Source organism: Amblyomma mixtum, chromosome 9 (genome assembly GCF_055824585.1).
Source record: "Amblyomma mixtum isolate Tamu chromosome 9, ASM5582458v1, whole genome shotgun sequence".
NCBI classification, from domain to species: Eukaryota; Metazoa; Arthropoda; class Arachnida; order Ixodida; family Ixodidae; genus Amblyomma; species Amblyomma mixtum.
This window is the reverse complement of record NC_143020.1, coordinates 67,744,527-67,816,279: the sequence shown is the minus strand read 5'-3', so window position 1 is coordinate 67,816,279 and position 71,753 is coordinate 67,744,527. Positions and strand designations below refer to the sequence as shown.

The window sequence follows — 71,753 nt, the reverse complement described above, 5'->3', positions numbered from 1 at the left end:
TCGTCATATTGCAGCGCTTGGGTGGATGGCGATGAGTGATTACTCCCTGATTAGTAGGATACGAACTGTGACCGCGTTGTCGCCTGTTGCATAGCTGGTTGCGTCTTTCTACAAGGTCACATCCCTAATCAAAGCTTCGAGCTCCACTTTGAGCCTGCGTGTTTTTAAATGACTTTCATTTCTTCTTTTTCCTTACTGCGAAGAATTTTCTTACGTTCTCGCTTATAAGCGACATTTTAATCGTTTATGATCGATGCCAAATGCTTCTGGAGGGAATGTCGCATTAGTCAAGGTCACGTGCCAAGGTGGACTGCAGCAACCCTCGCAAGCCACATACCGGGCTCGTTATGTATTCTGTCATGGTTAAATGAATACAGAACGAGTCGAATTAAGCGTTAAGCTCAAAGGGAGGTAACCTAAGATCAAAAATGCCAGTGGTTCAACCCTGTTGAACCCAGTTTCACACAGCGAAAGCTAGAAGCAGCTGGCCGCATTGCTCCAAGACGTAGTTCACTATGCGTGCGATCCTCAGCGCTCTCTCCTTCATCCATAGCGCGCAGCTGTCGCTATATATACTCAATACTTGGCGTCACAACTGTGAATTGAATCAGGGGCCACAACTTGATTACCACGTGGCTTTCTTGAAGCCTCTGCGCACTACTTGAAAGGTGATAATTCCATGTCAAAGTTCAAGCTCAAAGTTCAACTTAAAAGTTTAAGATCAAATATCATGGTGAAAGATCAAAGGTTGATGTCAAAGGTCGCGGTAAAAGTTGGAGGTCAAGTTCAAGGTGAAAGGTGGCCCACTAAGCGGACCATGCGTGGTTAGGTATACGTGCATAGCAACACTAGCCATGACTTAACTCGAGGTCGTTTCAACGCCATTCGGTGGCTCTCTGAGACATATATAGCTATAGTAGAAGCTATAGCAGTGTAGCTTTCGCTACATAACTTAACATCGGTGTAGCTGGTCTGAAATTTGCAAGGCCCAAAAACTGCTGTCATGAATGCATATGGTCCACGCCGGCATGTCGTTTCAAGCGGCTAGTATTGCTTTACTTTAGTGCTTGCCGTTTACCAGTCTCTCTGTCTGAAAAACTTTATTATTGTTTTACGAATTGGAAAAACAGCGCAATGAAAGACGACACAAGAGAAGGACAAAACACCAGCGCTGGTGTTTTGTCCTTCTCTTGTGTCGTCTTTCATTGCACTGTTTTTCCAACTCGGAAAACATGTACCAACCAGCCCGTATTTGCCCTCTTCTGGAATTTATTATTGTTACATACTTGAGGTATCCCGGAAAGGGCCACCTCTCACAAGCGCTAGTTGCGCTCTTCAGTACAGGAGCCCATTGGCGACCGCTGCGGCTCGGGCCCGCTCGACCAGGGCCTTCTCGCTCACCAGGTCGGAGCAGCCGAGCAGGGCTGCCTCCCAGTCCTGCCGGGAGGGGTTGGGTTTTGGGACGAAGTTCGGAGTTGAATGACATGCCCATACCATGTAGAAGATGTCCGAATACTTATCCGCACAGTACGGACACTTTCCTGTACATGCGGGACCAAAGTGCTTTAGAACTGCCGGGCACAGCAGTGTTTTCGTGTAAAGACGGAGAAGTTTGCGTTCCTCCGTCATTGTAAGGCCCTTTCAGGGCTTAGGATAAATTGCATGGCCGGATTGGCATAATTCAGTAATTTGTAGAAAAGTGAATGCCGGATTGGGTTCAGGATCAGTTTCGCAAGGATCTAAAGGCTTTGCCCGGAGAGTGAGCGTGCGGTCGGCGGCATCTGCCGTTTCATTGCCTTTGAGGCCCATGCGAGCAGGAGCCCATACTATCGTTCGAGACGCGGGGGCCCCGTGGTAGTCGCTATTTTTAAGGATGCGATACGCAAAGAAAGGAATGTATCCCTCTTGAATATTTCTGCAGGCCCCTCTAGAGTCGGTAATGATGACTCGCGAGTCCTGATATGCGGCGTCTAGCGCAATGGTGACCTCCTCCGCATGTGTTGTCTTGAGCACGGAACGATAGGCCGTTCACCACGACGTTTTGGTGGATGACTGCGGCCATGTACCACCCCCCATGGTGAGGGCCGGAGGCGTCCACGTAGAGGATTCCGCGTTTGTTTCTCTGGTGGCGGGTCAGTGCCTCGGTCCGCGCAAGGCACCTGCCACTGTGGTCGTCACGTGTCATGTTGGCTGGAAGAGGACGCACGTGCAGGGTGTTTCTGGAGACTTCGGGGATGCGTACGCGCTCTTCCGTCAGTGTTGGGTGGTGGATGTGTAGTCGGGTGTAATCGGTTCACCCAGTTCGAGTCGGCGAGTTGTGCCGCGTACTCTGCCGCTCATTGGGTGACCTCGGCCATGGAGTTACGATGCCTTTACCATGCGTTTACAATGCCTTTGCTTTCTAGTCATTTCACTCCAAAGGTTCCAGATGTTGTGCTGAACCATCTACGATTTGTTAAAAAAATCACGAAAAGTTAGTAGAACGTTCGTAACCTAGGCCTTAAATGTTTTTGCCGAAAAAAATTTATTCATGAGGAGAGCGCAGTTCGGGACATTTAGGAAAGGTGTGACGCTTGGCAACGCACAATAACATATCAAAAATATTTTTTTCCACAATGCTTCATATCCATAAATAGCGTAATGACAGAGTTCGGCTTTAGATGTGATTTAGGACATGTATGAACGGTCGTTTTTGGTTCAAACCTCACTTTTCTGCTACTTCAGTTGTATTTTTTTAGCTCGACGAGCTCATTTTCATCAGCTGTAACAATTCTCCTCAAGCGGATGTTTTCTAATTTCTGAGAGCAATTTCATATTAACGAAAAAACGAAATGGTGTAAATTTTACATTTGCATACATTCTAAAAATTATTCAGTGCGTATAAAAATACATGACTCGAATCTCGAAGAAAGCCAGAGTCTTTGCAATGCCATTAAAAATAACTATGGACTGTGCTGTAAAATTTTATTTTGTTTTTTTTTTTCAATTACTGAGCGGTGCTTTATGTCACGTCATTTCGAAATGTTCAAGCTGCGCTCCCCTCAAGAATGAATTTTTTCCGGCAAAAATACTGCAGACTAACATTGCGCTCGTTGTGGTGAGTTTTCGTGCATTTTCTTTAACAGACAGACGAGGTCAGGCGCAACTTCCGGGTCGTTTTGGCGTGGAGTGATCTTATATTTTGACCATAACGTGAAAAAGAGTATCGGTACATGCACAACTATTAAAAGCTCAACTGTCATATTTTTCTGTGATTATTTATGGAGTTCTCTTTTCGAAAACGTATTGTGGAAAACCAAGCAATAAATATATATCAATAAAGCAATAGTCGTTCCCACTGCGCATGATCGAACTACTTATTAAAAGTTGAACTAGGAGCTGCTCGAGAAAAATGAAGTTGCTGCCAGGATTCGGGGCAACGCGATAAATAAGCTCTCGTGCGGTAGGCTTCTTTATCTATCAGACCGCAATGAGGCACTGAGCCTTGACCGGAAAATTAAGCGCTCAGTATAACGAGAAGTGCTTTTAAAACTCCACTTCCTGCCAAACTTTTTGAGACACGAATGTTCGTCTCCTCCGAAAAACCGTACACTTGTTCCTGTTATTCCTCCACTGTGACAGGCTCATCCACAAAGGCTAAATCGGGAAAAAAAATGAAGCTTGCAACCCCGTCAAATCAAAGCTTTTTATTTATTTTCATCACGACCAAACCGGTTACAAGCGAATGTTTACCTCCTGCTAAATTGCGCTTTCTGGTATACATACGCTGAAATACGTGGTACACTAAAGAAGAAAAACTAAAGAACGAACATAACGTGAATTTACTTTTTATTCTGCACTTTTTTCCTCCAGTTCGTTTCCCAAGTAAAAGGCAGCGTTTTGAAGCATCCCAGCTGTTTATTTTGTTACGCACCATCTATCCTCGTAAGCATTCAGTATCATTTCCGAGAAACATCTGTTTTCGCTGCACTGTGGCTGACGCGGGCCCAATTACAGAAGACTAGTCACCCAGTCAAACACATGAAACAAAAAACACTGCTTAAGAAAATAGCTAGATAAAAATCACTCTGTGCTTAGGACATTGCGTTACACGTTTCACTGGCAATTAATGCGATTTCTTCATATCAGACCTGACTAAAAGAAAAGAAGCGAACTGAACGCATGCACATCGTGAAAGAAATTGAATAGACGGACGAATTAGTCCATGATGGATGCGCTACGCTTTAACAACAAACTGCTGAAAGCAAAACCTGTGGAAGGAATGGCTTGCATCAGACGCCTTCTGCCAGTGCGGCTCACGGCAGTACTTCCCACTTAATCGGAAGCTGGTCATCCACCACGAAGCCACTGAGCCTGAGAGTGCTAAGGCTAAACGAAGGATCAAGAAAATAAAACGATGAGTTACTTGGTGTTTCAAGCTTTTGCATGAGTGCAAATTCAAGGGGGGGTGTCTTAATTTCAATGAGACTCTGCCTCTCATCTTGTTGGTGTATTACGCCCAGCCGTACTTTGTGCTGGAATGGCCACTCAACAGCGCCGTCGTTGTCACCCTTATGCAAGGTGAGACCGGCATGCAGGCGGACAGAATCGCCATCCTTTCTCAGGGAGACTCTAGGTGTCATGCAGTAGCCACACATGTACACCGGGTCGGTTTCGTAGTAAGTACGGCCTTCTCTGAGCGCTTTTTCTTCGAGCGATTTGATGCCTCTGACATAGAAGATTGTATGCTCTGGTCGTAGTCTATCGGATCGAAGCAATGTTTTAATGCGGTCCAGAGTCCTCTCGCTATTATCCACAGTTTCAACTTTCATTTCAAGAATTGATGCTAGAATTCGCGAGCAATTGTCATAGCTCTGTCTCCTTGCAGTCGCCAAATCATATTTAATTGTTTTTTCCAGTCTGGTTAGGTTCCTCGAAAGGTCATCAGTACGCGTTATCAAGTGCTCTTTCAACTGCTCGTTACCACTGGCGGGTTCGCGCACACCCCTTGTCACATTCTCCTGGATTTGTCTTCTGGCTTGGGTCCCTTCATCTCTGAGCGCTTCTTTAAAAGTGTTTATCCCATGTGAAATTTCGTTCAATCTATCGCCATGACATTTAACATCATTAATTAACTGCCCTAGATGCGCTGTTATTTCTCTCGCCTGCTCTTCTGTGATTCGTCTAAAAGCCGTTGAAAACGTTGCATCTTCCGTGTCGCTGGGCTGATGGCCAGATTCTGGAGCAAGAGGCGTCGCCGGTGCTGCACACTCCGATCTCAGGTGTGAGCACACATCGCTGCACAGAACCGAGGCCGAACACTTGGGACACCGCGCAGAGTGGTGTCGACATTCCCGATGGAAATGCTCGCACACCATGGAAGCAGCCAGCACTGTCTCGCAGCCGTTGTCTTCGTTCCAACATTTAACCTCCAATTAATAATGAAAGGAAATGTAGAAAGTGCAACTTCCCTCGTCCCGCTAGCAGACTGGCTCGCGCGTGCGCCGCAACCAACGTCGACATATCGGCCTTCCAGAACAATGAGGTCGCCGCGCCGTACCAGCAGCTGATTTCGTTCACTCAAGCCACGGTTGAAAGAAGCACAATCATGGTGAGCAAATGCGCTGGTCACGTGATTTTTTTTATTTCCCGGTCTTTCTTTGCAGCTCAGAAAAAAGATACACGCGAGGCTTCCTTTATCGCAAATAAATGGAATGCGTGTCTCTGAAGGTGGTCTCCAACATTGCTATTCACATCTGCTGTTTCAAGCCCATATTTACGCATTTAGAAAAATTATCTTAAGAAACGTGGAGGCTAACAAAGAGGGTTATGCTTAAGTTAAGGACAACGCAGCGAGCTATGGAAAGAAAAATGATGGCTATAACGTTAAGAGATCGGAAGAGGGCGGAGTGGGTGAGGGAACAAACGCGGGTTAATGACATTGTAATCGAAATCAAGAGGAAGAAATGGACTTGGGCAGGGCATGTAATGCGAAGGCAAGACAACAGCTGGTCCTTAAGGGTAACGGAGTGGATTCCAAGAGAAGGCAAACGTAGCAGGGGACAGCAGTAAGTTAGGTGGGCGGATGAGGTAAACAAGTTTGCGGGGATACAGTGGCCGCAACTGTCAAAGAACAGGGTTAATTGGAGAGGCATGGGAGAGCCCTTTGCCCTGCATTGGGTGTAGTCAGGCTGATGATCTGAATTGTTAATTAATTACTTACAGAACAGAAATTAGCCTAGGATACGCAAGCCGGCTGGTAGCTGTATGTAAGTGGTTTCCCTGGCCTACCTCAAATGTCTTACTTTTTAACCCTTGGTTAAATTCAGCGTGGACCTCCTCTATAAACGTTCGTAACATACCTGCGAGCAATTCAAGCATGCTAGCACCAATTTATAACTTGCACTACGCCTGCTCCGTGCGTTGACGGAGCAGCATGTAAAGAGTGTCCCAGCTAACTTGGACCAAGATTTAAGAAAAACCTAAGCGTTCTTCAGAACTGAAACAGCATGGATGTTATAGGGGTTTATCTTAAGTTACAGTACCATTTTTTTAGCTTGTCCGAGTTGAATAATTTGTCGTGATAAACAAAGTAACTTTTTAAATACAGTTTGATACGTTCAGCTGTCAATAGGAAAGCTGTGGAGCTCCACAAATATTGCCCAAGCCAGGCACTTCCAACGAGATACACTTAGCGCTGCCGCTTTTATTTGGGATAATTGAAAGCCCGCGGAGTCTAAAAAATACCACGTGACAACGCGCTCCTTGCACCCGAATGCGCCGCGATTACAGCGCCCTCATCCGTGCTTTGTAAAAAACATCACTCTCATCGCGTATTTCGTGCTGCCCAAGAGATTCGAGTTGTGCTTGGTTTTAAGAAAAGCGCCAGTGGGTTCTGGCGGCAGTTCACAGAAAACGCGACTCCCGTTTCTGCGGCAATAATTGCGCTGTCAGGTTAGCGCAATGGATCAGGGGGAACGATGACAATTTCATGAGTTCGAGTTTAAGACCCCGATCCCAACAAGCAAAGACGCATATAACCAGCGTGACAACGCCGTGTGAATTACGCGGAATAATGGGAGCCGCGCTTTCTTTCAACTGCCGTGCGAACCCACTGGCGCTTATCTTCGAACCAAGCACAACTTGAAGCTGTGTCTTGGGCAGCACGAAAGGCGTGAAGCGAGTAACGTTTTTTACAAAGCACGGATCAGAGCTCTGTAATCGCGACGCATGCGGGCGCACTGAGCGCGCTGTCACGTAGTATTTTTTAAAACTACGCGGTCTTTCGTTTTTCTCAAATAAAAATGGCCACGTCAAGTCCATCTCGTTGGGAGTGCCTGGGTTGGGCATTATTTGTGGAGCTCTACAACTTTCCTATTGACGCCTGAACGTTTCAAACTATATTTAAAAAAAGTTAATTTATTTATCTAGACAAATTATTCAAATAGGAGTAGGGAAAAAAATGGTACTGTAACATAAGATAAACCCCAACAACATCCTCAAAATTTCAGTTCTGAAGAAAGCTTCGGTTTTGTTTTTAAATCTTTGTCCAAGTAAGTTGGGACACCCTGCATTTCTACAGGGTGTTTCATGTACCACGAATAAATGATTAAAAAAAATTGCCACTGGCCTAGCTTAGCTATGCCAGGATATACGTAGCGAGAGCTACCTGGCGTCTCCGCTTCGCAAGACGTTCTTCGGTGCGATGTCAGTGCACGTTAAAGAACCCCATTTGGTCGAAATTTCCAGGAGCCCTTCACTACGGCGTCTCTCATAGCCTCAGTCGCATTGGGATGTTAAACCCCAATAAACCAAACCAAACCAATCTTTCCTGAGGCGTCTCCGCCGCTCATGCGTAGTCGGGCAGGCGAGGCTCCACGCGCGGCGGCGGTGGCGAAATGTGACGTCACGCGCTCCACACCTGCTACTCCTAGTTTCGCGCATGCGCACTATCGGCCTCCTAGGCTCAGGGCGAAATGCTCGACTTGGTTGCGTTGTGTAGCTCTCACTACAAAAGTGGCTCACCGGAGCTAGGCGAAACCAACAACATATTGTTTCCAGTCATGTGGCGATAGTATATTTCAATTCCGCTTAATTTGTTAATTACCTAAAATCAGTTTGCAAATTTTCTATTATTCATTTTAGCGTCACGTGCGTTCCTTTACGGTGGAGAGGGAGTAAAGAAAAAAATCGATCCAGTTTTTGCAGCAACGTATCTCCTATATGGTGCTTTTTTTCGTAGTTTAAAGAAAGCCTCCGAAATATGAAAAATTGGGGGCTTAGCTTTAGCCTGGTAGGTTGCGAAAGCAAAAGCGCAGCGCCTCCAACTGAAGGAATGCTGTGCGCCGCGTCTACAGGTCACGCGTGGCTACCGGCCGCCGCTGCGCGACGACTCGATTTGGTAGCCCATCTCTAACCCTAGTATGACGTCAGAGGTCATTCTAAAGGTAAAACGTGCCTACCGGCCGCCGCTATGCAAAGGCCGTTCATGAGCGTAGTATTGCTTTCGCAATAAAACTACAACGTACGTACGTTGCTATAAAAAATTGGCAGAGGCTTTGCATGGTTAAGCCCGGTAGGTTGCGAAAGCTCGTTGTTTCTTCCTGGCTTCACACTGGCGAGCTGCCTTCTTCTGTATGGCAGTAGACGGCATGGCAAACTATCTTTGTACACAGTGAGAAAGATCTACCATGACTACCAGCCTCGCTCTGCCAACGGGTCGAGCTGGAGGCCCTTTTTTATGCAGCTGGTATGACGTCTCCTCGACTGTAGCGCCACTGGTGAAAGGAGCGCGAGGCTCACCGCCGTGACTACCACCGCCTTCCGCCTACAGATCGAGCTGATCCAGATCACGAGAGGGAAATAACTAGAAGAATAAAAGTGAGGTGGAGCGCATATGGCAGGTTATCTGAAATCATGAATGGCAGTTTACCAATATCCCTCAAGAGAAAAGTATACAACAGGTGTATCTTACCGGTACTCACCTATGGGGAAGAAACGTAGAGGCTAAGAAAGAGGGTTCAGCTTAAGTTAGGGACAACGCAGCGAGCTATGGAAAGAAAAATGATAGGTGTAACGTTGAGAGATCAGAAGCGGGCGGAGTGGGTGCGAGAACAAAGGCGGGTTAATGATATCCCAGTTGAAATCAAAAGGAAGAAGTGGGCTTGGACAGGGCATGTAATGCGAAGGCAAGATAATCGCTGGTCCTTAAAGGGACACTGAGGAGAAATTGAAGTTGACTTGCATCGACAGAATACCAGCTTCTGATTACAAAAACGCCATTCATACTGGCAACAAAGCTCCTGTAACGTAGAAAAGAGCAAGAACCAAAACACGGGTATCGCCGCCACAGGCCAAACTCGCAAGTACAAGCTTCATGACGTCATAGGACAAAACAGTGTTGCTAGACCCAATAGTTCTAGCAACACTAGGACACGAGAAGTTACGAATCACTGAGGCGCAGCAAATGCATGCGCAAATCTCCTTTACGTCGCCAGATGGCGCCACGTATCCGACAGCTACGCGCGCTCCTGCAGCGCCGGGACCAATCAGCGCTTGCTCTCAGCGGTATGGGGGCTCCCGGCATTCCGCTAACGGTAACAAGGTACATGGTATGCTAAAGGCGTGTATTTGCGAGAACTTCGTTGACGACTTCGAGAACGGGATCCATTGTAACGCTGGCAAACGCCGGTGAATGTAATCGAAGCGATGGCCGCAATAGCCGATAGATGCCTTCAACGTGCGGCCGGCGGTAGCTTTCTTTTTCAGCTGCTGCTGGGCCGCACTGCTGGCCGCCAGAAATCACGGGGTTGCGTTACGTCATGTGCACGTCATGTTTCACGTCACTTAGTCCTGTGTCGTCATAGGAGAATCCCAAGTTTGAATCAGAGCGGCGGGAAAAACTTTTTCAACTTCGAATCCAAATTTCTTAGAAATAAATGCAACTTTCGCTGCCGGCCAACTGGCAACAAAGCCATGAAATGCCGAACTATCGGCGTAGTCAGGCTGATGATGATGATGATGTCACCTCGACTGTAGCGCCACTGGTGAGAGGAGCGCGAGGCTCACCGCCGTGACTAAGGCTGCCCTCCGCCGACGGATCGAGCTGCCGGCCCTATTTTTTGCAGCCCGTATGACGTCACCTCGACTGTAGCGCCACTGGTGAGAGGAGCGCCAGGCTCACCGCCGTGACTACGGCCGCCCTCCGCCGACGGATCGAGCTGGGAGCCCTTTTTTTCGCAGCTGGTATGACGTCACCTCGACTGTAGCGGCACAGGTGAGATGAGCGCGAGGCTCACCACCGTGACTACGGCCGCCCACCGCCGACGGATCGAGCTGGGGGCCCATATTTTTCGCAGCTCGTATGACGTCACCTCGACTGTAGCGCCACTGGTGAGAGGAGCGCCCGGTTCCCCGCCGTGACTACGGCCGCCTACCGCCGACGGATCGAGCTGGGGGCCCTTTCTTTCGCAGCTGGTATGACGTCACCTCGACTGTAGCGCCACTGGTGAGAGGAACGCGAGGCTCACCGCCGTGGCTACCGCCGCCCTCCGCCGACGGATCGAGCTGGGGGCCCTTTTTTTCAGCTGGTATGACGTCACCTCAAGTGTAGCGCCACTGGCGAGAGGAGCGCCAGGCTCACCGCCATGACTACCGCCACCCTCCGCCGACGGATCGAGCTGGGGGCCCTTTTTTCGCAGCTGGTATCACGTCACTCCGCTAAAGGTCAACCGTAACTACCGCCGCGCCACACTGAAGGCTCAAAACTTAGCGTAATATTGCTTTCTCAATAAAAATTTGTACCGGCTTAGCTCTGCCATAGCAGGTTATACGAAACTTGAGGTGAGGGCAAGGTGTCCACATCTCGGTGGACACCTGAATCATAGGGAAGGCGGGTAACTGCCCTATTGGAACACTGTACACCTCAAGCGTGCTTTAAGCTAAGTGGCGGTAGTGACAGGTGTGCGCTGCATGGTTGGCATTTACAACGTTGTGCCAGAAACGCGACGCTGAAGCCATAGGCCGTCTGCTACCCTCTGGAAAGCGCGCCAGCGCCGGTGCGTCTGCCAGGTCTATGAATTTACGGTTCTGAAGTGCGCGGCGGCGCCTCCGGCGCAACAGCTGCTCAGCTGTGACCTCACTCGCTCCTCGCGAATGCGCAGCTTGGCTCATCCACGCTCACGCGAAACTGTTCATCCACGGCCAGTGTAGCTCACACTACAAAAAAAAACTATAATGTAATGACCAACGCGTTAAACTAGTTCTAACGCCTACACAACCAAGGGCCGTGCATACCAAGAACACCCAGCCTACGCTGACATATTATAATCACAAAAAAACACACATAACTTTTGTTATTTTCATTTTCCGCGTTCAGAATGCTTTCATACGCAGCACGCGCTGATCTTACAGTGATGCTGTGCAATAAGGAATGTCGCAGGACAAATAGAGTAGGGAATAATTGATACACGAATGTAATGCAAATGCTATGCAGAAGGCAGAGCATGGCAAAAATTTGGAACCGGAAGTAGCTGACAGACGATTTTCCCATGGTTCTTTGTGTTCACTTCGGAAACACACCTTACCGCACCTGTTGAAAGGTATAAGAGGAAAGAGTGAAAGAACAGACGCGCTTCGCAACAATCGCGACCCCTGAAGCGTCGGCGCTGGATGTAGCAGATACCTCTATGCCACCATTCCCCCATGGCTCATTTATTAAGGCGGAAGCCTATAGTGCCTCATCGTTGTAAGCAGGAGCTGTAGACAGAAATGTCACGCTTTTCAATTGGTCGAAATGGTCTTGACGTCACAGTGCGCGAATTTCAAAAGGAGTAAATTGTACTTTGGCTAGTAACCATGCAACCAATTAAAGGTATCGCATAGTGATCCTCCAACTAAGTGGGACTGAATTTAGTTCATTGCTTAATTAACCAATTATTCTAATTAAGCTTTCTAGCCAGACCAGATCAATAAATAAAACAGAGTAGGAAATTGGTCGAGTTGGGGTATCGAACCAGGGTCTCCGGAGTGCGAGACGAGCACGGTAAAAAATCCGCCATGCCAGCTCGATGGTTTGGAATGAACAAAGGCGCGTCTAGTGAATACGGCGTCTTCGTTCACTCCCATTTTCCTCCCTTCCCTTAAGGCGAGGTTCAAGTCTCCACGGAGATATGCGAGACAGATACACTTCATTTCCTCAAACACTAATTTACCGAAGACGTAGAGCCGAATGGGCGATGTCGTTCTCAGGACTCACTGGCAGGCTGCAAGACGCTATGGAGTTCCATACTCAGAAGCGAAGCTTAACATAGTAACCACACATCAATGACACTAGCAACAATACCGCGCTTACGGCTTTCGCCTCTCCGCGCTTTGGGCCCACAAAGCGCCCCCCCTAAATTTTTCTTCTCTAGCGCGCCCGTCCTCATTTTCATGCAAGAGGTGACGTCACAGCTCTGCAGCCCCGCTAGACGGCTTCAGCGAAAAGTAGAAGCTTCTGCACCTTTACAAACGACGTGCGCCGCCTCATGCTATCTTTCGCTCACAGCGTCTACGCCCACTGATCTCCACTAGGTGGCTGGATGCCGCATTCCCGCTTTCCGAGACGAGCGCGAGTGAAGTCACAGGAAGTTGGACGGCTTCTCCCGGAAGTCGGGTGTCTTGTGTATTTCAATGCACCAAGGCGCGTCTTTCGCCCTTTCGTTCTCAGTTTTTTGGGTTGTTCCCGTGTAATGTCTGCTGTTATATGAAAGGAACAAGCAAGCTGAACGCGAGAAATGCGAGAATTCTACAAAGAACCCTGTAATTTCAGAGAAACCGAAGAAAACAGGCATACAGGTCTCAATCAGCCGCGGCAAAGGAGTACGTTCATTAAACACTATGTTCGACCAACTATGTTCGTCGCGACCAAACTCCTCTTCGAACTCAAAAAACAAATTGATTTCGCTTTACACACGATTCCCTGGCGACAAATCGTGAACTGTTTGAAACAGCGCTGTTCTAGTGAAAAGATCTGTTGGGCAAACATTTCGGCTGTTTTCTTTGCTTCGCTTACCTCTCTCCGAAGCAGCTCTTCCGCAGGGAAGTCCATCAGAGCGACGTCCTCCTCCTCGTAGTGGTTGCCGTCCAGCGGACACGCATGCCAACCATCCCGCCCGCACTGCTCGTAGCAACACTCGCATAACACGTGTGTGCATGGTAGCCTGGCTGTTCTCTTCCTCACCAGGCCACAGGCGCCGCATATCCGATACGGAGGCAGGGGTTCGCCGAACTTCAGGTCAATCCAGTCGAGCTCAGGGGAAAACCCCACTGTTGTATACTGTGCGCTTGCATCAGGCATCGTTCTTGACCTACGCTCGTTGCACTGAGTGTCGAAGAAATGCGTATTCCGCCGCCAAACAGATCGCAGTAACGTCTTTCCTTTATTTCCCTCCCCGGTTGCCAGGGCGACAATCGCAGGCTTATCTGCTGCCGCTTTTGCCGCGTATGCCGGAATGCGCGCAAAACGAAATCTGTCGCCGGTGGAAAGGTGTGTCACTCCTACGTGTTGATCCCGTACGCTGAAAAATATGCCAAAGGCTGATTGTTGTGGGATAGCTTTTGGTGCCGCTATCCGCCAAAACTCTTCCCAAGCTGATGTGTCCAGGCACATCGCTAATTTAGAGCGAAAGCTATGCTATGACCTCAGGGGCGTGTTTCATTCGTTTGCGCATTCGCACGGCTTCAAATGATCAGCCCTGCTTAAAAATAGGCATTGGTCTTGATTCTCCTCTCTTGATAACATCACAAGGTTACTTGTTATAAGGAGGCTTTCTCGAATTCTTTTTCCCGTCAGTGACGTCATCACCAGGAGAGGTAGCAAGACCAGTTGTCTGACCAAGAACGCCATGCCTCAAGCAATGGCTGCGAACCCTAAGCTCTCATATGAAAGTTAATTTTAGGTTAAATTCAGTTACTTTAACTTCGTCGTACAGAGTGCACCCGAGAGGGCAGGGTTCGAATAGAACAATATAGTATACATAAGTATCCGCTGAAAGAATTAAACTATTTCACACAAAGGATTCAGAACTTCGACTCTACGCCTTATGATGACAACGACGCAATACAGAGTACACGTCGGCGAAATATATGCACCGTTGCTTTTCATTATAACGAAGTCGAAGTGGCCCCACGACCTCTTTGTTAATTCGTTGCTTAATTGTATTCATAGGCTGCCCTGATCGCATACGTCGCATTGGAACAGGCCTGCATAATACCGCCTTGATAGAGGAAAACCTATAAAGCTTTCAGTGCGCCGTCGATGTGTGCCGAGGGAGGCCAACACTTGTACCGAGTGCTCTCGAGGCGGCCCGAAAAGTGTATACAATGACCCAATACGTCAGCCTATATGCAAAGCGCCCATTTCTACCCCAGCTTGCATGAGGTTCAGTGTCAGAAACAGGGCCTTGCAGGATTAAAGTCGTTGATGAGAGGGAGAGGAGGGTGGAGAATAGCGTCCATTTCTAAGACATGGTTCCTATAACGCCTGCTGTGATGCTAATAAGGGCACGCTCTGGGGATTTCGTCGCGACTATGCACTTCGGTTGGCTTCCCCGTGGTATTTACTAGTACCCTGGCCTGAACGCTTCACCACATGACAGTGACAGGCTTCCACATACGTATTCCTTTCCTGCTTTTCTGCATTGGTTCAGACACTTCGCAGCGAACGCAGCGGACCGAACACACGCTCATTTTCTGCTTGTTTCGCAGGTTCGAATTCTGCAACTTTGTTGCATTAGTACTTCTAAGTCGTTCCCGTTGCTTCTGCTGCCAGCTGCTGTTACCAGTTGCTATTACCTACGACCAGTGTAAACGTGTTTCTTGTTCATCATGGGAACTGAGATAGCTGACTTGAAGCGTAAAATGCGCTAAGAAATAAGGGAACTGAAGGCTAGTCTAGAGCACATGAACAAAGATGTTGAGGACTTTCGGAGAGACTGTGGTGATCGGGAAAAAGAGAATGCCGCTCTGAAAGTCACAAATGAGGAGCTGATCAAAGAACTTGCACAACTAAAAAAAATGGCAAATGAAAACTCGATGCGGATCACCGCACAGGATCAGTACTCGAGGAAAAAAATTCTTGAGATTAGAGGCATTCCTGAGGACGAAAACGAAAATTTGATGGATGTTCTGGGACGGCTTGGTGATGCACTTGGTGAATGTATAACACAAGAAGATATTGAAATCTGCCACAGGGTTCCTGTGCGAAACACTGCTGCTGACCAGAAAGATGGCGACGACGATACTGTCGAAAAAAAGGCCGCAGCAAAAAACGAATAGTAACGGCAACATTGCAGTAGCATTCAGCAACCGCGCTAAGTACGATGCCATTCTTCGGGAACCACGAAAAACTCGGTGCGGTGCGGATGAACTGGGTTTCTCAGAGAAACAGTCTGTCTTTGTTGATGAGCGTCTGTGCCCAAAAATGAGAAAGTTGCTTGGGAAGACAACTGGCAAGAAACGGGAGGTGGCCTGGCGTTACGCGTGGGTCGGGAACGGCAGGGTTTACGCACGGAAAACGGAAACGTCCCGAGTTATCCGAATTGATAGTGAGTCCGACCTTGATAAGATGCGCAATGTAGCCGCCTCTCCCTGAGTGCCTATGGCGTGCTCTTTTGTACTTGTATGATTATTTTTGATAGCTGCTCCTCACGATGTTACCTGTCCTTCTGGCAACAGTTATATCAGTGTTCTGCACTGCAACGCCCAAAGTGCGCGAAAGAAACACGACGAACTGGTTATGTTTCTTGCCGAATTTGGTTTCAAGTTTCAAGTTTTTATGGTTACCGAAACGTGGTTTATTTGATTGTAAAACATTTTATTCGCCGGGAAGAGCTTGGCAAGAGGTCGCGTTAAGTGGTCGAGAGTGGTAATCTTCTACAGCTGATGTTTTGAATCTCCCGGGATACGAGAGTTTTTTTTCTGAACAGGTCCCACCGACGTGGTGGCGGTGTACTACAGCTGGTATCAAAACAGTTTACATGTGCTGTACAGCCAGACTTTACAGAAGTTAATGCTGATTACGAGGTTATAACGACTCAAAGTGAAAATAAGTTGTTTGCTGTCATTTACCGACACCTAATGGGAACATAAACCGTTTTTTTTTAAGTTTTTAGAAACGTTCTTGAATTTCATAATTACGAATAAGCTGCAAATCATTTTAGGCGGTGACTGTAACATTATTCTGTTGGGTAACACTGCTGCCTCACGTGAATTTCAAATTTTGCTTACTTCTTTATCTTGTGGCAATGTCATAACAGAGCCAACACGAATCACCCATCATTCAGAGAGCCTTTTAGATTTATTTGTGGCTAGCAATATGAGTGACTGTGTTAAGTCGGCCTGAATAATTACGGGACTAAGTGATCACTTCCCAATCTACATGATCTACAAATGTAATACGTTTCTTAAAAGAAAGGTTAGCCACTCTGATTCGTACACTGTCAGAGATATAAGTTCCAGGACCCTAGAGGTGTTTAGGAATGAAATAAGCAGTTTAAACCGGAGTCGGATTTTTGCGTGCAAAACTGCTCAGCAAGCATATGAAATATTTCTCTCATTATTTAAGTCATGCTATCACATATGTTTTAGGTTAAAAATTATAAACAAATCTAAAACGTTACGCAAGCCTTGGATGACAGATGAGTGCTTTAAATTGATTAAAAGAAAGGAACAACTATACGCAAAGTTCGTGAAGACACGGAGCTTGGATGACCTCTCAGATTTCAAAAAATACAGAAATTTTGTCACAACCACTTTGCGTAAAACAAAAAATACGCATTTTGAAATTTTATTTAACAATTCAACTAGTCAGATTGATGTTCTATGGCGCGAACTTAACAAAATATTGAATACTAGCACACGCAACAATCAAGTACTTCAACTAATAATAAGTGCTAAAACACTAAAAGGGAAGGACATCGGGGACGATTTTAACAAATACTTTACAAATCTCTCTTCAGGAACACCTATACGAGACAGCGCTGAAAGTAAAATATATTTAGGTGCACCCAATTCTAAATCTGCCTTTTTTGAACCGAGAACTGATGAAGAAATTTACTCTATTTTTATGTTCCTAAAGAACTGTAAAGCCCGGGACATTGATGATCTTGAAATTAAACCTGTTAAATACTTCTTAGACCTGCTGACTCCAGCTCTTTGTTAGATTTACAATACGTGTTTACATACTGGTACCTTTCCAGATATTATGCAGTGTGCAAGATAGGAGTTTATATAGATCAGGCGATAAAAATAACTTTTAAAATAATCGACCGATCTCAGTGTTGCCCGTTTTTTCCAAAGGTCCAGAAAAAATAATATGCAAGCGAATCACCAGTTTCTGTGATAAGCACAAGCTTTTATGTCCACAGTAATTTGGGTTCCGTCGAGGCATGTCCACTGAATTAGCTTTGCTGACGCAGAAGGAATTAATACTTAGAGGGTTTGAAAATAACAAAATGACCCTAGGTATTCTGATCGATTTCTCGAAACCATTCGACAGAATTGACCACAAAATTTTATTTACAAAGTTAGAGCACTATGGGTTTCGAGAAGTTTCTGGTAACCTTCTCAAGTCATATTTACACCACCGTAAGCAATGCGTCGTAATCAACGAAGCTCACTCTTCTCTATTAAATGTCACTTCAGGTGTGCCGCAAGGCAGTGTACTCGGACCGGTTTTATTTAATATTTACAAAAATGATATAGTAAAGACCAGCACACTTCCATCTTATACCATTTATGCAGACGACACAAGCATTTTTTTCCAGTCAGCTAATATGGAAGAACTCACTGATTTCGCAAATGTTACACTTGAAAAATTGTCTCAATAGACTCAAATAAATAGTTTACAAGTTAACGTTGCTAAGACGAGAGCCATATTATTTACTCCTGTACAGAAGGTTTTTGGTCAGGATATCGACATAAAACTCGGTTCCGAACAAATAAAAGACGTTAAAAAAATAAAAACATTGGGTGTGACGTTCAGTAAACATCTAAATGCCCACGTTTAACGCTTTTAGGGAAGCCTGGCAAGAGCTTGTGGCGTATTGTGTAAGTATAGAACAATGCTTCCGACTACAATTAAGTTAATTTTTTATAATTCAATTTTCGCTCCTCATATTAACTACTGCAGTCTTGTATGGACGGACACAACTGAATCCAACCATACCAAATTAATGCTATTACAAAAGAAAGCAATTCGTCATGTAGCAAATGCCTCATATGACGCCCAAACAAGAGAACTTTCTGCTTCGTGTATTGTACTCCCCATACACCACTTACATAAACTTCCAATAGAATTTTATTGTACCCCATGGTTACACGATAAGGGACCACAGTCCCTCAAAAAATACAAGAGTACAGTTCGCGACTAGTGTCGCTCGATTACGGAAAAGCGATCACTCAAGACACGACGGCGACTCCTGTCGCCCTGCAAACAAAAGTCATTCACTGCACGTAATAATGTTTACGGTGTCCATAATGTCCGGATGCCGCGGGGGAAGCACACTCCCTAACTAAATAAGAAACGCGCAACAGCACCGCGCACTGCACACACTCAATAAGGCAGGAGCCGTACGGTCACGCGGCCCCTGTCGACGGCGATGAAGCGAATGCTCCAACTTACATAAACTTAACCCTGTTATGAAGTACAAACACAGTGTTCAAACTAACAACGAAGCTGTCCTCAACTTATGTAGTTTACATGGACCTTTAGAAGTGCCCCACATATTCAGAAACAGAGAACACTGGTGTATACCCTCTTCCCGCACTAATCAGGGTCGACACATGCTGCAATACCACATGCATACACATTTGAAGTTCCTACAAAATAAAAATATAGATATAAATAACCTTAGCAAATACAAGTGGCTTATTCTTATTAACTCTTATTCTTTAAGACATATGGGTTTAATTATGTTTCATTTCTCCGACACAAACTGCTTTTGTACTGCGGATGTATTGTATCTTTTTGTCATCGTCTATTTTCCTGCTTCTATTACGTGATATTGTGTACACCCGATTGTATCTGGACCTTTGGAGCTGCTGACGCGATTTTGTTCTTTCGATTTTTTTTCTTTTTTCAAATTATACATCTTACGAGGATCCTTAGTGTTATGTACGTTTAATTACACGATTCCATCAAGTTTGACAGAAATCCAACGGTTTTCCAACCATTCTGTGAGAATTTTCACTCTGCCGTGATGACTTCCGGTGGATGTGGCGTTACACCATTCCCGTGGCTATATCGACGTCCAAGCTATTTCGACGCAATTTTGACATTTTTCCAATAATTAATTAACTAACTAATCTAGAGTCATCAAACTTGGCTTCTGCGTTCATATTTTCATCCTCTATCTGAAGCAAGAATTGGCTTTCATCTATCTTTTTTAGTTCCCGAGTTAAACGCGTGTGACACGCTTTGTCAGTGGACGGACGACAATATGAGCCATTATAAGCTTTCGCCTTAAAGATAAGGTGGCGTCATCAAGCGCCCGTGTGGCCCACAGAGCAAGACGCACACCCCGACTTCAAACAATGCTATGCACGTTGTTCGTCTATATATATATATACCGGGTGTCCCAGCTAAATGTAACCACACTTTAAACAATGGCGCAGTGTCCTAGTCCAGTGAAACCAACTCAGGGTTATTCATGTTCGCGTGGCCTAGTCTTGAGTATTTTGTTCGCTCTTCAAGGTTAATTAATTAGTTAAGTTTAATTAGCTAACTTTTTAATTATTAACTTCAGGAAGAAAATGTCAATGCAACAGTTTTAGATGATCTCGAAAAACCGCTAGTAGTGCTGTTTCCGTCAAGTTACGACTTACGTAGCTTCATTTATCGGCTTTAAAAGAAAGCTGTCACGTGACCAGCTGCTCGCTCACTTCTCTGCCCCAATGTGCACCCAAAGTCTCATCGAGGAGAGGACTTCAGAAAAAATAAATGTTATTCCTTAAGGCGCGTCTTGGGACGTTGAAGTGGCACAGTTGTCATCCGGAAGCTTTTTCTTATTGTGCGGGTTATGGTTAAAGGCGGGTAAAAAAACTACGTTACGTAAATGTTACTTTGCTGAAAATGTCTCAGTAAGCTGTTTCTCAAAGCGATCTACAACTTTTCCGTTGAAACATTGTTCCTCAAGTCAATAATCAAAAAGTTAGCTGATTAACGGTGGAGCTAAGAATTAACATGCTGAAAACCAAAGTAATGTTCAACTTTAGCTCCCATCATGACTACAAAACTAATTATGTTCAGACGAAACTAGATATGCAGGCTTACAGTGATGAATTAACACGGGCAGATTTTTCAGCAATTTTTTCAAGCTCAGACGCTGAACAGGCCATTGATATGTTCTCAAGTCTCATAACAGCTCGGGTTACATCCTGTACAAGACATATAACGACCAAAAGGTATCGCGCACCTCGCTGTCTCTGGGTTTCCCCACATATACTGGAATCATTGAGGAAAAAAGAGAACTTATATAGAAAAACAAAACGACAACCATTTAATACGCGTCTTTTACATCGCTACAAGATTCTATCTGAACAAATAAACCAGTCTCTTAAAAATGCAAAAAAAAAGTTTTTTGAAGCCAAGCTTATCGAAAGCAGTAGTAATGCGAAAAGAAAGTGGGAACTGATTAATCAATTCATAAACACGAGACCTAGTCAACAATCTATTAAGACTATCGAGAAAGATGATTCAGCTCTGCGCGACCCCTTACCAATAGCCAATGCGTTTTGTGAATATTTTTCATCCTCTGAAACAGTTCAAAGCGTTGAAGTTCCTGTTCTATCACGTCAGCCACAGTCCTTCTTTCTAAGAGCATGCACGCCTCAGGAAGTTTTAGGTGTAATAAGCAACCTAAATAACACAGGTGCTGGATTAGACAATATACATTCTTCCCATATTAAAAGTGTCAAGCACCTAATTTGCGAGCCTCTCTGTCACGTTATCAATGTCATCTTTGAAACAGGAGTTTTCCCTACTCAATTAAAACGGGCTAAGATAGTTCCAATATTTAAGAAAGGCGACCGATCACAAATGCAGAATTACCGCCCTATTTCTATACTTCCCTTCTTAAGCAAGGTTGTAGAAAAGCTACTAGAAATACAAATACATTCCTATTACGCCAAATTTAATATCTTGTCTCCTTTTCAATTCGGTTTTAGACGTGGTCATTCAACGGAAAGTGCCCTATTATATTTTTCTGACTGGATCAAAACACAACTTGACAGCGGTATGATAGCCGGCGCTGTCTTCATAGACTATACCAAAGCCTTCGATAATATTAATCACTGCATTCTTTTTTCTAAACTCGAAAGCTATGGTATTACAGGCCCGGCGTTGACCCTGATCAAAAGTTATTTATCCGACAGGTACCAGAGCGTGTGCATTGAGGGTATATTGTCATCTCCTAGACTAATTAATAAAGGAATGCCCCAAGGTTTAATTCTAGGTCCCCTCCTTTTTCTAACCTATATTAATGACCTTCAGACTTACTTAAATACAACCCAATGTCTCTTGTACGCTGACGACACAACCATCATGGCAACTGGTAACACGTCTTCTGAATTAACTACAATTCTTGACTCGTTGCTGCTATCTTTAGAGAACTGGAGTCACGCTAACTGTATTAAAATTAATCCGTCTAAAACCAGTTTTGTGGTATTTCACGCCCCTCAAAGAAAAATTACTTCACAATTATCAATAACTATCAACAATGTTTCAATACCGCAAACACATTCTGCTACATTTCTAGGTGTGATAGTTGACTCGAACCTGAAGTTTAATCATCATGTTGCCTCCGTTGTTAATAAAATTCGTTTCGGAATAAGGGCTCTCATCAGAACAAGGCCGTTCTTTAGCTTAGGTACGTTGCTTTCAATCTATTACGCATTCATACACTCCCATATTAATTACTGTATCACTTCATGGGGTAGCACATACAGAATTCATCTTTCTATACTCATTTCTATGCAAAAACAAGCACTTAGAATCATCACTTCCTCTTCTTTTACCCAGCCGTCTGCACCTTTGTTCCATTCACTACATGTCCTGCCCCTTGAACATTTTCACAAATTTCAGGTCCTGGTTTTTCTTTTCAAAGTCATCAATAAGTACATATGTGTTAATTTTGTCCCTGAAAATATAATTACAAATAATAACATCACGCGTTTTGCTTTGTCGAACAATTTATTGTTGCCAAAAGTACGGACAAATTATGGAAAGCAAACTACATCGTTCTTTGCCATCTCCACTTGGAATAATTTGCTCCCTTCACTGAAAACCCCAATGTCATTGTACAAATTCAAAAAAATGTTAAAACACCACTTGTTTGAATCCTTAGATGTTTAATAACGTTTTTGTGTTTGCAATCACTATGTAACATTCATTTGCTGTACACTTCTTTCTTTTTTGTCGCTTTATTTGCCTTCCTTTTTTCTTTTTACCTCGAATTGTTGTGCATGCGTTGGTTTATGTATTCTGTTCATGTAGCCACAGGAGGCCCTATTTGCAGTCTCGACTTTTGGGCCTCCTGATGTATATACCCCATAAACCATGTACTGTAAATATGAAATAAACTTGATTTGATTTGATTTGATTTGAAGGGAACAGCAGTTCGCAATCGCTAGCGAGGTGCTGGAAGTAGCAAGAGAATGTGTCTACTTAGGGCAGGTAGTGACCGCAGATTCGGATCATGAGAGGGAAATAACTAGAATAATAAGAATGGGGTGGAGCGCATCTAGCAGGTTCTCTCAGATCATGGATGGTAGCTTACCAATATCCCTGAAGAGAAAAGTATACAACAGCTGTATCCTCCCGCTACTCACCTATGGGGCAGAAACGTGGAGGCTAACAAAGAGGGTTCAGCTTAAGTTAAGAACAACGCAGCGAGCTATGGAAAGGAAAATGATAGGTGCAACGTTAAGAGATCGGAAGAGGGCGGAGTGGGTGAGGGAACAAACGTGCGTTAATGACATCTTAGTTGAAATCAAGAGGAAGAAATGGCCTTGGGCAGGGCATGTAATGCGAAGGCAAGACAATCGCTGGTCCTTAAGGGTAACGGAGTGGATTCGAAGAGAAAGAAAACGTAGCAGGGGACGGAAGAAAGTAAGGTGGGTGAATGAGATTAAGAAGTTTGTGGTGATACAGTGGCGGCAACTGACAAAGGACAGGGTTAATGGAGAGACATGGGAGAGGCCTTTGCCCTGCAGTGGGTGTAGTCAGGCTGATGATGATGATGATCAATTAGTCAACCTTGAAGAGCGAAAAAATACTGCAGACTAGGTCACGCGACTCTAAACAACCCTCATTTGGTTTCAGACGGCTAGGACACCCTGTGTTTTTTAAAAGCTTAGTTACATTTAGCTGGGACTCCTGGAATACTCGACACCAGTTTTCGCGAAATTCGTTCCAAAATTGTGGCGCAACATTTTGTCGTAAAACATTTCAGGTGGTGTCGTACGACCTCTCATTTCGTATATCTTAGATGTGCCTGTCAAGCTAGAGGCCAACTTGAGGCAGGGATAGGAACGTGGAAATATGCACGTTCGTATAAAGATTGTGACGCAACCGTTCGTCTTTTTTATTTATTGTTTATTCAATGACTACTGCAGCGCCCGGAGGCATAGTTGCAGGCGTGATGTACAAGGAAATGAAGCATTGCAAGTGCCGTAGTCAGATGATGGTACTATTCGAAGAACACATGGAACAGCCATAAAAACATCAAAAACACGCAAACACACACCTACATTGAATTGTAGAATCTTAGCATAAAATCAGTTTATGAAATGAAACACTTAAACATTTGTGAGGTCAACAAAGTTTTTAGGCAGTTTGTTCCACAAAGATATGTAATGTGGAAAGCAAAAATTCTGAATTCTGATAAGCGTTATTTAGACAGCTGCATTCTTGTATCTTAAAATCGTGGGCACAACGTGCAGATTCAAAATGTGGCAGGAGAACACAGAGCTTTATCAATCCGAGTTTTATCGCACTAGATGGGTAGAACATTTCTAATTCACTGTACAGGTGCCTAGTACTAAGAAGTTCCCAACCAAAAGATGCTTTCATTGCTGAAACGCTGTGCTGAAAATTGTCGTCACTGGCGACAGAACGAGCTGCACGGCACTGTACGCGTCCTAAAAGACCTTATAATGCAACCATACGCTTATCCCACTCCGCACTGGCATATTCAAGAACGGATCTAATGCGCTTCAGGTGCAGCAGTTACTCTACATTTGCTGGGGCCGCCGGATAGAGACAATTCAATTCCCCTATATCCTTTCCTGGGTCCACTCGGAAGCCTATAGCCCCCCCCCCCCCCTGCCTACTCTGCGACCCCTTCACTCACATCCTTTTCCAATGGCCGGCGGATCCTCCCCCCCCCCTACCCGGCCCCCACACCGGGGAGCCTGGACCACCCGACCGGCTGGGCGGAGTGGGAGACCCTGTTGCGCTCTGCGGTCACGAACACGAGGATTGCGACGGACCGGACCGCTGACGTCACGGACCACCATGAACGTCTGAGTGCAGTGAAGCGGTGCGGAGCCCTGGTGGGGCTTGCGTGTACTAACACCCTCCTCCTCGTTCCGGGTGGTGTCACACGCGAGTGTGTGTGTGTGTGTGTGTGGCTGGGAGAGGGTGCGTCGTACACCTCCGAAGGCAAATGCCGCACAGTGGATCACACGGTTTCATGCTTCCGCTTTCCCACTTGTAAGCAATCATATGTGTATGGGTCGATTTTTTTTTTTTTCAGTTTCCAATGCAGTGGGCCTGCCGGCGTCTGGGATCAATCACTGCGCCTCTCAATGCACAGCAGGATGCCAAAGGTACTACAGCAATTAGGCAAGTCATTCAAAATGCAGTCATAACCGCAGCAAAGATGCACAGAAAAAAATTGGACACAATAATTTCCAAACCAGTGACAAAACGTGAATTGTAAGGATAGATCACTTTGGCTGAAGTCACAGCCCTCAAGCCTGTACAATACGTCCAGCATCCACCAGAAGACTTACGAAATATTTCTCCGAGCAGTGCCACTCTTTGCGAAAGCCTTCTTTTGACCTCCTCTCACTGCATCTGGCGGCAGCAGCTCCCACTTTACGTGAAGATTGTCGTTTTCAACGTAGCCCCGACGGATAAGGTTGTCCAGGTTAAGCCATTCGCCATCTATGTAAGCGCTTGCGTTTTGCGATTCTTGCGGCTTCTCAAACCATTTCCCGTAACTCCCCATGACTTGGAAGCCCACCCTTGAGCAGTCCTTGGGGTGCACAACGCTCAAGCCGACTTTTTCCTTGAACGGCCACGGGACAAGGTCATCCATGTCTCCTTTGTATAGAGCCAGGGCCACATAAAGATTCACAGAACCGCCAACCTTCTGGAGGCAGATACCGGGGCGTAGACAATATCCACGCAGGTACACCAGATTGTGGTCATACTTAGCAACGCCTTCGAGCAGCGCTTCTTCTCTAAGTGCATTCACACCTGGTACAATAAAGTTGCAGACCGTTACTTGGAGCTGCGTATATCGCAATCCTTCTGTGATTCTATCGAGTGCCGTCTCGCTGTATTCTTTCAATTCGGCTTTAAACGAAGCAGCAATGTTCGTCACAGTTTCTCGGGTAGCTTTTGTCACATAAACCAGTGCGTCTCTCAGCGTTGCACTCGCAGGAAGATTATTTAGTGTATCAACCTCTGCTGTCAAACCATACTGCTCTTCCTCATTGCAGACAGTCAGCTCACGAAGAAATGCATTTGAAACCTCTCCATTTGGCTCGGTTTTAGCGGCCAGTTCCTCTTTCATTGTTTCTTTGAACTTATTTATGCCCTGTGAAATTTTGTTGAATCTATCACTGTGCTTTCGAATGTCAACGGCTATTTGTTCTACGCATCGTCTGATTTCTGCTACCTGATGTTGAAATGCTACTGGGAAAGAAGGGAGAAATGGTTTTTCCTCCTTGCTGCCTGTCCCTACTTGGTTTTCGGATTCAACTGCTTTCATTCGTGTAGAGCAGTCTGATGTCAGATGAGAGCACACGTCCACGCAAAGAACCTTGGCTGAACACATGGGGCAAGGAACTGAGTGGTGTCCGCATTCGGTTTGAAAATGGCGGGAGATCTCCGAAGCAGACGTCACAGTCCCGCAGCCACATTCGTTGTTCCAGCAAGCCACCTGCAGGGATAATGGAGACAGCGTTTTCATAAAAATCATATCTGCTGCTCTATGTGCTAAACTGCGGTCCTCTCGTCGTGTGGAGCTATTTTAAGCTGGGATTTAGGGAGCGGTTCGCATAGGCATTTAAAGCACGACAACAGTAGGAGGAGACAGGCAATCGCAACTTTGCAGTCGGAGTGCACTCGGAGCGTCGTGTGCTGAAGAAAGGAGATGCTCATTCATCTCGTTTCGTCAGAGCTTCGCAAGCATTTAGAGCAGCGGGATCTTTGACGCTGATAACGCATTACATTCGCCAGCGTTGTGGCAGTAAGAATATACTAACGAAAAAAGAGAATATTTCCTTACTTTTGTCTTTCGCGGAAATGGAAGCCGTGTAATATGGGATTTTTGTTTGTTGCGGACAAATAAAAGTTGGTATTACATTTCCAAGCGCCATATGCCTCACCTATGTTGAGCCCGCATCATGCTTGCCTTATCAACGCACTTGAAGTAGTGCGAAACAGAGCAGCCAGATTCATTCATTCTTCATATTTCTACGACATCAGTGTGTCAGAGTTGAAAGATAAATCAGGGTTATCACTCCTCTCAGTTTGCCGTCGCATCGCCAGCCTTTGCTTATTCTACAAATTCTACCACAGTTCAGTTTCCTGCGCGCCCTACATAGCCCGCCAACCCGCATATCTGATCGCACTTGTCATCCTTTCCAAGTTTCTCGACCACGTGCCCGCACGGTCGCTTTAGCAGCTTCATTTTCCCCCCGTATCATTGTGGATTGGAACGACCATCCCAGCGAGATTGCAGCCATCACGTTCGCCGTGACCTTCGCTGATAATCTTCATGCTCATTTTTCATCGTGTTAACACTTGCCGCCAACGAACATTGTACCCACCCCTTATGTAATGACCTCACCGGGCCTTTAAGGACAATAAATGAAATGAAATGAAAACTGACTTCTAGATAGCGTCTTGTGCCCGTGGACGACACCCCTTAATGCACACCATCCCTTATGCTAGAATACTTCTGACGGCTTCGAAGAGAATCATGAACATCGAGGCACTCAGTAGGCCGAATTGAGCATCCAACTTCCCGAAAATTCTGTGCCCCTGATTTAGTGTCAGCTACCTGCATAGTGGCTGATAAATCGTCTCGATCGCTAAAACTCTCAACAGGTTGAAGATTTGTACTCTTCTCCAACATTTACAAGTTTCACGCAGTAGAATGAGGGGGGGGGGGGGGGGGGGGGGTTGGTGACCAGGCGTCAGCTACGAGGGCCAGAAACGAACTACCTAGGCTTGGTTATTTGCGAAAAAAACCCCAAACCTTGATACCTGTTTGCCCAAACTCGAATAAACCATGCGACGATAGGCGAACAAAACAGAATTTTCATTCCCGTTCTTTGGCTTCACTACAGCGAGAACACGTAGCAATTCACAGCCTCGTGCGCTTTTAAACTGCTCGGTTCTCACACGTTTCAACGAGAGAATTCATTTCCTCTGCACGCTCACACTTTTATCCACCGGACACGAGCATCGGCCATGCAAAGCTTTCTGTGTGCAACGATGAGAATTGCCAACGAGAATAAGAGAAAAGAAATGTCAGTCGATTTCGGTAATTAGGCCAAATGCGGATGTGTGAGATAGCGTGATGTGTTTCGGTGCTGCGCCTCTCTCCTAGGTTACGGTGGTTATTGGCGTGTGTGTTCTTTCATGAAAAGTGATAGAAGCTCATGGGCCCACCTTCCACAGCACCTGCCTTGTGAAACTGTGCCACTGCTCACCTTCCCACCGGCTACACCTTGACAATTAAGCCCCCAGTGGGCAGGTGAGCAGTGGCGCAGTGGCACAGGGCAGGTGGTGTGGAAGGTGGTGCCATTTGTTGGACATTGGTTTCTTGGGTTGGGTTGCAACCCAGGTCGCCATTCCCGAGCATCCTCTTACAATTAAATGGGCTAGCGCCTGACACGGTGGGGAGGTAGCCCACCACCCGGTACGCAGGTGAGCATCCTACCAGAAAATCGGCTTCAAGAAAACACACGTACGGAAAAACACACCGCACCCACATGCGGGGAATGGCCACTATAAGAGCTAAAGCGCTAAAACAAGCGAGCTCGATGCCTGTTTTTCATATTCGCTCACCTCTGTTCTCAGCAGCTGATCGGCAGGGCATCCCTTCCAGTCGACGTCTCCATCCTGGCACTCGTACCCGTCGAGTGGACAGACGTGCAGGCCGTCCTGGCCGCATCGCTCGTCGCAAGACTCGCACAGCACGTGCATGCAGGGCAGCCAAGCGGTGACCTTGCGCACGAGGCCACAGGTGCTGCAAACTCGGTTTGGAGGAATAGGCTTGACGAAGTTGAGGGGCTTCCAGTCGAGTTCCGGAGAGAATCCGGCGAGCGTGTACCGGAAACTTGCACCATCCATTGATCTTCACGGGCGCTCACTGGTAAGGTGGATTAAAGAAAAGATTTTTTCGGCCCCATGAAGCGCTGTTTTATCGTTATTTTTTATTTTCAACAGCTGTCATGGCGATAATCGCAGCCACTCTGCAGCCTTTTGTCGAACGTTTTACAGCGCATGCGGGAGTGATGCACACAATCTTTCTTTAAGGCTGACAGCGCATCCTATTTCGATGAGCGCTAATAATTATCACGCTGTGCCGTTGAAACTTTGTCTTGGAAAGCAGTGTGTGTTTGTTCATTAAAATCGGAAAATACACTTCGTACAGGCTTGATCAATGTTTTGCTTCGTCACAGCCACGGGGGCCTGTATTCAGTGGAAGCCGAACTCAAAAATGTCTATGATTGCTCGGCGTTCTTGGTACTACTTGCCCAAAACTTCGACCGAGAGTGCAATGCAATTTCGTCGCATTCTGGGGTCTGGAATCAACGCATCGACATCAAGAATCTCGAGGGCCTTGCAAAAAATCACTGCGTAGATGTAGAAAACATACCCGAAAACACAGAGCTGTCGTATGCTGCTTTCCTTAAGCTTACGGACATCCGTACATGTTTTTCCAGGTGCCGCAAAGTCCACCCAGCACTGCCCCGCGAACACTCGTTCCTCGCACCCCACGGCAGACGCTTCGGTCCGATGTCGGATGGACTTGGTGCCTATGCTGCCGTTGCATCGAAACTTTCGAAAGTTTCTCCTTCAAGAATCAGCGCATTTTCATGCTTAATGATGATAACATGCGCACCAATTTGATCTTTTTTTTAAACGTCTTTATTTCTGCATTTAGTAGGCCGATACCTTGCGGCAGAACTAACCAATTTGATCCTTTCTGGCTATCAGTCGCGGCAGCGCATGAGGTCTACAATGGAAGCTGAGGGCAGCGACAGACTACAAAACGAACTACTGATCACGCTCACGCACGTATACATAGGCGTCGGGGACACGGCCGTGTGGGCTTTCATGCGTTATGTCCAAGGAGGATATATATAGAATTTAAGTTTTATATATCCTCCTTGGTTATGTCCTGTCATGAAGTGCACATGCAAGCTTCGAGGGCTCCTCGAAAGTATGCGAGCAGCAGACGCAGCAGTTGTACTCGCAATATTGCATTCAATGCCACATCTGAATGAAAAAACTGCACGCACTTTTATCATCTAATGGAGCACCGATCTGCACCGACCTATCGGTAACTGCATGCTTTTGACTAGGTACGCAGTAATTTTGAACAAAGAGTACGCTTCTAATTAACTCCGTGATTAAAGGTTTGTATGTTCGTGAATCGCTTCATGTGGGTAGCAAGCTTAAATGTACTAGAGTACGTTCCGCCTAACTGTAGTCGGCCGCTTCCCAGCTATAGCTGTGGGCAAGGGACACTGGTAGGACGCTTTGTCCCAGAGGAACCTGTCTCGCGTGCCGGGGCTTCACATACTGTGTGTATGATGACCCGTGCTGGGACACATATTTCTTTACTGAGCCAAATGAGAGGTGATGGCGCATGCGTGCGGTACTCCTCAGATATTTTTGAGCATTTATTAAAGTATATCGCCTTTTCACGGCTCGTAAGACAAGCAAGACCACGAGCTCGAATCGCCCTTCACATAGCGACTACGAGCATGCGTGTGCATGTATGCAGGAGCGAGCAGTAAAAAAATAATGAAACAGACATCTCGCAATTTCACAGCGGCCGCAGCTTGAGTAAAGTAGCTTGATAAATGACTCAACTTACAACGAAACACCCTCACCAGCCGCCTAAAGAGCACAACACAGCGTGATTGCTTTTGAGAGCTTGCAGTTTTTGGTGCGTACAACGACCACGCGCAGCTTGCACGTAATGCCAGGCGAAGGATTCAGATCCCGTGCTTGCGTCTTGGTGTTCTTTCCGTCGTCTGTTCGGCGCCATTTTAATTACTAAGCGCGTCGCATTCTTGGGTGCGTTGGCTGAGCTGCACTGCTCATGTTTTGAAGGTAATTGTCTATTGACGGTGATATAGTGCTCCTCGAGAAAGCGCATAAATACGTCACCAGCCGCAGTTGTACGAATCCAAGAGTATCGGAAGCATAAGTGGTTTGCTTTTATGAACTTTTGCGCCTATACAAGTATTGCTTTCCGTGAAAATGGCATATTTGGTACTTCGTGATGAGAACCTATCAGTATGGGCTGCCTAAGTATTCAACTTTTATGAACCTTTCACAATTGTGTGAGCCAGAACGAACAGAAGACTATGAAAAAAGAAATTGGGAGTGACTTAGCTCAGCTAGGTCCGGATATACGTAGCGAAAGATATTTCGTGTATTGACATTTCAGTAGCGACACGCCGTCAGTGTCGTTCAGCAGCTTGACGGCGTCTCTTCGCGAGACGCTCTTCGGGCATCTCGGTCGCCCGCTCAGCCTTTCTCTCCTCTGTTTCGCGCTGTCGGCCGGCCTTGTATCATGGAGCGACTTCTGGATCGGAAGACTCAATTTCACGCAGCCTGTACTGCGGCCGTTACGAGCACGGCCGCACTCCTTCTTCCATGGTGCGCGTCTGAGGAGCCAGGGCCTCGCTTCCGGCTTGTATCCCAGCTGTGCGGTGCGACTCTGCGCATGCGCAGTGCACCAGAGCGACTGCGGCGCCATGGTTGCCATAGTACTGGTTTCCATGGTAACGGCGAATGCGCAGTTGGGGCCTTCGGCAGGCACCACGAAATGCGCCTACTTCTAGGCTAGTGTAGCTTTCGCTACAAAAACAAAATTGTTGACAGGTTGAACGTGGCTGCACAAATCTTAGAAATTAGTGAAAGCAGGACAGATGCATTCGTGATGATGACGCTTTTTAGCGGCGCATGTGCGCCGGCATCGCCGTATTCGCGTTGGTGTCGCACTGCGTCTGGTGTGGCACCTTGACGTTGCGCACAGCGTTCAGATCCGCCCTCATGTACGCATTTTAACATCTGAGGTTCTCTTTGCATAATAGGGACATGGACTAACTTTTCCAGTAGCCACTCCAGCAGAAACCAAGGCAGAGAATTTCTGATTCCGAAAGAAGGCGACGAACGCGTGCATGAATTAAGAGCTTTTAATTCGGGTAAGTATTTTTATGACATGCTCACACCGTCAAGCCACTCACCTGTTTGTCATCTACGTGCATTACTCGACGTCAGTGTTCTGATGGAACACTTTCATGATTAAAGCTTTATAAAATAAGCATTCACTGTTAAAATTCCTTCTGTGCCAATACTATTAGTTCAGTGCTGTAGATCTCAGTTCATATTTTCCTTGAGGCTTCTATCACTATCAGTGGCGTTAACTCGGCTTCTTCTGCTGCTGTGTGTTCGCGGCGGCCTACCAGAAATAAATACATGTTGATGTGTAACCTTGGTTGTATTTTCACAGTTCCGCGGCGGTGGAACTTCGATGGAGAAGAAAATCCAGAGGACCGTGTACTGTGCGACGTGAGTGCACTTTAAAGAACCCCAGGTGGTCGACATTTTGCCGGAGCCCTTCACTACGGCATCCCTCATAACCTGAGTCGCTTTGAGACGTTAAACCACATATACCACAAACCACATTTTCAAAAATTCACCTTCTTTTAGGGGCTTTGAACCCGTTTGACAAAAAAAGGGGAGTTCTGCCCTTCTACTGATAAAGGTGCTGGCTTTAGCCAGATATTTCTGAAAAAAAAATTAGACGAATGGGTCTGGATATCTTCTAAACCGGAATGTTCAAGCGCTCTGGTCTCCTGGGGATTTTAGCACCTGCTACAATCAACTCTTCCACGCTGTCAGTAAAAGCAATTAGCGCAGGAAACGGACGACACAAAGAGGGCCCACCACGAGCGCTGGTGAGTGCCCTCTTTCTTTCGTCCCGTTTCTTGCGCTAGCTGTTTTCATGGATAACCAACAGGCCCAAATTCAGGCGTTCACGCTGTCAGTGTTGAAGCTGTGACAGGCAGCAAGTCCAGGACCATACTTTGAAGATGTTCCCCTGATAGCATGAGTCAGGCAGGTTCCTTCCTCCGTTCTATATTCCTTCTTCTGCGGAGCCAGCCAGACAATATCGAAGATTGCAGATTACACTGCGCCGAAATCATTTCGAAATATTTAGAAGCGGGTTCACACAACTTTGCCGTCAAGGTGCGGCTTTTCTGCACGGCGTCCAAAACCTTTCTTCCCAAGCCGTGTCTGCTTCATGCAGCATCCTCCGAAGCCTTTTCTTCCCCGCATACCCCGGGCCGTATCCTCGTCACCAGCGGGTCTGTGGTTGCTCTGTCCATCCTTCCATTGGTAAGCTCTTGCTGCCCGCCGCCTCCGCAGACACTTCCTTCGCATCGGGAAGCCAACGCGCTCCGCCGGTTATTGGAAACGCGGTGCTGTTCTAGAGAGTTGCACCACTTGCCACATGGGCTGCTGTAGCAGCGACGGAATTGAGCGACAGAGCGGAGGAGCTTCGGAGCAGTGACGGATCGTCATTCGTGTCTCGCTCATTTGGTAAACGGCTGTCCCTGTCAGGCTGCGGTCCCTGGTTCGAACCCCGGACCGGGGGGAATTTTTGTTTATCTATGAAATATCTTGCGTTTGTTTCCTTTTCTTTGACAGCGCTTGGGAGGATGTTGAGGAGTAATTACTCCCTTGATAGTGGAAAATGTGTTAGCACGTTGTCGTCTGTACCATAACTGGTGGCGTCTTTCTAGAAGGTTGCTCCCCTAATCAATGTTTCGACCTCCACTTCTAAGCCTTCGTGTTTTTGATGAACTCTCACTGCTTGTTTCTCCTAACGGCGAAGTATTTTGTTACGTTCTCGCCTATAAGCAACATCTTAATCAGTTATGATTGATACCAAATGCTTCTGGAGGGAATGCCGCATTCGTCAAGGTCACGTGCAAAGGTGGACTGCAGCAACCCCCGCAAGCCACACACCGGGCTCGCTATGTACGCTTCCACGGTGAATTGAATAGAGAAGGAGTGAAGTGAAACGCCAAGATCCAAACGAGATAACCTAATTTCCAAAATGCCCGTGGTTCAACTCTGCCGAGCCGAGTTTCACGTAGCGAAAGCTTCAAGCGACTTGCCGCATTGTTCCAAGATGAACTTTTTTTTAATCGAGGTGTTTGCCATTAGACATAATGTAAAAAAGAAAGAAAGTTATAAGAAGGAGTGTACTTCAATACACGTGCGCGCCTCAGCGCGCTCTCCTTCCTCCATAGCACACAGCTCTGGTTATATATACCCCGTACCTTATGTCACAACTGTGAACTGTATCACGTGACACAACGTGATTACCACGTGACTTTCTTGCAGCCTCTGCCGACAACTTCCAATGTCAGAATTCAATGTCAAAGCTCAAGATCAAAGTTCAATATGAAAGTTTAACGTCAACTGTCACGGTCAAAGATCAAATGTCAATGTCAAAGGTCGGGGTCGAAGTTCAAGGTCCAAGGTGGCCCACTAAGCGGACCACACATGGTTAGGTATATGTGCATAGCAACACTAACCATGTCTCATCTCAAGCTCGTCTCAAGGTCATTCGGAGGCTCACGGAGAAAAGCGTCCCAGCGATAGTAATGTAGCTTTCGCTACAAAGCTTAACAACGGTGCAGCTGGTATGCAATTTGCAAGGCCCAAAAGCTGCTGATATGAAATGTATATGGTCCACGGCGGCATGTCGTATCAAGCGGCTACTGTTGCTTTACTTTTGTGCTTCCCTTTTACTAATTACCATGCCTTTACCATGCGTTTACCATGCCTTTGCTTTCAGGTCATTTCACGCCAAATGTTCCAGATGTTTCGCTGAACCATCTCCGATTCGTTAAAAAAAAACGCGCACACTTACTGAAAAGTCGTAAACTAAGCCTTAAATGTTTTTGCCGAAAATAGTTTACTCGTGATGTGAGCGCAGTTGGGAAGAATTCGAAAACCTGTGACGCTTAGCAGCGCTCAATAACTTATCAGAAATCTAATTTTTTTCTACAACACTCCATAAACAGTTCAGTGACAGATTTTGGCTTTTTATATGATTCAGGCCAAGTATTTTTGTGCGGCATAAATATTTTTTGAAATGTAAATGAGATGTAAAAATTCTGCCATTTTCTCATATCTTTATGAAAATATATAAACTTGCTATCCGGAATTAAAAATTAACGTTTTGTTTCCATACATGACAATTAACTACACCAAATGTTGCAGCAGACTAAACTGAATGCGTCGAATAAAATTACCCTGAAGTTAGGAAAAAGTGCGTTTTCAACCGTAACTTAGGAGGGTAGATGTGTAGGCCAGTTGGTGAGACATGATGGAGCTTGACACCGCAGCGGACACGGGACGCCCTGTGTCGTCTTCTTTCTCTGTCCCGTGTCCGCTGCGGTGTCTAGCTCCTTTATGTTTCAACCGTAAGCATCCGCTTATTTCCCCCTGAAGTCGTTCAAGTAAAGATACAAGGAACAGCTGCGTCAGTGGAATAGTTTACTGCCTTTCATTTCTAAAGTTTAAGTCGAAATGATTTTTGTTTCAAGCGAGAGGAGGAGGAGAAAATCTTTATTGCTTTTAAAAACGTAACCTGAGGTTGACGCTAGGCAGTCAGAGGACACTCGCGATGACCTCGGTGGCTCGCTCATTGTCCTTGCGTTGGCCACCCGGCTAAAAGCTGAGCAGTGCAGTATCCCTCTGCTCGAAAGTACTTAGCGATAGCGCTGGCTTAGGGACGTCAACGGGGAAGCCCAGAAGATGTGGACTGTAGCTGCAACTGCGCTTTCTGCGCAGTCGGTACTGCAGCTACAGAGAAACATTTCAGCTGTTTTTCGAGTGTTTGCACGCGTTCTCCTGGCGATTCTTCGGCGCCTTGCCGTCGGCTGGTAGCATTTCGGCATTCCTGAGCAGTCAGGTGTTAAGAACCATCTGTGACCGATGACGTGGAACCACTCCGCGAGGTAGAAGAACATTGTCGCCGAGCTGCATCCTTAGCACAACGGTTTGCAAGACGTTTTTCCTTCTGTTCTGGCGTCTCTTGTGCACGTTGTCGCTTTCTCGCGTCTTCCTGCCGTTGTCACTTCTCCTTACAAACTCAGCCGCATGACACTGCCACCACCCCACAGCACCTTGTCGCCCTTATCCAGCGCCACATGGCCACAGTTACAGACAGGCTGCTTCATTTCTCCCCGCCGTCTCTCATGCTTTGGTTTGGTTTATGGGTTTTAACGTCCCAAACCGACTAAGGCTATGAAAGACGCCGTAGTGGAGGACTCCGGAAATTTCGACCACCTGTGGTTTTTTAACATGCACTGACGTCGCACAGTACACGGGCCTCTAGAATTTCTCCTACAAAGAAATTCAACTGCCGCGGCCGGGATCGAACCCGCGTTTTTCGGGTCAGCAGCCGAGCACCATAACCACTGAGCCACCGCGGCGGCCACTCTCTCATGCTTTCACCCCACCTTTTCTCCTCCTTGTAGCACCTGTGGCGTGCCCAGATCCACACTTTTCCACTACCTTTGGGAATGTCCTTTCCCAAAGGCAGTACCCCCCATCCCCGATCCCACTCATTCTTCCTGGGAGGCTGCTTTACGGACCGCTCAGCCCGCCGGCCAGAAATGGCTGGTGGATCGGGCTTTACGTGAAGCACAAGCCCGTGGACTCCTGGACCAGTAGGGGACCACCCTGGAAGAATTTTTTTGTGTAATAAAGTTGTTTCCATCCATCCATGCACTTCTCCTTAGAGGATTGCATAGCAGAGCTTTCACGACAAGGCAAGCGCGCATTTATAGACGCTTAACAGGGCAGGAGCATGGGCGCCGCCGTATTTCGTCCCGTGACCATTCCGCCACGCTGCCAGGGAGTCGCCAGAACGCCATCGCCCGTTCGGCTCTACACCTTGGTCGTCGGTAAATTGGTTTTTGAGGAAAGGAAATGTACCAGTCTCGCATATCTCGGTGGACACCTGTACCTCGCCGTAACGAGAAGGAAGTAAGATGCGAGGGAACGAAGACACCGTATTCACTAGACGCGCCTGTGTTTATTTCAAACTATCGAGCTGGCATGGCGGAGTGGTTAGTGGGCTCGTCTCTCACTGCGGTGCCCTGGTTCGATTCTATAACTCGACCAATTTCCTACTCGGTTTTATTTTTATGCGAAGCATATTGCTAGAGCTACCACTCACGCCGTCGCCGTGGGACCCCTAGCCGTGACACCACGTGACACCGTAACGTCACACCACGTGATACCGTGACGTCACACCACGTGACATCGGATGAGAGAGCCGGCCTCCACCTCGCGCCGTCGCCGTGGGACCCCTAGCCGTCAAACCCGCGCATTTCGAACGCGCGTTCACACTCGGTGTAGGTGAAACGCTCGCTACACCGGGCAGGCAGACGCGGCTTCCGTGGCAATCCAGGCGCTCACCCAACGCGCGTCTCGGGGTTAGTCGGCGTTCCGCTGTAGCCATGCCGTTGTCTTCCCCCACGACGAAGGCTTCTAGTGGTTGTATTAAAATGACCAAGTATTCAACCAAGGAAAGCCATGTATTACCAAGCCTAGCCACTAATATGCTTCGCATTCCCCAGGCTTAGCCAAGCTGAGCCTCAGCAATTTTTTGCTTATGTGGTCTGAGTAGAAATGAGGCTAATTGGTTAACCGATATCATTCGAATGCCGTCGATGCACTGCGCTCCAGTGCTGCTAACGTCAGCTTCGAAGCCCAGAAGTGGCGGGCATCGAGGCACCCTATGGCGGACCTCCTAGTGGCGCCATCTGTCGTAGACAAAGCAAACTGCTCGACCCCGCTGCCGCGCGTCGCGCCGACGGCGCTACCTTCTGTCGGAGCGCGGCTGAAGCAACGCTGTTCAAGGTCAACCGTGGCCACTGCCGGGGCCCACGCGACGGCTCGAAACCTGGCGCAGTATTGCTTACGGAATAACATGATTTCCTCACTCGCTCACATCAGAATCCACAGAAACGGCAGACTGACTTACATTTAAAGAGGATCATCGTTCATCCATGGGATCGAAAACTGAACTGGCCGTCGCCACCAGCGTGTTTGGCGTCGCCTCCCGCAGAGGTTCTGACTGCATTTTGTCACGTGCGCTCCGAGGGACACCATCTATGCGATATTATGCGGACATATACACGGTGTGTTACCTATAACTCTACACAATTTTTCAATATAGACATCTTGAGTTACAAGAGCGCTTTTTTCGCCAGAGCACTGTCAGCAGTGTAGTGCATTAGAATAAAAGTAAAACGTGCTAATTACGAGGCTTCTTAACTAATATTAAATAGTTGGCTCTTTAATTATTACATTTAGGCTTCTTATTTATTCAGGGGCATGTAGCCCCTGAATAGCACTGTCAGCAGTGTAGTGCATTAGAATAAAACTAAAACGTGCTAACTACGAGGCTTCTTAACTAATATTGAATAGTTGTCTCTTTAACTATTACGTTTAGGCTTCTTATTTATTCAGGGGCATGTAGCCCACCGTAATTTATATCCGCAACAGTTTATAAAATTTCGAAAGCGCGGTTACCCTCGACGTTTTGGCCTGACAAATTTTTGCTACATCGCGTCAAAATAGTGCGTTTTCGAGAAGCTTGCAGGCAAAGCAACCTCTCCAGTGCACGTAGGTCGTCGCAAGAGCTAAAATTTGTTGGGTCGCAGCGCCTTGGGTAACCACGTTTTCGAAATTCCAAGAACTGATCTGAAGATTACGGTGGGCTACAAGCTTCTATACAATCAAGGAGCGTGACAGTAACAGTTAGAAAGTTAACTATTCATTATTAGGCTGCCTGACAGTTAGCACATATTAGGTCCATTCTGATGCACTCCACCGCTGACAATGCTATGCCGAAAAAAGCGCTCTTCAGACTCAAAAGCCCACTTTTCAAACCTGTGTAAGGTCTTAGTTTAAACACCCTGTATAAAGCATTGGTGTTATGGATGCCGTGCTGGCTACTCCACCTTAGTCGGGGTCCACGTGACTCAGCGCGTTGAATTTCCTCGTTTTCTGCTTTTGGCTCCTAAGTTCCAAAGTTGGTAATTCAATCTTCAAAAGAAAAAACGACCTCGCCTATCGCATTTCTTCACTTGGAACAGGTCCCAGTCAGATGGTAGCAACATCTACGGTTTCTTTAGCTTCACCTTTAAAGATGCAAGACTGCGAGAGACGGCGAACTAAAGTGGTTTTGTTTCTCGCTTTAAATGTTTCTCGCTTTAAAAATTTCTTTTGAAACCGCCACGTTTCTTTTTAACCTGGACCACCTCAGCTTAAAATATAAGGGCGTTCTTGGTTCAAAGCTCACTTTTCTGCTATTAGAGTATGAATTTTTTACTTCGACGTACTCAGTTTCACCAGTTGTAATAAATTTTACAGGTAACAGACGTCCAGGGAAGCAAAGCGCATGTTTTCTAATTTCAGAGAGCTATTTCATAATAACAAAAGAACGAGATGGTATAGATTTTACATTTGCATATATTCTAAAAAATATTTAATGTGTATAAAGATGCATGACTCGATTCACGAAGAAAGCCAGAATCTTTGCAATGTCATTAAAAAAATTTAAGACGGTGCTGTAAAATTTTATTTTTTCTCAATTACTGAGCAGTGCTTTGTTTCGCGCCATTTTAAAATGTTCAAACAGCGCTCCCGTCACGAATAAAGTTTTTTCCGGCAAATATACAGCAGGACAACATTGCGCATGTCGTGCTGACTTCTCATGTATTTCCTTAAAATCGGAAAGGCAGGGCGCAACTTCCTGATCGTTTTGGCATGGAGTGATCCTTATATCTTGACCATAACGTCAAAAGAGTAACGATATCTGCGCAACTATTAAGAGAACAACTGTCATTTTTTTCTGAGATTAATTATGTCGTATTCTTTTCGAAAACATTGTACAAACCCAAGCAATATCTATAAAGCAATAAAGCGTTTTTCGTTCCCACTGGGCATGATCGAACTACTTGTTGAAAGTTGAACTAAGAGCTGCTCGAAAAAAATCAAGGTGCCGCCAGGATTCGGGGCAACGCTAAAAATAAGCTCCCTTGCTGTAGGCGCCTTGGTCCATCGGACCACCATGACACCTGAACATTGACCGGAACATTAGGCGCTCACTATAAAGAGAAGTGCTTTTAAAGCTCCACTTCCGGCAAATTTTTTGAGACACGAATGTTCGCATCCTTCGATAAATCATACACGTGTCAATGTTATATCTCCACTGTGACAGGCTCATCCACAAAGACTAGATCGGGAAAAAAATGAAGATTGCAACACGTCAAATCAATGCTTTTTATTATTTTCGTCACCCGAACAGGTAACCAGCGGTTGTTTACCTCCTGCTAAGTTGCGCTTTCCAAAATACCGAGGCTTAAACACGTAGTAAACCAAAGACCAAGCACTAAAGAATGAATTCACAACGTGAATTTACTTTTTATTCTGAACTCATTTCCTCAAGATCATTGCCCAAGTAAAACGCAGTGTTTTGAAGCATTGCAGCTGTTTATTTCGTTATGCACCATCTATCCTCATAAGCATTCAGTACCATTCGGAGTAACATTTTCTGTTTTCGGTCCTGTGTGGCTGACGCGGGCCCAATTACAGAAGATTAGTTACCCAGTCAAACACAAAGCGAAAAAGTGTGCTTAACAAAATAACTAGATAAACATTCTGCGCTTAGGACAATGCGCCACAAGTTTTAGTTGCAACTAATGCGATTTCTTCAGATTAGACCTGACTAAAATAAAAGAAGAGAACTGAACGCATGCACTTCAGGGACGAAATCGAATAGACGGAGGAAGTTGTCCACGCCGGATGCGCTACGCATTGACATCAAACTGCTGAAAGCAATGCCCGTGGAATGGAATGGCTTGCATCGCACGACTTTCTCCAGCGGAACTCACGGCAGGACTTCCCACTTAATCTGAAGCTGGTCATCGACCAGGAAGCCGTTGAGCCTTAGAGTGCGAACATTGAACGACGGATCATTGAAAAAAAATGCTTGGTTGCTTCGTGTTGTAGGCTTTTGTATGGATGGATATCCACGGGGTGGCTTAATTTCAACGAGATACTGCCTCTTATCTTGTGGGTTTATTACGCCCAGCCGTACTTTGTGCTGGAATGGCCACTCAACAGCGTTGTCGTTGTCACCCTTCTGCAAGCGGAGACCGGCATGCAGGCGCACAGATTCGCCATCCTTTATCAAATAGACTGCAGGTGACATGCAGTAGCCACACATGTACATCGGGTCGCTCTCGTAGAAAGCAAGACCTTCTCTCAGCGCTCGTTCATCGAGCGAGTTCACTCCTTGGACATAGAAGATTCTATGCGCTCCTCGTGGTTCATCCCTTGCAAGCAATGTCTGCATGCGGTCCAGAGTCCTCTCGCTATTATCCAGAGTTTGAACTTTCATTTGATGAACTGATGCCAGAATTCGCGAGCAATTGCCACAGCTCAGTTTCTTTGAAGTCGTCAGCTCATCTTTAACCATTTTTTCCAGTTTGTTTAGGTTGCTCGAAAGATTATCAGTACGCGTTATCAAGTGCTCTTTCAACTGCTCGTTACCACTGGCGGATTCGTGCACACTCCTTTTCACATTCTCCTGGATTTTTCTCGTTGCTTGGGCAAATTCATCTCTGAGCGCTTCTTTAAAGGTGTTTATCCCGTGAGACATTTCGTTCAGTCTATCACCTTGGCCTAGAACCTCAGCAATCAGCTGCCCAAGATGCTCTCTCATTTCCTCCGCTAGCTTCTGAATGACTTGTTGGAATGATGTCGAAAGTGATGTATCTTCCGTGTCGCTGGGCTGATGGCCAGGTTCTGGAGCAAGAGGCGTCGCCGGTGCTGCACACTCCGATCTCAGGTGTGAGCACACATCGCTGCAAAGAACCGAGGCCGAACACTTGGGGCAACGCGCAGGGTGGTGTCGACATTCCCGCTGGAAATGCTCGGAGAGCGTGGAAGCAGCCAGCACTGCCTCACAGCCGTTGTCTTCGTTCCAGCACTTGACCTGCAATGAAAAAGTGAAGGAAATGTAGAAAGTGCAAATTCCCCCGCCACGCTAGCACACTTGCTCGCGCGTGCGCAGCAACCACCATCGACATATCGGCCTTCAAGAACAATGAGGTCGTCGCGCCGTACCAGCAGCTGATTTCGTTCTTTCAAGCCACGGTTGAGAAAACCGCAATCGTGGTGAGCGAATGCAATAGTCACGACTTTTTTTTTTATTTCGCGGCCTTTCTTTGCAGCTCGGAAAAAAGATACACGTGAGGCTTTATTTATCGCAAATAAATGGAATGGGTGTTTCTGAAGGTGCTCTCCAACTTTGCTATTCACATCTGCTGTATAAAGTCCATATTTACGCATTTAGAAAAATTATCTTAATCTTAAGAAAAATTACCTTAAGAAACGTGGAGGCTAACAAAGAGGGTTCAGCTTAAGTTAAGGACAACGCAGCGAGCTATGGAAAGAAAAGTGATAGGTTTAACGTTACGAGATCAGAAGATGGCGTAGTGGGTGAGAGAGCAAACGCGGGTTAAGGACATTGTAATCGAAATCAAGAGGAAGAAATGGACTTGGGCAGGGCATGTAATGCGAAGGCAAGACAACCGCTGGTCCTTTAGGGTAACGGAGTAAATTCGAAGAGAAGGCAAACGTAGCAGGGGACGGCAGTAAGTTAGGTGGGCGGATGAGATAAAGAAGTTTGCGGGGATGCAGTGGCCGCAACTGGCAAGGAACAGGGTTAATTGGAGACACATGGGAGAGGCCTTTGCCCTGCAGTGGGTGTAGTCAGCCTGATGGTTAATTAATTGCTTACAGAACAGAAAATGGCTTAGGATACGCAAGCCGGCTGGTAGCTGTATGTAAGCGGTTTCCCTGGCCTACCTCAAATGTCTTATTTTTTAACCCTTGGCTAAATTTACACTGGACCTCCTCTATAAACATTCTTAACATATCTGCGAGCAATTCAAGCAAGCTAGCACCAATTTATAACTTTCACTACGCCTGTTCCACGCGTTGACGGAGCAGCATATAAAGAGTGTCCCAGCTAACTTGGACCAAGATTTCAGAAAAAACTAAGTGTTCTTCAGAACTAAAACTGCATGGATGTTATAGGGGTTTATCTTAGGCTACAGTACCACTTTTTTAGCTCGTCCGATTTGAATAATTTGTCGTGATAAACAAATTAACTTTTTCAAAACACATCAAATCAAATTTATTTTCAACACTGATACAATGTTGACGGCTTCCGTGACAAAAAGCTGTCAGGACAGCTTGACTAGATCAGGGAACCATTTTGGCAGCAGCGACTTCATATACACTACAATAATTCAAATACAAATGAAATGTGCAACACAACACAACACATCATATGCACTACAATAATTCAAATACGAATGAAATATGACACAGAATACATACAGTGTCCTACTTACTGAGTACAATAGTTAAAATGCAAGTGAATATTGTAATGGAATACACGGACTTCATTTATCAACTTAACTACGCCACAAAAGTACAATGTGCACTACAATAAAACTACGCAATAAACGAATAAAATTAGTACCATAAAGCGTTTCACACGTGAGATCCCCATGAGAAGGCAAACACACACTCACTCTGTGTGGCCAATTTCACAATTACCACTCAAAATCATAACGCAGTCTTAGAAAATTGCCCAGAAACAAACATGCTACGCAAAGCTGTGCGCGTTAGGGCAATGGAACCTGAAAATTGTGTTTTAATCTTGTTTAATAGAAATGGTACGTTGTACGTTAATGTTTGCAGAAGGTAATTAGTGCGTGGGCGCGGTACAAACCATTCCTCAGACGACCTGGTTCGATAGGTGCGAGTTTGCAAAGTAAGAGTACACAGCTCCTTCAGGAACTGCTGGTAAGATAAACTAGAGAAGTACAGCAGGTACAGTAGACGGTAATCGTAAATCTGTTGTATACTGACCAACTTGAACTGATTAAAGAGGTCATGAGTGTGGTGAAAGTATGAAACATTAGCAATGCAATGAACAGCTTTCTTTTCGAGCCTGTGTAGTAGAGTTATGTTTTTTTTTAGTAGTCGTGGCCCAAATTAATGGGCAACCGAAAGACGGAGTGAAAAACTTGAAGTTTAATGTTAGTCGGAAAAATATCTCGAGATCGACGTACTAAGCCAACGGCGGAAGAGAGGTTTTTCACCAGTTGCTGTATATGCGCATCCCAAGTCATAAGTGCGATAGTACCACTCCTAAAACCTTGTGCTCTTTTACTATATCGATTGTAGAGCTGCCCAAGCGAAGCCCGCCAATCAAACTTACTGGTTTGTTTTTTGAAGCAAACAGAATGGCTTCTGATTTTTGAGGATTTATTCTACATATGAAAAATTGAAAAATTTGCGGGGGCTTAGCTCTAGCCTGGTAGGTTGCGAAAGCAAAAGTGCAGCGCCTACAACTGAAGGAACGCTGTGCGCCGCGTCTACAGGTCTGTAAGGAGCCAGCGCCACACTGCGGCGACACAAGACGCACGGGAGGCGGACGGTGAAGAAAAGGTAGGGAATATGTGGCAGAGAGAACGTGCGGGCAAGAAGAGGAAGACGGCGGTCGGCGACAGAGGTGGACGTGTTCTGCTGGGTCCCCGAGTTCCCAGGCTTGGGCCCCGGCTGCAGACGTGCGGGTGACCAGACCCGGACAGCCGTAGTCGGGTGCCTCAGCCATGAGACCTAGGCGCATCTCTCCCCTCCCAGCCGACAGCTTCTCAGGACTGGTCGCCTCTGACGTCTGCGCTGCATACCCGGGCTACCTGACCTGGGGGCCATGCCGGAGCACACAGACGCTGACTATTTTCTACGGCAGCGTTGAGGCCGCCGTAGAGAAAGCCTCCAAACGTGTGTCAACGAAGGGAACCCGAAACGTGCCTAAACACTGCCCCGTCGCCCAGCCACGCTTCCTCGCTCGACGCACCAGGCTCATCACTGGGAGACAAATAAATTTAAGTGTGATTCTCCTTTTTTGACTCTCTTCTCGCCAGAGTTTTGTTTTCCTTTTCTTTTGCCTCCTTGTTCTCTTGTTTTTTTTTCGCGTTTCGTTTCAATGCTTAAAATTAAAGTTTCCTTTCCTGCAAATGCCGCCTCGTTTATTTCTTTTCTTTAACTAATGAATTTTGATGCGGAAATTCCACCTGCAGTGTTACTTCCTCACAAGGTCACGCGTGGCTACCGGCCGCCGCTGCGCAAAGGCCGTTCATGAGCGTAGTATTGCTTTCGCAATAAAACGACTACGTACGTACGTTGCTACAAAAAATTGGCAGAGGCTTACTTTGGTTAAGCCCGGTAGGTTGCGAAAGCTCGTTCTTTCTTCCTGGCTTCACACTGGCGAGCTGCCTTCTTCTGATTGGCAGTAGACGGCATGGCAAAGTATCTTTGTACACAGTGAGAAAGATCCACTGTGACTACCCGCCCCGCTCCGCCGACGGATCTAGCTGGGGGCCCTTTTTTATGCAGCTCATATGACGTCACCTCGACCGTAGCGCCACTGGTGAGAGGAGCGCGAGGCTCACTGCCGTGACTACCGCCGCGCTCCGCCGACGGATCGAGCTGGGGGCCCTTTTTTATGCAGCTTGTATGACGTCACCTCGACCGTAGCGCCACTGGTGAGAGTAGCGCGAGGCTCACCGCCGTGACTACCGCCAGCTTGGAGGAAGGAAAATTTAGAGGAGAGGCCATCACGGGACATTTTGTGAAGCCGGAAACAAGCTCGGCGCCATCTTGTCCCGACGGGCTCGTGTTTACATTTCGTCGCCGCGCCGATTGCGCGCGCGTTTCAGAGCCAACGAAGGAGCGTGCTACCGCATGGGAACAGGCCCCCGCGCTAGTGGTCCTCGGCTACTCTTCGGTCCAGGGTGCCCTATGCTGGTGTTCGTAAGCGGAAAAGTTAAAGCGGAAATCTCCGTGTGAGACAGGCGGCTACTTCCGGTGACTGCTTCGTACTTCGTCGTATTCGTGCCGTCTCCAACTGCTCGACCCTGGTCACAATTAGTAGCAGCCGGGAAAAAATCTCAACTCCTGCAAGCGCAGGAAGTGACCTTGGCTTTCAATTACTGCGGTGACCCATCTTGACATGCATTATCCCTCGCCACTTTTTTCTATGTTTTTTGTTTTCTGATGGCACAGACTATAAGGCAGTGGTGTAGCCAGAAATTTTGTTTGGGGGGGGGGGGGGGGGCTCGTGTTGCAGCGCGGCCTCCTCAGAATTTGCGGAGGGATCAAACGCAAGAATAACTGCATTGCCATTGAGAATGCCATTGTGCATTGTATAAAGTTCACTGTCTAGAACAGTGAAATATGTATTCTTTAAAATGAAAAAATGTATATTCGTATGTCTTAAAAATCATGTTAACTGATACCAATGCTTCCATGTTTTTGCGTATTTACTAAGTAAACAAAATAATACGCGAAGTCTACAACTAAATCAGTCCGAAACCAGCAAAGCAGTGCATGCCACTGATATGAAAAACGTAAAGGCCATGAAATGAGCTAGCAGCTAAGACAAATATTTTAATGAATCTTTGTCGCTGAATTGTGCACGTGTCTGCTTTCGATTCAGCAGTGAACAATGCTGACATGCATGGCCACGCGCCCCACCTAAGTGTTGAACCTGCCTTTTATTGCAGCTCTTGTTGCTGAATGTTGCAATCTGCCTCCATTGCATGCGTTTTGGAAGCTGGCAGTGTCAACAGTGCATTCTGCTGCAGCAGTTAGGGTAAGAAAAATTCTGCACTATTTTGTTGTTGGTGTTGAATACCATACTTGTCTTCATAGCATGTTTTTGTGCGGCTGGAAAAGCAAGGAATGCTTTCTCATACAGCAGTGAGGAGGGGCAAATATACTAAAAAGTTTGAGTTCTTGACCCTGAAAACAAAATGTATCATAACGTGTTGTAATGGTGGCTGTGCCAACAATGACTTTTGATTCAACAATTCAAAAGCCACTCATAGAGGCGACAGAAATGGAGAGGGCCAAAGTGCACATAGTAGACGGGAGGGGAGGATTTATGGACGAGGGGGGGGTGGGGGGGGGGGTCGCTTTTTTCCAAAAGACTTAAATATTACATAGGACAACCATTCTGAACACCTTTTTCTCAATGAAAAAATTTCAAGAAATATGCGCTTAAAATGTCACTGTCCCCTCTGTAAATGCGCCCTTTGTAGTATGGCAGCATAGCATATGTTTCACACCCACAGATCTATATAGTATTGTGCATAATATACCAGGTATCCCATCTAAATGTAACCAAGCTTTTAAAAAACACGGGGTGTCCTAGCTGTCTGAAACCAAATGAGGGTTGTTTTGAGTCGCGTGACCTAGTCTGCAGTATTTTTTTCGTTCTTCAAGGTTGATTAATTAGTTAAGTTTAATTAGCTAACTTTTTAATTATTGACTTGAGGAACAAAGTGTGAATGGAAAAGTTGTAGATTACTTTGAGAAACAGCTTACGGAGACATTTGCAGCAAAGTAATATTTACGTAAAGTAGTTTTTTACCGGCCTTTACCCATAACCCGCACAATAAGAAAAAGCTTCCACATGACAACTGTGCGACTTCAACGTCCCAAGACGCGCCTTAAAGAATAAAATCCATTTATTCTGATGTCCTCTCCTCGATGAGACTTTGGGTGCACATTGGGGCAGAGAAGTAAGCGAGCAGCTGGTCACGTGACTTTTTTCTAAGGCCAATAAGTGAAGCTACGTAAATGGTAACTTGACGGAAACAGCACTACTAGCGGTTTTTCGAGGTCATCTAGAACTTTTGCATTGACACTTTCTTCCTGAAGTTAATAATTAAAAAGTTAGCTAATTAAACATAACTAATTAAGTAACTTTGAAAAGCGAAAAAATACTCAAAAGTAGGCCATGCGACTATGAACAACCCTGAGTCTTTCACTTGACTAGGACACTTCGCCTTTTTTAAAAGTTTGGTTACATTTAGCTTGGACACCCGGTATATGACCGTAGCTTTTCAGACTTCTAGAAGTTTAGGAGTACCCAGTGGCTGCAGTATAAGTTTCATGGTGTTGTGCCTCATTTCAATGCTATGTTTGATATTTAATGTGCAGAGCTGCAGCTGTACGCTCCGCTTTTCTGTACTTGGTGGAATACTAGCTTGTAATGTCATGGCATAGTAGCACACTTTACTTGTGATGGACAATACAGGCAATGAATGTCGATCTATCGCCCGTAATGAATGCATCAAATTATTATTCTTCAACATAACCACGGGCCCTTTTCCTGGCCTAGTTGGTGTGACATTGTGTTCAGGAAAGTAAAAACAGGACTATATTCTACACAAACCACACAGAAAGACTGACAGGAGGGGCGCAGTCCGTCATTCTGTGTGGTTTGTGTAAAATTTAGTGCTGTTTTTACTTTCCTGAACACAATTACCACAGGCAACAATGAAATTCAGTGCACATGTGGATCCTCATTTCACTAAGTACTTTTTACGAAAAATAACACTATTACAGGACATGGGCACAATAAACACATGTGCGAAAAGGCCTCGAAATTCAGTTAGAGCTTCGCCTTTTTCGCACTTCTTGGCCATGACATCAGCTAGAAAAGTAATTGCAAACCTGCTACAGGAAACCGGTCTAAACATAGTGCGCAACCAGAAACACAGAATTGGCCACGATATGAACGAACACACTTGAGCCCGGCACGTCCCTGAAGCAAATAGCTCGCTAGACGCTTCAAACGTTACACGCTTCAAACGTTACACGCTTCAAACGTTACACGCTTCAAACGTTACACGCTTCAAACGTTACACGCTTCAAACGTTACACGCTTCAAACGTTACACGCTTCAAACGTTACACGCTTCAAACGTTACACGCTTCAAACGTTACACGCTTCAAACGTTACACGCTTCAAACGTTACACGCTTCAAATAGGCATGTAACAAAGTTTCTGTATACTAAGAGTAAAGCGAGAGCAACTGCTTCCTTTACAATATCGCTCTCCGCCCATGTCATGGCCACCGCCGCTCTAACAAGCTCAATCACCGAAAAACGAAAATGACAGTTATACCAACTTCAGTGACATTCGATGGAGCGTTGCAAGAACACGCATAGGTAGCAACGAGGTTTCACTGCCAATGTAAACGGGAGCGCGAATGGCACACACACACTGCACGTACAGTGGTGAGCAGCCTGTACAGCGGTGAACAGGACGCGAAACGTCCGCACAATGCGCCGACGACCGCTCTAGCGCACGCCGTATTGAATCACTGGTGAACGAACAGCGAGTATGCAGCGGCGGTCTCCCGACGGCTCCGAGCAGTGACTGAGTAGACGAAATGCCCGTGCGATCATTGTCGCCGAGCGCGTTGAAATCAATGCACGCAACTACGAGAGTTTTGCAGCGAATTCAACCTGAGATATGAGTGAACGGCGCCAACGTCAGCCTGTGAGCACGAAAAAAAACTAACTCGAGCAGTTGAGGAAAGTACGAATACGCCGCACCGCAAATGCTACGCCGCGGCCGTCTGCTATCGCCCGGTTTGTAAACAGCAACTACGACGCCATCGCCAAGCTGCAGGGACAAGATGGCCTCCCAATCGAGAAAAAAACCACGTGATTTCCTTCACACTTTTCTCCCAGGGTATTGAGTGGAAAGGGCCTCTCCCCCTTTTTTTACCTTCCTCCATGACCGCCGCCCTCCGCCGACAGATCGAGCTGGGGGCCCATTTTTTCGCAGCTGGTATGACGTCACCTCGACGGCAGCGCCGCTGGTGAGAGGAGCGCGAGGCTCACCGCCGTGACTACCGCCGCCCTCCACCGACAGATCGAGCAGGTCGAGATCATGAGAGGGAAATAACTAGAAGAATAAGAATGGGGTGGAGCGCATATGGCAGGTTATCTCAGATCATGAATGGCAGTTTACCAATATCCCTCAGAGAAAAGTATACAAGTGTATATTACCGGTACTCACATATGTGGCAGAAACGTGGAGGCTAACAAAGAGGGTTCAGCTGAAGTTAAGGACAACGCAGCGAGGTATGAAAAAAAAATGATAGGTGTAACGTTAAGAGATCGGAAGCGGGCGGAGTGGGTAAGTGAAAAAACGCCGGTTAATGATATTGTGGCAGTGGAAACCCCAGTAGACGAGGAACACGATGCCGCCCACATTTGGACTTTGGTATCTCAACGAAAAAACTGTCTGGAACCACCGATCCGCCGAACATTTGCCTGGGGAGGCGTGCAGCTTAGCATGGAAGTCGATAATGGGTCGCCCGTTTGTGTCATTCCGCGTCAGCTGTACGATAAGCATCGCGAGCAATGGCCGAAACTCAAACTGTCCAGCCTGAATTTATCGTCCTACACAGGACGCCTTCCAATAGTTGGGGAGCTTGCGCTCCAGGTTTGCCATAAAGGGGCGACAGTAAAGTGTGCGCTGACCGTGTTGGACTGTGCGGGACCAAGCCTCTGTGGTCGTGAATTAATCCAGCAGCTGAACAGCGCAGGCGTTCCTGTGGTTCGATTTGTCGAGGACTCCGTGTCAACAAAAGAAGCAAGCGAAGCCAGCGTGAACAACATATTCCATGACTACCACGACGTGTTCTCCGAGGAACTGGGGCTTATCAAGGGTCCTCCAGCCAGCTTGCACCTGAAGGAAGGCGCCGTACCCAAGTTCTGTAAGGCCAGACCCATTCCATACGCGTTACGCGAGCGAGTGTCACTTGAACTAGACCGCTTAGTTTCTCTGGGCGTACTGTCCCCGGTTGCTCATTCTGAATGGGCAACGCCAATAGTCACAGTGCTTAAGAAAGACGGTGCAGTAAGAATCTGCGGCGATTTCAAGGCCACGGTAAATCCAGCGTGTGCAACAGAGCAATACCCATTGCCAATCATTGAGGATATGTTTGCCCAACTTCATGATGGGGACTATTTCAGCACTCTTGATTTACGGGATGCATACAGCCAAGTGGCTTTAGACGATAACGCGAAGAAAGTTTGCGTCATTAACTCTTTCGTTACCACGTTAATACGCCAAAAGGGCTATTTTGCTACAATAGGCTTCCTTTCGGGATAGCCTCTGCACCCGCAATATTCCAAAGAAAAATGGATGAAGTTTTGGCTGGCCTTCCAGGAGCGCAGGCTTATCTTGACGATGTGCTCATTTCCGAGAGAGCGAGTGACAGCGGTGAGAGGCTCAAAAACGTCTTGGAGCGCTTCCGAGAGTGCGGTGTAAAGCTAAGGATCGATAAGTGCAAGTTGCGTACCCCACCGGTAACTTATCTTGGTCATCGCATCCATCGTGATGGCCTTCATCCCACAGAGAAAAACCTTGACGCTATCATGCAGGCGCCGAGCCCCTGTAATGTCAGCGAGCTACGTGCATTTTTGGGTATGGTTACGTTTTACGCGAGGTTTCTGCCGAACATGTCAACCACACTTGGTCCATTGTATCAGCTGCTTGAAAAAAATGCACGTTGGCAATGGAAACAGCCTCAAGAGCTCGCGTTTGAACGTGCCAAGGACAGCCTTAAAACAGCCAAGGTTCTCGTTCATTTCGACCCTTCGAAGGAACTTAAGCTTGAATGTGATGCATCTTCGTACGGTGTGGGAGCTGTCTTGTTTCACACGACTGGTAACATTCACAGGCCAATCGGGTTCCGCTCGCGAACATTGACCCAGGCGGAGCGCAAGTATTCACAGCTCGAGCGAGAGGCACTGGCTCTGGTATTCGGCGTCACGAAATTCCGTGACTACCTTCTAGGTCGGGAATTTACCTTGGTGACGGACCATCAGCCACTGCTCGGCCTGCTGAGATCGGACAAGCAAACGCCCACAATGGCCGCCGCACGGATACAACGGCGGGCGCTTCACCTGGGGGCCTACCGATACCGGCTACAGTACGCACCAGGACGACAGATGCTGAATGCGGACGCCCTGAGCCGACTTCCGCAGCGGTCTCCGGAATCTGGCGACGACGGTGAGCCGCCCGAATATGTGCTGTCGCTGAACCAGCTGAACAATGGCGCCGTAACAACGCGTGAGCTGAAGGCATTGACGTCTTCTGACCCTGTCCTGGTCGAGGTCAAACGGTACATACTACATGGGTGGCCCAGGAACACAAACGGAATGACTCGGGCTGTGCTGCCGTTTTTTGACCGTAAACTAGAACTATCCGTAGCACATGAACTGGTGTACTGGGGTAATAGGGTCATAATACCGACCGAAGCTAGGGAGCGAGTGCTGCATATCCTACACGAAACGCACCAGGGTTCACCGGCAATGAAATCCGTCGCACGTTCGCTGTTCTGGTGGCCAGGCCTCGACAGAAACATTGAAGAGGTGTCTGCTCAGTGCCAGCACTGTGTGCAAAATCTGCCCATGCCAGCCGCGGCCCCCGTCGTTAACTGGCCTGAAACAGGCGAAAGGTGGTCCCGTATTCACATTGACTACGCGGGTCCGATCTGTGGAAAAATGATACTCGTAGTAGTCGACGCACATACCAAGTGGCTCGAAGCACTGCCTTTGGCGCATGCTTCTACGCAGACTACAATTAACGGTCTGCGTGACATTTTCAGCAGGTTTGGAATACCTCGCACAGTCGTTTCTGACAACGGTACCCAGTTTACCAGTGAAGACTTCGCGTCGTTCATGGCAAACAACAACATTGTGCACCTTCGATGCGCTCCATACCATCCCCAGTCTAATGGTGCGGCGGAAAGGGCAGTGCGAACTGTGAAAAATGGCCTTCGAAAAATGAGTAAAGGGAACCTGGAAGAGAACCTAGCAAGGTTGCTTTTTAACTACCGGAGGACTCCGCAAAAGTCGGGTAAATCCCCAGCAGAGCTGCTTTTGGGCTATCAAACACGCTCACGCTTGGACACATGTTTTCCTCCAGCCCTTGCGGGACCAAAAGAGAGCAACGATGACTGGCTGCCACTACCGGGAAGTGAGGTATATGCCCGCAATTACGGTGCGGGGAGCAAGTGGACACCCGGCCATGTGAAGGCGACGTCTGGATCAAGAATGGTGACAGTGGAAACATGTGACGGAGTCGTCCAGCGGCACGTAGACCAGGTCCGCCCGCGGCAAGAAGCACCAGGGGTTACCCCGGCAGTAACTACAACCACCACACATCCCAGTGAGCCAGACGAAGCAACACAACTACAGCATCCAAAAACTGTGAGCCCGGATGAAGACACCAATGCGCGGCGCATCCCAAATGGCAACGATTCTCCACATTTTCCAGCACCAGATATTCCGGTGGCCCCGTTGAATACGGGTGTCGCCCAGCAAGCTCTAAGACGCTCGACAAGAGAACGCAAGCCAGTGCAACGCTTTCATTTCTGAGGAGGAAGGAATGTGGCATCTTCACGTGTGTTTCCGATGTGCGCGCACCTTTTATCGCCTTATCTGGCGACCCTTCATAGCTTAGAGCTATCGCTATGTAAACGTGCTCCTTCCTAGCTTCCGGCCACTAGGCTGCTTATAAATACGTCCTACACTTTTGAATAAACGTTAATTTTTCTATTTCTACTGGCTGTGCGGCTGCTTCCCTGGTTCGGCGTTCTGCGGGCACGCTATGGATATGCAACAGATATCCTAGTTGAAATCAAGAGGAAGAAGTGGGCTTGTGCAGGGCATGTAATGCCAAGGGAAGATAATCGCTGGTCCTTCAGGGTAACGGAGTGGATTTGTATCCAAGAGAAGGCAAACGTAGCAGGGGGCGGCAGAAAATTAGGTGGGCGGATGAGATTAAGAAATTTGCGGCAATATGGTGGCCGCGGCTGGCGCAGGACAGGGTTAATTGGAGAGACATGGGAGAAGCCTTTGTCCTGCAGTGGGCGTAGTCAGGCTGCTGATGATGATGATGACGTCACCTCGGCTCTAGCGCCAATGGAGAGACGAACGCGAGGCTCACCGCCGTGACAACCGCCGCCCTCCGCCGACAGATCGAGCTGGGGGTCCTTTTTTCGCAGGTGGCATGACGTCACGTCGACTGTAGCGCCACTGGTGAGAGGAGCGCGAGGCTCACCGCCGCCCTCCGCCGACGGATCGAGCTGGGGGCCCTTTTTTCGCAGCTGGTATGACGTCACCGACTGTAGCGCCATTGTTGAGAGGAGCGCGAGGCTCACCGCCGTGACTACGGCCGCCCTCCTTAGACGGATCGAGCTGGGGTCCCTTTTTTTCGCAGCTGGTGTCACGTCACTCCGCGAAAGGTCAAATGTAAGTACCGCCGCGCCACGCTGAAGGCTCAAAGCTTAGCGTAGTATTGTTTTCGCAATCGAAATTTCCACTGGCTTAGCTCTGCTATACCAGGATATACGTAGCTTGAGGTGAGGGCGAGGTGTCCACATCTCGGTGGAAACCTGAACCATAGGGAAGGCGGATAACTGCCCTCTTGGAACAGTGTACACATCAAACGTGCTTTAAGCTAAGTGGCGGTAGTGATAGGTGTGCGCTGCATGCGTTGGCATTTACAACGTTGTGCCAGAAACGCGACGCTGAAGCCATAGGCCGTCTGCTACCCTCTGCCGTGCGGTGCTTACGCAGAACAGCCAGCCTACGCTGACATAATATAACCACGAAAAAACATAACTTTTGTTATTTTCATTTTCCGCGTTCAGGACGATTTCATACGCAGCACGCGCTGATCTTACAGTGATGCTGTGCAATACGCAATGTCGCAGAACAAATAGAGTAGCGCATAATCGATACACGAATGTATGGCAATTGCTATGCAGAAGGCAGAGCGTGGGAAAAATTTGGAACCGGAAGTAGCTGACAGACGATTTTCCCATGGTTCTTTGCATTCACTTCGGAAACGCACCTCACTGTACCTGTTGAAAGGTATAAGAGGAAAGAGTGAAAGTACAGACGCGCGTCGCAACAATCGCGTACCCTGAAGCGTCGACGCTGGCTGTAGCAGATACCTCTATGCCACCATTCCCTCATGGCGGATTTATTAAGCCGGAAGCCTTTAGTGCCTCATCGTTGTAAGCAGGTGTTGTAGACAGAAACGTCACGCTTTTTAATTGGTAGAAATGGTCGTGACGTCAAAGTGCGCGAATTTCAAACGGCGCAAATTATACTTTGGCTAGTAAGCATGCAACCAATTAAAGGTATCGCATAGTCATCCTCCAACTAAGTGGGACGGAGTTTAGTTCATTGCTTAATTAACCAATTATTCTAATTAAGCTTTCTAGCCAGACCACATCAATAAATAAAACCGAGTAGGAAATTGGTCGAGTTGGGGAATCGAACCAGGGTCTCCGGAGTGCGAGACGAGCGCGGTAAAAAATCCGCCATGCCAGCTGGATGGTTTGGAATGAACAAATGCGCGTCTAGTGAATACGGTGTCTTCGTTCACTCCCATCTTCCTCCCTTCCCTTAAGGCGAGGTTCAAGTCTCCACGCAGATATGCGAGACATACATTTCCTTTCCTCAAACACTAATTTACCGAAGACGTAGAGCCAAATGGGCGATGTCGTTCTGAGGACTCACTGCCAGGCTGCAAGACGCTATCGAGTTCCATACTCGGAGGCGAAGCTTAACACAGTAACCAGACATCAGTGACACTAGCAACAACACCGCGCTTACGGCTTTCGCCTCTCCGCGCTTTAGGCCCACAAAGCGCCCCCCTGAATTTTTCTTCTCTCGCGCGCCCCTCCTCATTTTCACGCAAGAGGTGACGTCACAGCTCTGCAGCGCCGCTAGACGGCTTCAGCGAAAAGTAGAAGCTTCTGCACCTTTACAAAGGACGTGCGCCGCCTCATGCTATCTTTCGCTCACAGCGTCTACGCCCACTGATCTCCACTAGGTGGTTGGATGCCGCATTACCGCTTTCTGAGACGAGCGCGAGTGAAGCCACCGGAAGCTGGACGGCTTGTCCCGGAAGTCGGGTGTATTGTGTATATCAATGCACCAAGTCATGTCTTTCGCCCTTTCGTTCCCAGTTTTTTGGGTGTTTCGAGTGTAATGTCTGCTGTTATATGAAAGAAACAAGGAAGCTGAACGCGAGAAATGTGAGCATTCTACGTAGAACCCTGTAATTTTAGAGAAACCGAAGAAAACAGGCAAGCAGGTCTCACCTTGCCGCGGCTAAGCAGTACGTGCATTAAACGCTATGTTCGACCAACTATGTTCGTCGCGACTAAACTCCTCTTCCAACTCAAAAAACAAATTAATTTCGCTTTACACACGATTCTCTGGCGACAAATCATGAACTATTTGAAAAAGCGCTGTTCTAGTGAAAAGTTCCTTTGGACAAACATTTCGGCTGTTTTCTCTGCTTCGCTTACCTCTCTCCGAAGCAGCTCTTCCGCAGGGAAGTCCGCCAGAGCGACGTCCTCCTCCTCGTAGTGGTTGCCGTCCAGTGGACACGCATGCGAACCATCCCGCCCGCACTGCTCGTAGCAGCACTCGCATAACACGTGTGTGCACGGTAGCCAGACCGTTCTCTTCCTCACCAGGCCACAGGCACTGCATATCCGATGCGGAGGCAGGGGTTCGACGAACTTCAGTGCCCTCCAGTCGAGCTCAGGGGAAAATCCCACTGTCGCATACTGCGCGCTTGCAGCAGGCATCGTTCTTGACCTACGCTCGTTGCACGGAGTGTCGAAGAAATGCGTATTCCGCCGGCACACAGATCGCAGTAGCGTCTTTCCTCTTTTTCCCTCCCCGGTTGCCAGGGCGACAATCGCAGGCTGATCGGCTGCCGCTTTTGCCGCGTATACCGGAATGCGCGCCGAGCGAAATATGTCGCCGCTGGAAAGCTGTGTCACTCACACGGGTTGATCCCGTACGCTAAACAATATGCGAAAGACTGATTGTTGTGTGATAGCTTTTGGTGCCGCTATCCGCCAAAACTCTTCCCCAGCTGATGAGTACAGGCACATTGCTAATTTAGAGCGAAAGCTATGCTACGACCTCAGGGGCGTGTTTCATTCGTTTGCACATTCGCACTGATTCAAATGAGAAGCCCTGCTGAAAAACAGGCATTGGTCTTGATTCTCCTGCCTTGATAACATCACAAGGTTACTTGTTATAAGGAGGCTTTCTCGAATTCTTTTTCTCGTGAGTGACGTCATCACGAGGCAAGGCAGCAAGACCAGTTGTCTGATCAAGAACGTCATGCGTCAAGCTATGGCAAGATGGGCTGCGAACCATAAGCTCTCATATCAAAGTTAATTTTAGGTTAAATTCAGTGACTTTAACTTCGCTGTAGAGAGTGCACCCGAGAGGGCAGGGTTCGAATAGAATAATATAGTATACATCAGTATCCGCTATAAGTATTAAACTATGTCACACAAAGGATTCAGAACTTCGACTCTACGCCTTATGATGACAACGGCGCAATACAAAGTACACGTCGGCGAAATATATGCACCGTTGCTTTTGGTTATAACGAAGTCGAAGTGGCCCCACGACCTCTTTGTTAAATCTTAGCTTAATTATATTTATAGGTTGCCTTGACCGCATACGTGGCACTGGAACAGCCCTGCGTAATACCACCTTGATAGAGGAAAACCTATAAAGTTTTCAGTGCGCCGTCGACGTGTGCCGAGGGAGACCAACACTTGTACCGAGTGCCCTCGAGGCTGCCCAAAAAAATGTATACACTGACCCAATACGTCAGCCTATATGCAAAGCGCTCATTTCTACCCCAGCCCGCATGAGGTTCAGTGCCAGAAACAGGGTCTTGCAGGAGTAAAGTCGTTGATGAGAGGGAGAGGACAGTGGAGAATAGCGTCCATTTCTAAGACATGGTTCCTATACCGGCTGCTGTGATGCTAAAAAGGGCACGCTCTGGGTACTTAGTCGCGACTACCCACTTCGGTTGGCTTCCCCGTGGTATTTACGAGTACCCTGGCCTGAACACTTCACCACACGACAGTGGCGCACAGCACACGGGCCTCTAGAACTTCGCCTACATCGAAATGCGAGCCCCCCAGCCAGAATAGGAACAAGACAAAAGGCTTGCACATACGTATTCCTTTCCTCCTTTTCTGCATTGGTTCTGACACTTCGCAGCGAACGCAACGGACCGAACACACGCTCATTTTCTGCTTGTTTCGCAGGTTGGCATTCTCGCAACTTTGTTGCATTACTACTCCTAAGTCTTTCCCGTTGCTTGTGCCGCCGCGGTGGCTCAGTGGCTATGGTGCTCGGCTGCTGGCCCAAAAGACGCGGGTTCGATCCCGGCCGCGGCGGCTAGAATTTCTTTGGAGGAGAAATTCTAGAGGCCCGTGTGCTATGCGATGTCAGTGCACGTTAAAGAACCCCAGGTGGTCGAAATTTCCGGAGCCCTTCACTACGGCGTCTCTCATAGCCTAGGGACGTTAAACCCCACAAAACCAAACCAAACCAAAACCAAACCCGTTGCTTGTGCTGCCAGTTGCTGTTCCCAGTTGCTATTACCTACGACCAGTGTAAACGTGCTTGTTGTTCATCATTGGAACTGAGATAGCTGACTTGAAGCGTGAAATGCGCAAAGAAGTAAAGGAACTGAAGGCTAGTTTTGAGCACATGAACAAAGATGTCGAGGAGTTTCGGAGAGACTGTGCTGATCTGAAAAAAGAGAAAGCCGCTCTGAAAGTGACACATGATGAGCTTATCAAAGAACTTGCACAACTAAAAAACATGGCAAATGAAAACTCGATGCGGATCACCGCACAGGATCAGTACTCGAGGAAAAAAAAAATGCTGAGGCTTAGCTAAGGTTAAGCCTAGTCAGATGCGAAGCATATTGATGGCTAGGCTTGATAATACATGGCTTTCCTTGGTTGAATACTTGGCCATTTAAATACAACCACTAGAAGCCTTCGTCTTGGGGGAAGACTACGGCATGGCTACCAACGTTTTTAAATCCCTTTCAGTTTGCAAGCTCCCCCGCTCCGCGCCCGAGAAAGCGGCCCCCGTCCGCTTCCACTCACCACGCGGCGCTGCTGTCGCTGTCGGCCTGGAGGCGCCGGAGCGCTCGCGCTTGGCAGTTGCTGTGACAGCCTGTTCTCATCCGCGATAACATTGGGAGGGAACACGTCGAACTCAAATTTGCTGTACTTTTGGAGCTGTCACGTTGAAACTTCAGCCTTATGGTTAAAGAAATGTTTCACCTGGCTAGTAAGGGTGAGATAAAGAGCAGGCTGATGCCAGTTCGCAAAAAACCAATCGTTTGCATTGCGCTTTATCGCATCACGTTTGCGACGTTTAGCGCTGATGATATGCGTATGTTGGAGTAGAGCTATCAATATTTCTTCGGGAGAATGCACGAAACTTTAATGAAAGGATAAAACTAGCGATGTTCCGCTTCTAGATCAGTCACGAAATTCCGCGCTATATTATCAACGAAGCACCGCACATGCGAGCAGCATTTTGCATGTTCTTTAGAATTCCAATTTCAGAGAGCACAAGTATAAATGCAGACACACTTAGCTGGATGCAGGGAGGGAATAACTATAGAAGAGCTTTTTATTTGCAATGATAGCACAGACAGGAGCAGCGTACTACACTTTCATTTTTAGAATGTTAATTTCATTGAACACAGACTAGCATTAAATGCAGACACACTAAGTCGGAAGCACGGAGGGAATGGCTACTTGAAGGCGAGCTTTTTTTTTTGCAATGACAATATTTCTCTGTTCTCTAGCCGACGGTTCACGTCTCTCGCCTAGAAGTGGATGCGTGTCACTATGACAAAATGCAGCACTTGGCATGTAAAAGTGGCCATATGCTCTGCACATCCAAGCCGAACAAGGTTTTGCAATTCAAGCTCATCTAGCAGCTCCCAAGAAACGTCCCTTTCAAAAACGGGACCTCCCTTCAAAGAAATCGGGATTGCTTTGTTTACAATGTTGGTAAACTCTAGCATCTTTTCGGGTGGGATGCTTTAAGCACCCTTGCTTGAAGCTTTTGTATACTGTAAGACAAGCGTCACTGCCAACAACTGGCACAGGACAGCTGATATCTTCCATGCTGATATCTGCTGGCTGCTCCAAATCAGGCGGCGGTGACCATGGCGTAGACGCGAAGGGCCACGCTGGTCGGGCAAACAGCGTGGCGAGCGCCACCGCACGGAAGGAAACGGAAAGGCGACAATCCGCGCTTCTGAAGGAACCAGCGCACAAAACACAACGGACAAGAAAAAGGCGGAACACGACGGACAGGAGCGCTGAACTTACAACTTTATGTTTGTGTGTTTTGTGTTTTGTGCGCTGGTTCCTTCAGAAGTATGTATTACCAACTAGCCCAACAAGTGTTGACAATCCGCGCACCGCAGCTTTCAAATTTAAAGGGATCTAAAAACGTTGATGGCTACAGCGGAACACCGACTAACCCCGAGACGCGCGTTTTGTGAGCGCCTGGATTGCCAAGGAAGCCGCGTCCGCCTGCCCGGTGGAGCGAGCGTTTCACCTACACCGAGTGTGAACGCGCGTTCGAAATGCGCGGGAGTGTGACGTCACCATACCACGTGATTCACACGGCGTGCAACCGCAGCGACGGCACAAGTAGGAGCCCCGTCTCTCATCTGTCGTGACGTGATTGTGTCACGTGGTGTGACGTCACCATACCACGTGGTCTGCACGGCGTGCAACCGCAGCGACGGCACAGGTTGGAGCCCCGTCTCTGATCTGTCGTGACGTCATTGTGTCACGTGGTGTGACGTCACCATACCACGTGGTCTGCACGGCGTGCAACCGCAGTGACGGCACGAGTTGGAGCCCCGTCTCTCATCTGTCGTGACGTCATTGTATCACGTGGTGTGCACGGCGTGTAACCGTCACGAAGCGCTTGGGTTACCTATTGTAATATGCTTCCCATAAAAAACCTTGAGATTAATGGCATTCCTGAGGACGAAAACGAAAATTTGATGGATGTTCTTGGCAGGCTTGGTGACGCACTTGGTGAATCTATAACACAAGACGATATTGAAATCTGCCACCGGTTTCCTGTGCGAAGCGCTGCTGCTGACCAGAAAGATGGCGACGACGATACTGTCGAAAAAAAGGCCGCAGCAAAAAACGAATAGTAACGGCGACATTGCAGTGGCATTCAAAAACCGCGCTAAGCGCGATGCCATTCTTCAGGAAGCACGGAAAACTCGGTGCGGTGCAGATGAACTAGTTTTCTCAGAGAAACAGTCTGTCTTTGTTAATGAGCATCTGTGCCCAAAAATGAGAAAGTTGCTTGGGATGACAATTGGCAAGAAACGGGAGGTGGGCTGGCGTTACGCATGGGTCAGGAACGGCAGGCTTTACGCACGGAAAACGGAAACGTCCCGAGTTATCCGAATTGATAGTGAGTCCGACCTTGATAAGATGCGCAATGTAACCGCCTCTCCCTGAGTGCCTATGGCCTGCTATTTTGTACTTGTATATTATTTTTGATAGCTGCTTCTAACGATGTTACCTGTCCTTCTGGCAACAGTTCTATCAGTGTTGTGCATTGCAACGCCTAAAGTGCGCGAAAGAAAAACGACAAACTGGCTATGTTTCTTACCGAATTCCGTTTCAAGTTTCAAGTTATTATGGTTATGGTTCAACTAGTCAGAATGACATTCTATAGCGCGATGTTAACAAAATATTGAATACTGGCACACGAAACAATCAAGTACTTCAACTAATACTAAATGCTAAAACACAGAAAGGGAAGGACCTCGCGGACGAGTTTAACAAATACTTTACAAATCTCTCTTCAGGAACACCTATACAAGACAGCGCTGAAATTAAAAAAATATTTAGGTGCACCTAATCCTAAATCTACCTTTTTTGAACCGATAACTGGGGAAAAAATTTACTCTATTTTTATGTCCTTAAAGAATAGTAAAGCCCAGGACATTGATGATCTTGAAATTAAGCCCGTTAAATACGTCTTAGACCTGCTGACAGCATCTCTTTGTTAAATTTACAATGCGTGTTTACATACTGGTACCTTTCCAGATATTATGCAGTGTGCAAGAGCAGAGGTTATATATAAATCAGGCGATAAGAATAACTTTTCAAATTATCGACCGATCTCAGTGTTGCCCGTTTTTTCAAAAGGTCCAGAAAAAATAATATGCAAGCGAATCACCAGTTTCTGTGATAAGCACAAGCTTTTATCTGTACAGCAATTTAGGTTCCGTCGAGGCATGTCCACTGAGTTACCTTTGTTGACGCAGAAGGAATTAATACTTAGAGGGTTTGAAAATAACAAAATGACCCTAGGTATTCTGATCGATTTATCGAAAGCATTCGACAGAATGGACCACAAAATTTTATCTACAAAGTTAGAGCATTATGGGTTTCGAGGAGTTTCTGGTAAGCTTTTCAAGTCATATTCAAACCACCGTAAGCAATGCGTCGTAATCAACGAAGCTCACTCTTCCCTATTAAATGTCACTTCAGGTGTGCCGCAAGGCAGTGTACTCGGACCGGTTTTATTTAATATTTACATAAATGATATAGTAAAGACCAGCACACTTCCATCTTACACCATTTATGCAGATGATACAAGCATTTTTTTCCAGTCAGCTAGTATCGAAGAACTCACTGCTTTCGCAAATGTTACACTTGAAAAATTCTCTCAATTGACTCAATAGTTTACATATTAACGTTTCTAAACCAAGAACCATATTATTTACTCCTGTACAGAAGGTTATTATTCGGGATATCGACATAAAACTCGGTTCCGAACAAATAAAAGTCGTTAAAGAAATAAACACATTGGGTGTGACGTTCAGTCAACATCTAAATTTGAATGCCCACGTGGAACGCGTCGCTGGAAACCTGGCAAGATCTTCCGACTAAAATTAAGTTAATTTTTTATAATTCAATTTGCGCTCGCATGTTAACTACTGCAGTCTTGTATGGACGGACACAACTCAATCCAAACTTTCCAAATTAATGCTATTACAAAATAAAGCAATTCGTCATGTAGCAAATGCCTCATATGACGCCCATACTAGAGACCTTTTTGCTTTGTTTCATGTACTCCCCATAAACCACTTACATGAACATAACCTCGTTATAAAGTATAAACACAGTGTTCAAACTAACAACGAAGCTTTCCTCAACTTATGTAGTTTACATCGACCTTTAGAAGTGCCCCACATATTCAGAAACAGAGAATACTGGTGTATACCATCTTCCCGCACTAATCAGGGTCGGCACATGCTGCAATACCACATGCATACACATTTGATGTCCCTACAAAATAAAAATATAGACATAAATAACATTAGCAAGTACGAGTGGCAGAAATACCTTATTCTTTAAAACATATGGGTTTAATTATGTTTCATTTCTCCGACACAAACTGCTTTTGTACTGCGGATGTATTGTATCTTTTGGTAATCGTCTATTTTCCTGCTTCTATTACGTGAACTTGTGTACACCCGATTGTATCTGGACCTTTGTAGCTGCTGACGCGATTTTTTTTCTTTCGATTTTTTTCTTTTTTCAAATTATATATCTTACGATGATCCTTAAAGTTATTTACGTTTGATTACAGGTTTCCATCAAATTTGACACACATCCGACGGTTCTCCGACCATTCTGTGAGAATTTTCACTCTGCCGTGATGAATTCCGGTGGATGTGGCGTTACACCATTCCCGTGGCTATATCGGCGTCCGCGCTATTTCGACGCATTTTCGACGTTTTTGCCTATAATTAATTAACTAACTATTCTAGAGTCGTCAAACTCTGCTTCTGCGTTCATATTATCATCCTCTATTTGAAGCAGGAACTGGCTTTCATCTATCTTTTTTAGTTCCCGAGTTAAACGCGTGTAACACGCATTGTTAGTGGACGGACGACAATATGAGCCATTATAGGCTTTCGCCTTAAAAATAAGGTGGCGTCATCAAGCGGCCGTGTGGCCCGCAGAGCAAAACGCACACCCCGACTTCAAACAAATGTTGTGCGCGTTGTTCGTCTATATATATACCGGTTGTCCCACCTTAATGTAACCAAACTTTAAAAAAAGGCGCAGTGTCCTAGTCCAGTGAAACCAACTCAGGGTTATTCATATTCGCGTGGCCTAGTCTTTAGTATTTTTTTCGCTCTTCAAAGTTAATTATTTAGTTAAATTTAATTAGCTAACTTTTTAATTATTAACTGCAAGGAGAAAGTGTCAATGCAAAAGTTTTAGATGACCTCGAAAAACCGCTAGTAGCGCTGTTTCTGTCAAGTTACGATTCACGTAGCTTCATTTATCGGCTTTAAAAGAAAGCTGTTACGTGACCTGCTGTTCGCTCACTTCTCTGCCCCAATGTGCACCCAAAGTCTCATCGAGGACAAGACAAGACTTCAGAAAAAAATAAATGTTATTCCTTAAGGCGCGTCTTGGGACGTTGAAGTGGCACAGTTGGCATCCGGAAGCTTTTTCTTATTGTGCGGGTTATGGTTAAAGGCGGGTAAAAAAACTACGTTACGTAAATATTACTTTGCTGAAAATGTCTCAGTAAGCTGTTTCTCAAAGCGATCTACAACTTTTCCTTTGACACTTTGTTCCTCAAGTCAGTAATTAAAAAGTTAGTTGATTAACCGTGGGGCTAAGAATTAACATGCAGAAATCCAAAGTCATGTTCAACAGCCTAGCAAGGGAACAGCCGTTCGCAATTGGTAGCGAGGTGCTGGTAGTAGTAAGAGAATATGTCTACTTAGGGCAGGTAGTGACCGCAGATTCGGATCATGAGAGGGAAATAACTAGAAGAATAAGAATGGGGTGGAGTGCAGATGGGAGGTTCTCTCAGATCTTCAATGGTAGGTTACCAATATCCCTGACGAGAAAAGTATACAATAGCTGTATCTTACCGGTACTCACCTACGGGGCAGAAACGTGGAGGATAACAAAGAGAGTTCAGCTTAAGTTAAGAACAACGCAGCGAGCTATGGAAAGGGAAATGATAAGTGTAACGTTAAGAGATCGGAAGAGGGCGGAGTGGGTGAGGGAACACACGTGGGTTAATGACATCTTAGTTGAAATCAAGAGGAAGAAATGAGCTTGGCCAGGGCATGTAATGCGAAGGCAAGATAATCGCTGGTCCTTAACGGTAACGGAGTGGATTCCAAGAGAAAGGAAACGTAACAGGGGACGGCAGAAAGTTAGGTGGGCGGATGCGATTAAGAAGTTTGCGGGCATACAGTTGCGGCAACTTACAAAGGACAGGGTTAATTGGAGAGACATGGGAGAGGCCTTTGCCCTGCAGTGGGTGTAGTCAGGCTGATGATGATGATGATGATCAATTAGTCAACTTTGAAGAGCAAAAAAAAACTGCAGGCTAGGTCACGCGACTCTAAACAACCCTCATTTGGTTTCAGACGGCTAGGACACCCCGTGTTTTTTAAAAGCTTGTTTACATTTAGCTGGGACACCTGGTATACTCGCCACCAGCTTTCGCGAAATTCGTTCCAAAATTGTGGCGCAACATTTTGTCGTAAAACATTTCAGGTGGTGTCGTACGATTTCTCGTTTCGTATATCTTAGATGTGCCTGTGAAGCTAGAGGCCAGCTTGAGGCAAGGATACGAACGTTGACATGTGCACGTTCGTAGAAAGATTGTGATGCAACCGTTCGTCTTTTTTATTTATTATTTATTCAAGGACTACTGGAGCGCCCGAAGGCATAGTTACAGGGGTGATGTACAAGGAAATGAAGCATTACAAGTGCCATAGTCAGATAATGGTACTATTCGAAGGACACATGGAACAGCCATAAAAACAACAAAAACACGCAAACACACACGTACATTGAATTGTGGAATCTTAGCATAAAATCAGTTTATGAAATGAAACACTTCAACTTTTGTGAAGTCAACGATGTTTTTAGGCAGTTTGTTCCACAGATATGTCATGTGAAAAAAAATTCTGAATTCTTATAAGCGTTACTTTGTCAACTGCATTCTTGTATCTTAAAAGCGTGGCCACAACGTGCCGATTCAAAATGTGGCGGGAGAACACAGAGCTTTATCAATCCGAGTTTTATCGAACTAGATGGGTAGAACATTTATAATTCACTGCACAGGTGCCTAGTACTAAGAAGTTCCCAACCAAAAGATGCTTTCATGGCTCAAACGCTGTTTTGAAAATTGTTGTTACTGGCGACAGAACGAGCTGCACGGCACTGTACGCCTCCTAAAAGACCTAATAATGCAACCATACACGTATCCCACTCATCACTGGCATATTCAAGAACGGGTCTAATGTGTTTCAGGTGCATCAGTTATTCTACACTTGCTGGGGCCTCCGGATAGTGACCATCCCATTCCCCTATATCCTTTCCTGGATCCCCCCAAAAGCCTATACCCCCCCCCCCCCCCTGCTCTCTCGGCATCCACCTACACGACCCCCTCGCTCATATCCGTCTCCAATGCCCGGAGGATCCTGCACCGCGGAGCCTGGAGTACCTGACCGGCTGGGCGGAATGGGAGACCTTGTTGCGCTCTGCGGACACGTACACGAAGAAGGTTGCGACGGACCGGGCCGCTGATGTCACGGACCATCACGGACGTCTCTGTACAGTGCGGCAGTGCGGAGCCCTGGTGGGGATTACTTGTACTAACACCCTGTTCCTCCTTCCGGGTGGTGTCACACGAGTGTGTGTGTGTGTGGGGGGGTCATACATCGGCCAACGGAAACGCCGCACAGTGGATCGCACGGTCTCATGCTTTCGCTTTCCCGCACGTCAGCAATCATAAGTGTATGGGCCGATTTTTTTTTTTTTTCAATTTCCATCGCAGTGGGCCTGCCGGTGTTTGGATTCAAACACTGCGCCTCTCAAAACACAGCAGGATGCCAAAGATACTTTAGCAATGAGGCAAGTCATTCAAGATCCAGTCAAAATCGCAGCGAAGCACAGAAAAGAAGTGGACAATGATTTCAAATTCGGTGACAAAACGAGAATGGTAAGGACAGACAAGTTAAGTCACAGCCAAGAACCCTGTGCAATACGTCCAGCATCAAGCGGAAGATTCACGAAATATTTCTCCGAGCAGTGCCACTCTGAGGAAGCCTTCTTTCGCCCTCCTCTCACTGCATCTGGCGGCAGCAGCTCCCACTTGACGTGGAGGTTGTCGTTAGCAACGTAGCCCCGAGTGATGAGGTTGTCCAGGTTAAGCCATTCGCCATCTATGTAAGCACTTGCGTTTTGCGATTCTTGGGGCCTTTCAAACCACTTGCCGTAACTCCCCATAACTTGGAAGCCCGCTCTTGAGCAGTCCTTGGGATGCACAACGCTTAGGCTCATTTTATGCCGGAACGGCCATGGATCAAGGTCGTGCATATCCCCCTTGTATAGAGCCAAGACCACATAAAGATTCTCAGATCCGCCAACTTTTCTGAGGCAGATTCCGGGGCACAGTCAATATCCACGCAGATACACCAGATTGTGGTCATACTTTTCAACGCCTTCGTGAAGCGCCTCTTCTCTAAGTGCATTCACGCCTGGTACAATAAAGTTGCCGACCGTTACTTGGAGGTGCGTATATCTCAATCCTTCTGTGATTCTCTCGAGTGTCGTCTCGCTATATCCTTTCAGTTCGGCGTTAAACGAAGCAGCGATGCTTTTCATATGTTCTCGAGTAGAGTTTGTCACATAAACCAGTGCCTCTGTCAGCGTTACACTCCCAGGAAGATTATTTACTGTATCAAGCTCAGCTGTCAAACCATTCTGTTCGTCTTCATTACGGACGTTCAGCTCACGAAGAAATTTACTTGAAACCTCTCCATTTGGCTCGGTTTTAGGGGTCAGTTAATCTTTCATTGTTTCTTTGAACTTGTTTATGCCTTGTGAAATTTCGCTGAAGCTATCACTGTGCGTGCGAATGTCAACAGCTATTTGTTCTACGCATCGTCTAATTTCTACTACCTGGTGGTGAAATGCTACTGGGAAAGAAGGGAGAATTGGTTTTTCCTCCTTGTTGCCTGCCCTACTTGGTCTTCGGATTCAACTGCTTTCCTTCGCGTAGAGCAGTCTGATGTCAGATGAGAGCACACGTCCAAGCAAAGAACCTTGGCTGAACACATGGGACAAGTAACCGAGTGGTGTCCGCATTCGGTGTGAAAATGGCGGGAGATATCCGAAGCAGACGTCACAGTCTCGCAGCCACTCGCTTTGTTCCAGCAAGTCACCTGCAGGGATAATGGAAACGGTGTGTACAAAGCAATTATATCTGCTGTTCTATGAACTAATCTGTGGTGCTCTCGAAGTTTTGAGCTATCTTAAGGTGGGTTTTTAGCAGCATTTAAAGCACTACGACAGCAGGAGGAGACAGGAAATCGCACCTGTGCAATCGGTGTGCACTCGGAGTGCACTCGGAGCGTCGTGTGCTGAACAAAGGAGGTGCTCATTCATATCGTCTCGTCAGAGCTTCGCAAGCAATTGCAGCAGCGGGTTCGTTGAGGCTGACAAGGCATTGCATTCGCCAGCCTTGTGCGCAAGATTATACTAACGAAATAAGAGAATATTTCCTAACTTTTGCCTTTCGCGAAAATGGAAGCCGTGTAATATGGTATTCTTGCGTGTTGCGCTCAAATGAAAGTTGGTACTAGATTTCCAAGCACTATGACATTACAAAACTAATTTCTAGATAGTCTTTTATGCACGTGGACGAAACCTGTCAATGCACACCATCCCTAAGGTTAGAATAATTCTCGCGGCTTCCAACAGAAACATGAACATCGAAGCACTGAGTAGGCTGCATTGAGCATCCAACTTCCAGAAAATTCCACGCCACTGGTTTAGTTTCAGCGACTGCATAGTGGCTGATAAATCGTCTCGATCGCTGGAACTCTCATCAGGTGTAACAGTTGTGCCCTTTTCCGACGTTTAGAAGTTTCATGCAGTAGAATGAGGGGGGTGACCAGGCGTGAGCTACGCGGGCCACAAATGAATTACCTGGCATTGCGTGTTTTCGTAAAAAAACAAACAACCCCTGATACCTAATTGCCCAAACTCGAATAAACCATGCGACGCTGAGCGAACAAAACCGAATTTCGATTGCCGTGTTTTGGCTTCACTACAGCCAGAACACGTAATTCACAGCATCGTGTGCGTTTAAACTGCTCGGCTCTCACACTTTTCAACGAGAGAATTCATCTCCTCTGCACACTCAGACTTTTATCCACTGGACACGAGCAGCGGCCGTGCAAAGCTTTCTGTGTGCAACGATGAGAATTGGAAACGAGAATAAGAAAAAAAAAATGTCAGTCGATTTCGGTAATTAGGTCAAATGCTGATATGTGAGCTAGCGTGACGTGTTTCGGGGCTGCGCCTCTCTGCTAGGTTAAGGTGGTTGTTGACGTGTGTGTTCTTTCATGAAAAAGTAAAAGAAGCACGTGGAAACACCTTCCACAGAACCTGCCTTGTGAAACTGTGCCACTGCTCACCTTCCCGCCGGCTACACATTGGAAATTAAGCCCCCAGTGGCGCAGTGGCACAGGGCAGGTGCTCTGGAAGGTGCTGCCATCGGTTGGGCTTGGGTTGTTTTGGTTGCGTTGCGGCCCAAGTTCCTCTTCCCGAGCAGCCTCTCACGAATAAAAGGGCTACCGCCTGACACGGTTGGCGGGTTGCCCACCACCAGGTATGCAGGCGAGCAACCTGCCAAAAAACCGACTTCAAACAAGCAGAGAGATAGACAAACAAACAACGCCTATATGCGGGGAATGGCCACTAAATGAGCTAGAGCACTAAAACATGCGAGCTCGATGCCTCTTAATCATATCAGCTCACCTCTCTTCTCAGCAGCTGGTCGGCAGGGAATTCCTTCCAGTCGACGTCTCCATCCTGGCACTCGTAGCCGTCGAGTGGAAAGACGTGCAGGCCGTCCTGGCCGCATCGCTCGTAGCAAGATTCGCACAGCACGTGCATGCAGGGCAGCCAAGCGGTGACCTTTCGCACGAGGCCACAGGTGCTGCAAACCCGGTTTGGTGGTATAGGCTTGACGAAGTTGAGCGGCTTCCAGTCGAGTTCCGGAGAGAACCCAACGAGTGTGCACCGAAAACTTGCAGCATCCATTGCTCTTCTGAGGCGCTCACTGCAAAGATCCATTCAAGAAATGCTTTTTTTTTTCGGCACATGAAGCGCTGTTTTATCGTTCTTTTCTTTATCAAGAGTGGACATGGCGTTAATTGCGCCCACTCTGCAGTCTCTTGTCGAACGTTTTACAGAGTCTGCGCGAATGATGTACACAATCTTTCTGTAAGGCTGCCAGCGCATGCGATTTCGTTGAGAGATAATAATTCTCACGCTGCGACGTTGAAACTTCGCCTTGGAAAGCAGTGTTTGTTTATTAAAAACGAAAAATACGCTACTGATGTTTGAGTTGACCGGCTCGGTCAGTGCTTTGCTTGGTCATAGACACCGGGACCAGTATTCAATGGAAGCTGAACTCAAAAATGTCTGCGATTGCTCGGCGCTCTTGGTACAAGTTGACCGCAACTTCTACTGAGAGCGCAGTGCAATTTTGTCGCATTCTGCGGTCTGGGATCAACGCATCGACGTCAAGCATATCGAGGCCCTTGAATACAATCACTGCCCATTCGTGCGACAGATATATGAACCCATGATATAGAAAACACACCCGCAAACACACAGCGGTCTCAAGGCTGCTTTCTATATGCTTACTGACATTCCTACAAGGTTTTCGTGGCGCCTCAAAGTCCGGCCTTCATTGCCCTGTGCACACTCGTTCATCGCCCCTCAAAGTAATTGCTTCGGTCCGGAGTCGGATGGACATGCTCAGTATGCTGACGTTGCACTGAAACTTCCGAAGGCTGCTTCCTCCAGGCCCCGCGCCTTTTCATGCTTAATGATGATAACATGTCCACCAATTAGACCCTCTTCTGGTTATTAGTATAGCAGCAGTGCATGAGGCCTACGATGGAAGCTAAGGGCAGCGGCAGACTCCAAAACAAACTACTGATCACGCTCACGCACGTAACATAGGCGTAGGTGACACGGCCGTGTGGGATTTCATGTGTTATGTCCTGTCATGGAGCGTAATACAAAAATCTGTCGCAGCGCGAACAAAACAGGGACAAGAAGAGAGAACAAACACGACAGGACGAGCCCTGTCGTGTTTGTTCTCTATTCTTGTCCCTGTTTCATTCGCGCTGCGACAGATTTTTGTATTATGCATCAACATCAACTAGCCCAAACTTCAGTACTCCTTCACATCATGCAGCGTACACGCAAGCTTCGAGTTATCCTCAAAAGTATGCGAGCAGCAGTCGCAGCAGTCGCAGTTGCAATTTGGAATTCAACGCCACATCTGAGTGAAAAAAACGGCACACACATTTATCATCTAACGGCGCACTGAGCTATCGGTTATCGCATGCTTTTGACTAAGTACGCAGTAATTATGAACGCAGACAAACCTTGTGATTAACTCTGTGATTAACAGTCTCTATGATCGTGAATCGCTTCCTGCGGGTAGCAAGCTGAAATTAGTTAGGGTACGATCCGCCTCAGTGTAGTCCGCCGCCTGCCGGCCACAGCTGTGGGCAGGGGATGCGCACATATCTTTGATGAACGTCGGTAGGACGCTTTGTGCCAGAAGAACCTTTCTCGCTTGCCGGGGCTTCACATACTGCGTGTATGATGACCCGTGCTGGGAAACATTTTTCTTTATTGAGCCAAATGAGAGGTGATGGCGCATGCGTGTGGTACTCCTCAGATATTTTTGAGCATTTATTAAAGTATATCGGCCTTTTCACTGCTCTGAAGACAAGCAAGACCACGAGCTCGCATCACGCTTCATATAGCTATTAAGAGTATGCGTGCGCGTGTATGCTTGACCGACCAGTAAAAATAATGAAACAGGCCTTTTGCAATTCCTTACCGGCCGCAGCCTGCACAAAGTAGCCGTTTAAACGACTGAAGTAAGAAGGAAACCGCGTCACCGGCCACCTAACGAGCCCAACAGAGCGTCAATGCTTTTGAGAGCTCGTGCTTTTTGCTGCGTACAATGACCACGCGCAGCCTGGGTGCACGGAATGCGATGCGAATGATTCAGAACCCGTGCTTGCGTCTTAAGGTTCTCTCCGTCGTCTGGTGTGGCTCGTTGGCTCCTTGGCCAAGCTGCATTGCTCATGTTTGGAACGTAAGTGACCATTGACGGCGATATAGTGCTCCTCGAGAAAGCGCATAAATACGTCACCAGCCACAATTCTATGAATC

At 46.9% G+C, this 71,753-nt stretch overlaps 3 protein-coding genes and 1 pseudogene across 3 annotated transcripts; 1 reads left to right on the top strand and 3 right to left on the bottom strand.

Annotated features, from left to right (window-relative positions):
- Positions 1-1,335: 1,335 nt before the first annotated feature.
- Positions 1,336-2,185, bottom strand: LOC149329504 (uncharacterized; annotated as a pseudogene).
- A 2,110-nt stretch (positions 2,186-4,295) lies between these two features.
- LOC149329503 (TNF receptor-associated factor 6-like) lies at positions 4,296-13,318 on the bottom strand. The gene is made up of 2 exons (XM_089559257.1): positions 13,034-13,318; positions 4,296-5,408 (listed from the first exon to the last, which is right to left on the bottom strand). Exons 1-2 carry the CDS (start codon positions 13,316-13,318, stop codon positions 4,296-4,298), a joined length of 1,398 nt encoding a protein of 465 aa, XP_089415383.1.
- Positions 13,319-39,968: 26,650 nt separating this feature from the next.
- Positions 39,969-56,195, bottom strand: LOC149329501 (TNF receptor-associated factor 3-like). Its single transcript, XM_089562269.1, has 2 exons — positions 55,896-56,195; positions 39,969-41,606 (listed from the first exon to the last, which is right to left on the bottom strand). Exons 1-2 carry the CDS (start codon positions 56,178-56,180, stop codon positions 40,497-40,499), a joined length of 1,395 nt encoding a protein of 464 aa, XP_089418395.1. The 5' UTR covers positions 56,181-56,195; the 3' UTR covers positions 39,969-40,496.
- LOC149329502 (uncharacterized) lies at positions 51,418-52,994 on the top strand. Its single transcript, XM_089562267.1, has 2 exons — positions 51,418-51,574; positions 52,493-52,994. Exons 1-2 carry the CDS (start codon positions 51,433-51,435, stop codon positions 52,942-52,944), a joined length of 594 nt encoding a protein of 197 aa, XP_089418393.1. The 5' UTR covers positions 51,418-51,432; the 3' UTR covers positions 52,945-52,994.
- Positions 56,196-71,753: the final 15,558 nt, after the last annotated feature.

Coding starts and splice junctions, on each gene's coding strand:
- LOC149329502 (XM_089562267.1), top strand. CDS start 51,433: ATGGCCGCCGCACGGATACAACGGCGGGCGCTTCACCTGGGGGCCTAC. Junction 51,575..52,492: donor TCCGGAATCTGGCGACGACG/GTGAGCCGCCCG, acceptor GTTTTCCTCCAG/CCCTTGCGGGACCAAAAGAG.
- LOC149329503 (XM_089559257.1), bottom strand. CDS start 13,318: ATGCCTGATGCAAGCGCACAGTATACAACAGTGGGGTTTTCCCCTGAG. Junction 5,409..13,033: donor AAGAGCTGCTTCGGAGAGAG/GTAAGCGAAGCA, acceptor TATTAATTGGAG/GTTAAATGTTGGAACGAAGA.
- LOC149329501 (XM_089562269.1), bottom strand. CDS start 56,180: ATGCCTGCTGCAAGCGCGCAGTATGCGACAGTGGGATTTTCCCCTGAG. Junction 41,607..55,895: donor AAGAGCTGCTTCGGAGAGAG/GTAAGCGAAGCA, acceptor TTTTCATTGCAG/GTCAAGTGCTGGAACGAAGA.